The sequence below is a fragment of the Rattus rattus genome, chromosome 10 (genome assembly GCF_011064425.1).
Source record: "Rattus rattus isolate New Zealand chromosome 10, Rrattus_CSIRO_v1, whole genome shotgun sequence".
NCBI lineage: Eukaryota > Metazoa > Chordata > Mammalia > Rodentia > Muridae > Rattus > Rattus rattus.
In genome coordinates this window covers 78,649,352-78,721,440 of record NC_046163.1, presented here as the reverse complement: position 1 = coordinate 78,721,440, position 72,089 = coordinate 78,649,352, and the positions used below count along the sequence as shown (strand labels likewise).

The 72,089-nt window shown below is 39.0% G+C and overlaps 2 protein-coding genes and 1 pseudogene across 4 annotated transcripts in view; all 3 read right to left on the bottom strand.

The window, feature by feature from the left end:
- Cr2 (complement C3d receptor 2) overlaps positions 1-14,585 on the bottom strand; it is a 31,553-nt gene extending 16,968 nt beyond the window's left edge. The window contains exons 1-9 of one of the 2 annotated variants that reach the window (XM_032915210.1): positions 14,528-14,585; positions 8,622-8,801; positions 7,322-7,421; positions 6,908-6,993; positions 5,988-6,386; positions 3,888-4,064; positions 3,702-3,804; positions 2,973-3,058; positions 1,123-1,512 (exon numbers count right to left, since the gene is read on the bottom strand). In XM_032915210.1, the coding sequence (XP_032771101.1) occupies positions 1,123-1,512; positions 2,973-3,058; positions 3,702-3,804; positions 3,888-4,064; positions 5,988-6,386; positions 6,908-6,993; positions 7,322-7,421; positions 8,622-8,801; positions 14,528-14,585 (1,579 nt within the window). The remainder of the gene's footprint in view (positions 1-1,122; positions 1,513-2,972; positions 3,059-3,701; positions 3,805-3,887; positions 4,065-5,987; positions 6,387-6,907; positions 6,994-7,321; positions 7,422-8,621; positions 8,802-14,527) is intronic. The other variant, XM_032915211.1, reaches the window with a different exon arrangement.
- Positions 14,586-31,934: 17,349 nt separating this feature from the next.
- Positions 31,935-32,378, bottom strand: LOC116911420 (ubiquitin-conjugating enzyme E2 variant 1-like). 2 transcript variants are annotated; one of them, XM_032915386.1, is made up of 2 exons: positions 32,209-32,378; positions 31,935-32,082 (listed from the first exon to the last, which is right to left on the bottom strand). In XM_032915386.1, exons 1-2 carry the CDS (start codon positions 32,376-32,378, stop codon positions 31,935-31,937), a joined length of 318 nt encoding a protein of 105 aa, XP_032771277.1. The 2 variants fall into 2 exon arrangements, with proteins under 2 accessions (XP_032771277.1, XP_032771276.1); XM_032915385.1 differs by having other exon boundaries at positions 31,935-32,378.
- Positions 32,379-45,390: 13,012 nt separating this feature from the next.
- On the bottom strand, positions 45,391-45,511 carry LOC116911846 (annotated as a pseudogene).
- Between the last annotated feature and the right edge of the window lie 26,578 nt (positions 45,512-72,089).

Sequence of the window (72,089 nt, the reverse complement as noted above, 5' to 3'; positions counted from 1 at the left end):
AGAATCACCTAAATCTTTAACAGTTGTTTTCCATAGATAATCCATTTTGAAACTATCTTAAAAGACACTTTCCTCTCAGACTGTCCTTTTATCTATGGTTAGTTAATCTACTGATATAAAGTGAAATAAATATAATTTGTGGTACTTGTGATTGAACTAGGCAAGCACTCTGTCATTGCGTTATATCTACAATCCATTTTGTTAATTTTTATTTTGCTACAAGGTCTGGCTAAATTACCCAGGCAGGTTTTAAAATTACAGAGTGGACAGGCAGGCCTTGAACTAATAACACTCTTACTTCAGCCTACTGAGAAGTTGAGATTGCATTTCTGTGTTACCAGGCCAGAGAGAATCATACTTATAAACAATATAGTATTCCTAAGTTCTCTGACCTATTTAGAATTTATCAAATTTTTCTTTATTAAAATGTTATAGTGTAATTTTGTCAAATACTGACAATTTCTATACTTGCAGAATTAAACTTTGAATTTAGATTCATTAACAATATAAACCAATTGAAGTGAGAATAAAACATTTGCAGTAGTCCCTATTTTTAAAGTTAGTTGACTTGAAATGCTACAGCCTAGGAGATGATTCGAATAAAGATTCGATCACTTGTGAACATGTTTGCAGCAGCCACAGAGCAGGTCATTGTTTCTGACTACAGTAAACAGATATTAACAGATGAATCTTAAATCCATTGGGCATATTTTTGCTCCCAGATTCCAAATTTCCCACAGTCACCTGATTCCCACCCTTAGAAGCAAGGATGCTATGCTCAGTTAAAATTCCCTTAATTATTTTAAACTCTTTCACTTGGTTGATTTGTTTCAAACAAATAGTTAGAATCCCTACAACCAAGAAAAAGCTGAAAGCCATCATTTTCCTTGTTCACTTGCTATTCTATCCCAGCGCATGTCTCTGCAACTCAGAGACCCCATACAATTCTTCCATCAGGAGCAACAAATAGTCTGCCCATAAGTGGAAGGCCATAGTCCTCAGTGAGGCTTTACTTCCCCTCAACGCTCTCTCGGCATGGCCCTTGATATAGCTTTGCTTCCACACTCAATGCTCTCAAAGCTGGCAGACCCCAGAAACCTGACAAGCTTTAATCCTACTTACCACTCTCACAGACTGGCAGGGGTGTTGGTCCCCACATTTTATTTGCCCGGCACCAGACAGTTTTGCTCCCTTTCATGGTGAAGTTGGCTTTACAGGTAACTGTCACAGAATCACCATGTTTGAATGGTGGTCTAGATCCTGGATTTATGATTCCCCCTGGTACTACGGGTTTTGAGCAAGCAGACATTTTATTCCAAGGTTCACATATAGGTGTAGCTTTGTCCCAGGTGGCAGTCACTTGATCTTTACTTATACAAAAGATAGCCTTTTCTCCAATGAGGCGATATCCAGGTAAACAAGTGTACCTCACAACCGTTCCAGGAAGTATGGGAAGAGAATAATAGAGTTTCCGAGTATTGTTTACTTCAGGAGGAGGGTCACAAGAAAGCTCTGAAAAGTAGAGAAGAGACAAAGTAGGCATACTGATCATTTAAAAATAAATAAATGAAAATTTCAAGAATAGATCAAATCACTTTTCCAGAAATATATTTAGAAATCAATTGTTTTGGTATGGTTTTACTTTTAGTTTGTTTCCAAATGCCTAAACTCTTACCTCTCTTGATCCTTAGCAAAGAAATGAATATAAATCACCTTAATCAGACAACAAGGAAATAGAATTGGTCTCAAATCCATCTAACATGTAGTCTCAGGGATGATTTTCATAGTTCTTACTCTAAACAATTTTAATAAGCAAAAGGCAAGCTTAAAATATGTTAATAATGACATGCTAATCGCATGTCGGATGTCAGCAAAGACTGTTGACGTTTGTGCTCAATAGCCATGATTTCAAATCCTCGCTGTCATTCAATAGTTGTATGACCTTAGGCAAGTCCTATCTCCTTCAGCTTCAGGGTCCCAGTCTATAGGGTAGTCCAGGTTCCATAAAGTACGGTAAGAATACAGTGAGACAAGAGCATGTGGATGAGCAGTCAGAATACCCGAATACCAGCTCCTCAGTGCCTGCTTGAGACACACAGCCAGCTGGCAGGTAGCATAGTCACATTAGACACAGTCGCCAAAGACACTGCAGCCCCATTACAAGTCCCGTGATCCCTTAATGCCAGAGTCCTTTGAGAAACCATAGAAATGATGTTTTGAGTAATGATCTCATATTCTTTACGTATCCTAGTGGCATGAAAGAAATTGTTAACAGCTACTATGACACATACGCATCTTTTCTGGGAAATAAAGGAAAAGTTGTCCTGGAGTGGGTCTATCCTAAAAGTTGTTGCCTGTGTGTGGGAAGTGTTCTCAGCTGGGCTGCCTGTCTGGCCTCAGTGGGAGAGGATGCCCCTCGCCCCACAGAGATGTGATGTGCCAGGGTGGGGAGACACCCAGAGAGACTTTCACCCACTCAGAAAAGAAGGGGCGGGGGGAGGGTTGTGGGATGGGGTGACTGGGAGGGAGGCAGTGAGCAGATGTAAAATGAATAAGCAAAAAATAAATAAATAAAAATAATTAAATTTAAAAAAAGAAAAAATGTTGTCAGTGTCTGCATTTCATTAATGTCCACTTGGTAGTAGGTAGAGCTCTTCAGTACAAGACATGACATGTAAAGGCACAACCAGTGTTTTATTATACTAGAAAGAGCTATGCTTAGGTTTGATACAGGTAGCTTTCCAGAGCCTTTATTATTTTATTTATAGGATCACAACCTAGTACGTTAACCAGTGAGCAAATGTATTGCTTTTTCTGCATTTTAAATAGAAGACAGTGGCAATTTGTTTAAAGTACGTAATTGGGTTAGGGTAATCCCTAACCCTAACCCTGATTTATTGTATTTAATAACTGTATGGAAATACAGAGTCAAGAGACAAGATACATATTTGATATTTTTATTTTCTACTCACGTTCACAGACAGGAAACTTATTATTCCAGATTACTGTCTCTCCTTCTGGAACACACTGACTAGAAGATTTGCCCTTTAACTGGAACCTTAAACAATAAGGAGCAGCAAATCATCACTAGAACAAACCACTTTTCAATTACACAGCGTGAGTCACTTCTCTCATGTGTTCATGGGGTGGGATGTATTTAAAAATATTTCTGGCTTAAGAAAAAGCTCACAATTACTTGTGAATCTGCTTCACTAAACAATCAATAATGGATAAAAGCATACTAAAACTGCTTTCTTTTGAATTCTCCCTCTCCTTTTTGGCACCCAAATGACAAGACAATCTTGATCATCTTCAGGAAAATGGTCTCAATTCATATAGAGAAAATAATGAAGACCTTGATCCCAAGTTTACTTCAACAAGTCTCACTAAACCCAAATTTTATATTCATTTTCCATAACAAGAGTCTTAGTTTGTGAACCAAAACTTTGCATTTCCAGATGATGAAATGACAATTCCCACTTTTGCTGGTCAAGCACAAAATATATACATGTGAAAAAATAAAAATAAAAAGGATTTGGTTGATGATGAAAAAATAAAAATAAAAAGGATTTGGTTGATCAGAAAAGATCAAGAAAAGTAAAGAAAATAAGACAGTAAAAATTTAAAGTATCTTCAGAACTCATACTTTGCAAATCATTACGGAAAAACAAGCAGTGCAGGACCTATCAGTTCAGACTCACCCTAGGTCACAAACAAAGGAGACCTCTGCCCCAAGATGGAGATTATGGGGAACAAGCACACGGCCATTGAGAAGTTGGTTTGGAATGGCATCACATGATTTCACTAGGAAAGAAAAGAGAAGGCTTGCACATGAAGAGTCAGGAAACAAATGAGTTTCCTTTGAACAGAGCTAAAGCTCTAGGCACCTTCACATGTTGGGACTGAAGGGCTCCAGGCTCCCAAGGGTGTACACTCCACAAGGTTAGTTCCAATGAGAGTATATCCAGGTTCACAGCTATAGGACACTTTTTGGCCAACAGAAAAGAATTCCTTATCCTTTTCATTATAATCACCATGGAGGATATTTTGAGGTGGTAGACATCCTGAGGAAAAAACAGGACCAGAAAGTCCTCTTATTTCTTCAATAAGAACTGTATTCTTTATCACTTATGGCTACCTACTCTCCCACAGTAAGGCAGAGAGGGTGGGGTTAATATTTCCTTCTCTAATGTATCAGACTCAGAAGGACATGTGTCTATCCGCTTTCTCTGTTTTGATCCATTCCAGGAAACACTACTCTCAATTCATTTTTTTCCACTTATTAAACTAAAAACTCTGAGATGATATCCTTCCACCAATAGAGTAAATAAGGAACCAAACACATACTTTCCCCACTCAAACCTACCATATCCTTTTTGCTCCAAAAAAAAAAAAATCAAAGTTAATGAAGCTTTGTTGCTTTTAGGCAGATAATTCACAGTAAGAATAAAAGGAGAGAATGGGAGACACAGGCTCCTGATAGCTACCAGTTTTCTTCCACAAAATTACATTTCAGTGTCAAGATGATGTCTACAAAATTTTGAATCGTTTTTTTTCTTAGCCAATTCCCTCTATAAATACGGCTAATACAAGGGAGAGTTTATTTTGCCCTCATTTAAATAAAATGAAATCATTAAAAACTCTAATGATCAATTTTTGTATTGTGTTTTAAAGTTACTTTTATTCTTTAAAGAATGTAATCCTATATATTTATGAGATACCATGTTATATTGTGTAATACAAAAATAAGGGTAAGTATATCTGTCTTCTGAACTCATTATCCCTTTGCAAACTTTCAGACTCCTTTATTCTAGATTTAAAATATATATACAAACAGCAGTAATTCTACCGTTTAAAGGGACATCAATTTATTTTTTCTATCTAATCTGACTTTTATCTGCATTCTTAATAGCATTTGCTATATTGTGTAATGGAGGGGATTTTATATGTGTAGAAGTGGGCCAGGTCTTCATGCTTACATGTGTGTGTATGTGGGGGTGTATGTCATATGCATATAGAGGAGATTATCTTGTTTTATGAGACAAAGGTTCTTAGTGGGAACTGTGGCTCACCAACTAAGCTAGACTGGTTGGTCAGTAAGCCTTAGGAGCCTGTCTCTGTTCCTTCTAACTCCGGGGTTAGAAGCACTTGTCCCCACACTTGGCTTTTCACATAGGCTCCATGATTAAATTCAAGTCTTCATGCTTGTACAACAAGCACTTTATACACTGAACCATCTCTCTAGTTCTATTTTTTTTGATGAGTCATTTTAACTGAAGAAAAGTCATACATCATTGTGGTTTGATTTGCATTTCCCTGATGATTAGTAATCTTAGCCATTTTGCCATATATTTGTTGTCCATTTTATTTTATTTTTGAGAAATTTTTAATATCCACTTCGATGTTGAATTTCTTTTGTGCTATTAAGTTCTTTCAGTTCCTTATACATGCTGAATATAATTCCTTGTCAGGTGTATAATTTGGAAATACTTTCTACCACTCTGTATTATTCTCTTTATTTCATTGCTTCATTTGTTGTAGAGAAACTTTTTATTCTATGTAATACCATTAGTCTATTTTTGCCATTGTTTTCTATGCTTTTAATGGTCTTATCCAAATCATGTTGACTATTTCAATGTTCTTAAGTATTATACCTATTTTCTTCAAAGAGTTTTATGTCTCATAATTTTGCTTTAAAACATTCCAATGTTTTCCTAAAAGTGTGCTATACTTTTTTCTTACAATTATAACACTGTTCCAGAATGAAATAAAATCCCCATCCCTTTAACAGTTAGAGACAGCCCCCCCCCCATAATCATGGATTGGTAAAGCTAATAGATATTACTTCTAAAGTTTACTTTCAAATTTTTGATCCTAGAAATCCAGCCACATATTCCTTCTATTCTTTCAATAGTAGGTACCATGTATTTATTCTGCAAAACCTCTACTTTTATTTATAGATACCCAAAGTTTCAGGCCCAACTTACCCCTGAAGCATGTTGGCAGTGGAGGGCTCCATTTGCTGTCTGGCTGGCACCACACTATACTGCTGCCTTTCATGATAAAGCCAGACTTGCACTTAAACATTACTGTATCGTTTAAGAAGAAGGAGGGTTTAAATCCAGACTCCACATCTCCATTTTCAATTTCTGGCATTGGGCACTTGACTCTAGCAATACACTGGGGAGGTGGACTGTTCCAGATGCCAACTTGATTGTCTTTGCTGGTACAATATATTGACTTCTCACCCACCAGATCAAACAGTTTTTCCCTATTCTTTCCAACATGGCAATAATAAGTTGCTACCATCCCATAGAAAAAGCTGTCTCTACTGCTGCTTTGGAAGTATCCATTGGAGATGGCTGGAGGTGACTCACAAGGAATCACTTTTGGAGAGAAATAGTTAAGAAAAGAGAGAAGGCATTGGAATGTTACATTTTTGAAAATGTAGTCTTCATTCCCACAAACAGAGCTTAATCTTTACAACTTATATATAATATTCGAAGTCAGTATTCTAATCTAAGTGAAGAATAATCCAGAAAGGAAAATAAATAGAACCAGCTGATTAAAAAGTCAGAAGGGTATGACCTCAAAATACGGAGACTCTGGCAAAATAGACTTCTTGGGGTGAACTATTTTGAATGGTTACTTTTGTCAGTGTGTAATCTAATGAATATTTTAAACTTAAGAATCTACTCACTATTAAATAACATCATAAAATAATATTAATTGAAAAGTGTGATAGAATCAGAAGTCATGGAAGAAAATCAGTAAGAGCTGGGTCCACAACAACCCAAACCAAGTAAAACTTCCCAAGCACTCATTTTTATGTGCAGATGCCCAATTTCCTTTTAGAAGGGGATAAGAGAAATGTAGTCGGATGCTATAAAAAGATCATTTTACTCACATTCACAAATAGGCACACTGTTATCCCACATGACAGTATTGTCTGATATAATACAAGTAGCAGATGAATCACCAATGAGTCGATATCTAGAAGCAAAGAGGTGACTCATCATATCCCAGTTACACTTACACTTTAGGAAAGCCTTAAAGAATGAGAAAAGGTAGGATATTATGTAATATACGGTAAAATAATGATAGAGAAGGACTTATATAATAAACTCAACAGTATAGCCAGATGAGATCTGACTTCCTAGTAAATAGCACCGGAGACTTAAAATTGAAGAAGGATAGCTTTATCCTCTTTCTCTCTAGGGGTCCTCTTCTGAAACAGGTCAAAGAGACCTGTATTCACTCATATTAAAAGTTTTTTTAATTCAGTGCCCATGAATCCTGCAAAAGCATCCTGCCTACTCACCCTTTATTACAAGAATACGTAATTGTTGACCCAAACGTGATACCAGTGTTTATATGCACAGAACCATGGAGGGGTTCTTGAGGATTCATACATGGTTTACCTACAAGGGAAACAAAACAGGATTTGGGGCTGGGATTAAGAAGGCTTTATGTGTTTTCTATTAAATTCCCTAGCTAGATTTGCTGGTGAAGTTGCATGTTCTTTCTCAAAGCAATTTTTATGATTTGTAAAATGTACATTTTCTCAAGAAGCAGTCGATTTTTGAGCGCTGTTTAAAACCTATTGTTTATGTTTCTGTACATGGAGGAAAACTTATTTGTGGTCAATTCTAACTTAAAAGCCTCCATTTTTTCTCTTTATTAAATTCTATTAGCTAAAGGCATCATCTACTAAGTCTCCTGTATTAAAAACCCACAGTCCCCAATTCTTTCCTATAAATTATCCTCTAATTCTTCTTTTAATTCAATTAGCTACAAAATTTTAGTGCCTGAATTCCAGAATCTCTCTCCAAACTCATTATTTTGGCATTTCTATAGTTTTACTGGATTGCTGAGAGGCAAAATTTATCTTTCTAATGCTGTCTTGGCTTGGTCTAGTACCTCCTCCATAGATGGCATGTGTTTCCTTTTTACAATATAATTATGGCCATGCCATACTTCTCACTTACAAGTCCATGATTATTTACCACTATTCATGGGAGAAAGTATACAATCTTATATTTGCTCAAACCATATTGACATTTTTCCAAAGGTATTTCCTCCGTAGTTTTGCCCTCTGCCAAGAAGACCTCAGTTTCCCTAATTCTCTCAAATAGCATATATTTTTCTGTGGTTGACTATCAGTTTACTTCTATTACTAAACAACATTATGGAGTCTGGGACTGTATTTGAGTGATAGATAACCTGTGCAATTCCTTGTGTTCCACTCTCGCTGTGAACTATGTGTGTGCAAATATTCTTGTTCCTTACAAGAAGCACTTTCTACTGATTCACACATTCTAAATAATAAAAACGATTTATTGTATTGAATGTAGTAAGAAATGAGATAAAACTAATATTCTTTTTTATACAAACATCTAATCTCACTCTAACATAGAAATCACAGAATGACGTCATAAAGACAATAGCTTAAACCGTGGTGGTGACTTACACACTAGCACTCAGAAAACTTAGAAATTAAAGAAAACAGATTGGTATGTATGCCATGACACACTAATTTACTGGTCTTTTGTCTGGAAAATGACAGACTGTCCTACACAGATAAAGTGATAAAACCAAATATGGCTTGCAGAAGTACTCACGTTTACAGAACTGCTGAGCGTCTGACCACTTGGAGGTTTCTAAGCAGGTGATAGTAAATGACTTTCTAAAGTACCCAGGGAGGCATTTGTATTTCCAAGTTGTTCCAACGGCAAACTCAGACTTATCACTCACAACAGTAGGCTTAGCAAAAGAATACTTTGGCAGCAACTTACACTGACCTAGAAATAAGGACCACAGAAATATCAAAGCTGAGAAGAGCTAAAGCTTCTCTGCTTCTCTCTTGTCACCAATTATTCTAACAAATTTGATCATTAGAAGTAATATTGTTTGGAGATATATTGTCTGAAAAAAATCCTAATTTCTGTCATTAAAAACTGTGGGTGGATTGCTTGGTTTTTGTTTGTTTGTTTTTTTTCCCCCACAGTATGGTCAGAAAAAATAAGAAACACATGTAGAACTTCAGGAATAAGTATATAGAACTTAATATAAGACACAAAAGTAATAAAGGAAAATGAAGGAAGAGCCCTGTGAGACAGCAGCATACGAAAGCACTTTCTAAACCGTTGCTTTCTCCAGGTGCTCAGGAAGTACCACGACAATTGATGAATGAGACTTCATGAAATTACAGAGCATCTGCACAGCCGAAGAAAAGAAAGTGAAGATACAGTCTTCAGAGCGGGGGAATATCTTTGCTAAATATATATATATATATATATATATGTGTGTGTGTGTGTGTGTGTGTGTGTGTGTGTGTGTGTGTGTATGAATGATTAGTATCTAGAGTATATAAGGAAATAAACACCCCAAACCCTTCATAAATAAATGAGCTGGTGGAATGAACATTCCGTTCTCAAATGAAGTATAAATGTTCAATAAACATTAAAAAACTCAGCCTCACTGATCGTCAGAAAAATGAAAATCAAAACTAGATTAAGATCCCATCTCACACTAGTCTTCATTAAGAAAACAAGTAACAACAAATGCTGGTAAGGATACAGACCAATTTTATATTGCCAATGAGGATGTAAACCAGTTCAGCCACCATGGAAATCGGTCTGGAGATTCTTTAACAAACTGAAAATAGATCTGCCACATGATCAGCTATAGCACTTGTCAATATTTACCCAGAAGACTCCAAGCCAATATATCACAGATATATTTGCACATCCATGTTTATTGTGGTTTTATTCACAACTCATGGCCAGCAACAGAATAGATTAAGAAAATGTGCTCTATATACACAATGGAACTTTTTTTAAGCTATAAAGAAGAATAAAGTTATATTGTTTGTTAGAAGATGGATGAAACTGGAGATGATAATATCAAGTGCATTGTCAATTTTCCTGTCTCATATATATTTGAAAGTAGCAGTAAACTGTCTGGAGAACAAAGGGGATTAATGGGAAGGGAGAAGATTAAGGGGGGAGGGCAGTAGGTAGTATATGCTCTCAGTACACTGTATAGTTGCATGAGAATGGCCTTGTATAACCCCAAATAATAATAATAATAATAATAATAATAATAATAATAATTCTATACAATACATTGGGGTGGGAAGAAGGTTGTGTCCATTATTTTTACCAGTTATTTCCTGATCATTGTCACATATACTTGATAGAAATAACTTAACGGAGGGGAGAGTAGTTGCCTCATACTCCAGGGTACACCATTGGTCATAGTAGAGAAGGGAGATGACTGAACCGGCTTGGTCTGAGGGGGAAAGGACCTGCAACAGCTGCTGGCTACATGATATCAACTAGGAAACAAAAGGCTTGGCTGGAAGTGGGGAAAGGAATATAACCTCCAGGTTCTACAAATCAATCGTAGACCAAATATTCAAATGAGCACATGGGAGATTACATTTAAACAATAATAGACAAAATAAAAACAAAAATACCCTCTCTGGTTTTAAAATAAAAACTAGAAGTATATAAGTAAAAATTACCTCTAAAAGGTTTTATTTCTTTGAAGATTTTATTTTATTTCACGGCTAAGAATGTTACACATATGTGTATATCCACTATATGTATTCGGGGCCTGCAAAGTCCTGACTGAGGTGATAGATCGAGACCCTGGAACTGGAGACACAGGTGCTTATGAAGTACCAGGTGGGTGCTGGGAACCAGACCCTGCCCTCTGCCAGAGCAACAGTGCTCTAACTACTGAGCCATCTCTCAGTCCTACAAATTAAAATCTTATAATAGAAACATTTTATCATGAGAAATTAAAGTGCCACAGAGATCTTGTAAAATCAAAATTACTTTAATTGATTTATATAACTATCCTAATCACTAAAGTTTAGCATATAGAGGAAAACATATTTATTCTTCATTGGGCTTGTTTATTTATTATTTATGGCTTTATAAGATAAGGTCTCACTATATAACCTAGGCAGACTTGAACTTGGAGTCCTTCTGTCTCAGCCTCTCTAGTACTCTACTTCTCATTACATTTGTTTTCCTATTTTAACAAACTGGAGTAATGAAACCCCAAAATAGCTAGTAAAAGCTTTCTGATGTATCAAAGAACTTGTCATTAGCAATGAAATAAAGGCCATTGCAACATCCATACACTTGGGAGTGCCTCTTGAAAAGTAATTTCCTATATAGGAGTGAAGGCTCACATTTTATTTGCAGAGATCCAGAAGTTCACTCTTATTCAATTCAGAGGAATCTAGACAAAAGATGCCAATCTGTGGAACCCTACAAGAGTAGAAATATACCTGAAAATTTACAGATTTTAATTTTTCCCATAAAAGTGTGAGGCTGGTACAGGTGGTGGCCAACTGACTTAAAGACATTCATGGAGCTCCCACGGCTGCAGCCAGATCAGTCTTCCTCTAACTCCGTGCTTCTACTAGGGAATTGAAAAAGAGCCACTACTGTTAGGAGCCAGATATTACTGTAGTTCCTCTTTTGTAATTCTTTAGTTTCTCCCATTAATTCCCACCAATGTTCCCCAACTACATACTCCATAAAAAAGAGCAAAAAAGACTCTAAGAAAACTGAAGGTTTAGAAACAATGAAGATAGAGGCTGGAGAGACGGCTCAATGGTTAAGAGCACCGACTGCTCTTCCAGAGGTCCTGAGTTCAATCCCCAGCAACCACATGGCGGCTCACAACCATCTGTAATGGGATCTGATGCCTTCTTCTGATGATTCTGAAGACAGCTACAGTGTACTTATATATAAAAAATAAATAAATCTTTTTGAAAAAACAGTGGAGATAGACTTCACATAAGACTTCTACCAGTTACGGAAAATATCATCCTGAGTGAGCTAACCCAATCACAGAAAGACATACATGGTATGCACTCATTGATAAGCGGCTATTAGCCCAAATGCTTGAATTACCCTAGATGCCTAGAACAAATGAAACTCAAGACGGAGGATCAAAATGTGAATGCTTCACTCCTTCTTTAAAAGGGGAACAAGAATACCCTTGGCAGGGAAGAGAGAGGCAAAGATTAAAACAGAGACTGAAGGGACACCCATTCAGAGCCTGCCCCACATGTGGCCCATATATATACAGCCACCCAATTAGACAAGATGGATGAAGCAAAGAAGTGCAGAAAGGTAGATCGCTCCTGAGAGACACAGCCAGAATACAGCAAATACAGAGGCGAATGCCAGCAGCAAACTACTGAACTGAGAATAGGACCCCCGTTGAAGGAATCAGAGAAAGAACTGGAAGAGCTTGAAGGGGCTCTAGACCCCACATGTACAACAATGCCAAGCAACCAGAGCTTGGGACTAAGCCACTACCTAAAGACTATACATGGACTGACCCTGGACTCTGACCTCATAGGTAGCAATGAATATCCTAGTAAGAGCACCAGTGGAAGGGGAAGCCCTGGGTCCTGCTAAGACTGAACCCCAGTGAACCAGACTGTTGGGGGGAGGGCGGCAATGGGGGGAGGGTGGGGATGGGAACACCCATAAGGAAGGGGGGGGGAAGGGGATGTTTGCCCGGAAACCGGGAAAGGGAATAACACTCGAAATGTATATAAGAAATATTCAAGTTAATAAAAAAAAAAAAACTAAAAAAAGACTTCTACCAGTTACTCTAGTCAGATAATAATCTGTGATTATTAAATGCAAATAAGGACAGAATTAAATTATCTTCTACAGTATGAGAAAACATCTAAATTCATAAGACTCAACAATACAGACCAAGAGAGATACAAGATCTGAAAACTACAGAAGAGGAAACTTTATAATATGACTTTCTATGCTAAAATGAAGTAAGAACCACACTTTCTGCGCGAGGGTTAATGGAGGTCTCACCTGTAGTGAGGACACCTCACACGGTATTGAAACTGCCCACCTCCCAGGCCGCAGTACACACTTTCCAGAGATCGGTTTCTCCTCCAGTCAGAGAAGGAAAGGGAGCAGGTGAAATGTTTCACAGCTAAAGGCACTGCTGACAAACCTGATGACCAACTGAGATAAATCCCTGGAACCCACATGGTGAAAGGAGAGAGCTAACTCCTATGACTTGTCTTCCGAGCTCCAAGCAATGCCATCGAATGCACACACCTCCCACACACAGGATAAAGAAATAAACACATTTATTCATTTTTCAAAGAAAAAGAATGGCTAGTCCACAAGCTATTGCATGATAGAATTTTTCCCGACAGTCTCTTCTCTCTTTTTACATCTTTGTAGCATCTGGAGTGAAGATCAGAGTAGTGACTAACACTGAAGATGATTCTGGAGGACAGGGAGCAGTTAACTATTTAGACTTAAGAGGCTCTACACAGAATATTTAGAAATCATTTGGAAGTAGATGGAGGATTTATGTGTAGGATAATTTATGGTCAGAAAATAGGAAGTAGGGAGGTCATTATTGAGAATTATCATCAAATGTCTTGATACTGGGTTTCCTGGCTATCTGATTTTTGTAAAATGAGAGTCACATGTGTTAACGTATTAAGCATAAAACATTCATTTGTCAGTGAACACGAACTAAGATCCAACCACCCCTAGAATGTATTTTCCAGTAGAAATTGTAGCAGAACTAATGCATATATTCAGACCCTGTAGCAACCAGATCCATCCTTAGCTGCTAATGACTACACTTAGTGTCAACAATCAAGTGTCAATTTCTCTGGCTCCTGATTTCTTTCACCTCCATGGGATGATGGGATGGTAGCACAGCCCATTTCTGACTTCGTTTTATATATGAGAAACTGAGGGTCGGGACTCTAATCAACTTGCCAAAATTCACTCAACTATTGAGGTTTTTGCAGTAAATGTCTTATAGCTTATTCGTTCACTACCAGAACAAATGGTATTACTTTAAAAGCAAGCCAATCTGTGAAACAACAACACACACACACACACACACACACACACACACACACACACACACACACACACACACACAACCTTTACAAAGAACACTGAGGGAGAACCCACGGAAGCACATGCCTACAGAGGTCATAGTTTTAATTCACGTTCAATGTTAAAAAGTAACGAGATGGTTTTTAAATATATATCAAGGATAAAAATTCTGAGACCCATATTGGAGAATCAGGTGTTATTCTTTTTAAAGATGGGGCAGGGGCTGCATGCCTAGAGGCACATACAGTCTGTAATCCTTGAGCACAGCCTGGGACCATTGGTGGAACTGCGTGAGCACTTGCAGAATTGCCAGGAGGCTGGGATCCAGGGAGGAAGAGAGCGAACCCCCCACACCCTACCAAACAATGCAGCAGTCACAGTCCAAAGCGCCCGTGTGTGTCTCGGCCTTCTATGGTGGTGGCCAGAAGAGGTGGGGATGCTCTGCATCTGGAGACAGAGGGGTCTCCAAAGCTGTCAGGGACAGGCAAGTATCCAGCTCGGCCCCACATCCCTGGTTTGGCCTCTAGACTTTGCGTAGGCACAAAAGTTTTCCTAGCCCTGGAGAAATTCCCGTATTTGAGCTCCCGCGCCCAGCTCACCAAGAACTCCCGGAGCGATGAGAGCGAAGAAAACCCAGAGCGAACCCAAGGCTCCCATGCCGCCGCCGCGGCCCAACCGCAGGTCGCGTTCTGTGAGCTACGCGCCCGCTGAGAGGGAAGGAAGAGGACGCGGCTGGCTGCTGGCTGTGGGGAGCCGACCCTTAAATAGCATCGGCTCGGGCGCCGCTGGGGGCTGAAGATTCGTGGAGCACATCTGCAGGTGACCAGGGGCGGAACAAGCCGGGAGGGGCGGCCCCGGGAACTCTGCAGCTTTTGGTTCAGCCTGGGTTCTGCTCAGCGCCTGGCTTTCCTATTTTTTGTTGATTAAGTAACCAAGTACATTAACTTTCCCGCCCCCAAACCCTACTTCTGAAACAAGAATTTCATAAAATGATACTCATGCCTACTGATCTACATGGTTCGTTTACCATGCTAATTTAAAGTGCTGTGTTCTTTAAACCTGTTTGGGGATTTATTCCAGTTAATTCATTTTCAAACCCCATTAACGTAATCAACTCTCAGTTAGAGAAAACTTAGTTTACTTAAAGTGGAAATTCAGGAATAACACTGCCTTGCATTGCAATCTTTTTACTCTAGTGTAAATAGTGAAATTTTTAATTTCTGTATAACTGTGAAGAGGTTTCCTTAATGTTAATATTTTAGAAATGTTACCTTTCTGTAGTTATAAAGATAGGTAAAAGTATATATTTTGACTATGCAATTGTGTTATGTAATTGTTATTTCTGATATTTTCAATAAATTACAGACAACCATCTCTTAACCGTATAAGTATTTTAATGTGTATTTCTTAAAAATAAGGACAATACTCTATAACTTTAATAAAATGATCAAATACAAGACACTAATATTGGTACAGTAGTTTTTCATAATTTTTTACTGTCTTCAAGTTTTGATGAATATCTCGATAGTCTTTGCTATGGCACCATAAGAAAAACCATCCATACTTCAGAGACATATATTTGACTTTCACGTCTCGTTCTTTAGTTTGAGAAGCATCTTTGGGAGTAGGAGGGGTGTGTGTGTGTGTGTGTGTGTGTGTGTGTGTGTGTGTGTGTGTGTGTGTTGTGTGGTTTGCACGTGTGCATGAAGTGTGTGGAGGCTAGAGGCTAATGTCAATGTCTTTCTCATCAGCTTTCCACCTCTTATTTGAGGCAAGGCCTCTCTCTGACCCTTAAACTTGCAGGTTATCTAAGCTGGCTGCTCAGTGAGTTCCATCTCCCTGCGACAGTCTCCCTTGCACTGGGATTACAGGTAAATTGCAGCTTTTTACCTGGATCCTAGAAATCTGAATTCAAGCCCTTGTACTTGCATGAGAAAGAACTTTACTGACTGTGCCCTCTCAACTCTAGGTCGGGAATTTTGTTGTTTCTTTTGTTGTTAGTTTTTGATATCTTTGAACCACACATAGTAATTGTTTTTTCTAAAAATGGCACTTAAATTATTTATTTACTATACAGATGGTAACAAATTGCCCTAAGATTAATAGTGGCTTAAGTGAGACTAAATAGTTCCTTTCAGTTTGTACTCTCAAAATTTGGAGGCAAATTAGCTAGACTACACAATTTTTTATCTCCCTTGATATCATGGTCCAAATGATAGCTTGAAATCCAGTCATCCAGTTGACAGAGACAGGAAAAATCACACAGAAAAGTGCACACCCAGTCACTGTTGGCTGGATTCCTCGTTTCTTCACCCATGGTCATTAGGCTGCTGGGTAGCAGGGACTAAAACTTCTCATCTTATGGCAGCTTACTTCTTCTAGATCAAAAAAGGCATAACTCAGAATGTCTTCCATGATCCCCAGCAGTCATAGTATTTTGATAATAATCTACTGAGAGCAAATATCAGCTCTTCTCAGTGCTAGAGGGACGCTATGCATGAATGGGAATACTGGGAGTCACAGACGAAGAGGCACCATCATGGAGGCTGGTTACCAGCACCACTCAGTTTGGTTTTATATGTTTCTTCACAATTAGATTGAAATTTTGTAATTTTGGTTAAAGATATCATGGGATAGATACTGTGTTTTTATCTGGAGGTACATATTGCCTGATGGTCCTTTTATTGGTAGTAGTCATTTTTATCATATAAACAAGTTTCTGCAGTGTAAAATTACTATTATTTATTTTTATTTTATTAGTAATCATTATTACCTTTAACAAATGTTATTTATTAACATATTAACAAAAGTTATTATTATCATATTATTAAAGTTACCTTATTACCAAGGTAACTTTGGGGAATTTTAGAAATACCTTACTTAAAAATCAAATTTTCAGCTTCTGTAAGGCAAAGGACACTGTCAATAGAACAAAACAGCAACCGACAGATGGGGAAAAGATCTTTACCAAGCCTACATCTGATAGAGGGCTAATATATAATATATACAAAGAACTCAAGAAGTGAGATGCCAGAGAAACAAATAATCCTATTTAAAAAATGGGGTACAGAGCTAAGCAAAGAATTCTCAACTGAGCAATATCAAATGGCGGAGAAACACCTAAAAGAATGTTCAACATCCTTAGTCACCGGGGAAATGCAAATCAAAACAACACTGAGTTTCCATCTCACATCAGTGAGAATGGCTAAGATCAAAAACTCAGGTGACAACAGATGCTGGTGAGGATGTGGAGAAAGAGGAACACTTCTCCATTGTTGGGAGATTGCAGACTGGTACAACCTCTGGAAATCAGTCTGGAGGTTCCTCAGAAAATTGGACTTAGTACTACCTGAGGCCCCAGCTATACCTCTCCTGGGCATATACCCAAAAGATGCTCCAACATATAACAAAGACACATGTTCATAGCAGCCTTATTTATAAAAGCCAAAAGCAGAAAACAACCCAGATGTTCTTCAATAGAGGAATGGGTACAGAAAATGTGGTACATTTACACAATGGAGTACTATTCAGCTATTAAAGACAAGGACTTCATGAAATTCTTAGGCAAATGGATGGAACTAGAAAATATCACACTGAGTGAGGTAACCCAATCACAAAAAAACGCACATGGTATGCACTCACTGATGAGTGGATATTAGCCCAAAAGTTTGGATTACCCAAGAAACAATTCACAAACTACATGAAGCTCAAGAAGAAGGAAGACCAAAATGTGGATGCTTCAGTTCTTCTCAGAAGGGGAACAAAATACTTATAGGAGGACATAAAGGGACAAAGAGTGAAGCAGGGACTGAAGGAAAGGTCATCCAGACACTGCCCCACCTGGGGATCCATCCCTTATGCAACCAAAAACCCAATCACTATTGCTGACACCAATAAGTGCTTGTTGATAGGAGCCTGATATAGTTGTCTCCTGAGAGGCTTTGCCAGAGCCTTACTAATACAGATGAGGATGCTTGCAGCCAAGCATTGGACTGAGCATGGGGACCCCAATGGAGGAGTTAGAGAAAGGATTGAAGGAGCTGAAGGGGTTTGCAACCCCATAGGAAGAGCAACAATATCAACCAACCAGACCTTACCAGAGCTTCTGGGGACTAAACCACCAACCAAAGAGTACATATGGAGGGACCCATGACTCCAGCCACATATGTAGCAGAAAATGGCATTGTCTGGCATCAATAGGAGAAGCCCTTGGCCCTATGAAGGCTCATTTCCCCAGTGTAGGGGAATGCCAGGGTGTTGAGGTGGGAGTGGGTGGGTGGGCATGGGAGCATTTTCATAGAAGCAGCGGGAAAGGGAGGGGGAAGGGGCTGGGAGAGGGGTGGGAAGGGGATAACATTTGAAATGCAAATACATAAAATATTCAATTAAAATTTTAAAATTTTTTAAAAATTTTAAAAAGATGAAAATGAAAAAAATCAAATTTTCACCTGCTAATTTTTGTCTTACTCTATTAGTACATTTATGACTCCCAAACAACAATAAACCATTACTTTTTATATTCATTAATTGGTATTCCACTACAAAGAAAAGCTTTCTCTTCTCTTTGTTTATTCATTCATTCTTCTATATGAAATCAGTGTCTATAGCAATGTGAACTTATTTATTCAATGACTTATGATCTGGTACTGAAGTTATTTATTTTAATTCCCAAATTGCTTCTGGTATGCTTTGTAGAAGATCTCAAAGTAGTTCATGTTTTTTTTCTCCAGTTCCTATAAATTTTTTAGTACTTCCTTGTGTTCAGGTAAAACAAAAAGCCCTAGACTCAGATTTCTAGACTCACCACTGGAATTCATTCTTTCTCTAAGAAATGCTGGTTCTTCTTCCTCCTCCTCCCTAGTTCCTCACCCGCTCCTTCTCCTCCTTCTCCTCCTTCTCCTCCTTCTCCTCCTTCTCCTCCTTCTCTTTCTCCTTCTTTGTCTTATAGAGGTACACGTTTTCATTTTGCTTTTCCCATGATAGTTAGAATCAAAATTCTGAACACTACATTCATTGCTAGTGGAGCACCATTGCTTCTTTATTGTCTCAGCAGATAGAAGAAGAGCAAGTGTGCATGAAGCATGAAGAGTGGTCCCGTGTTTATGTAAACATTTTCCTTTATTAAATCTGCCATTGACTCATACTGTACCCTCCAATTTCAGTCAATTACTGTAGATTTCCCCTACCTTATCTTATACCTGTATTTGTAACTCTGTTCTCCAAAGGCAAGTTACTTAGTTCTACAATATACTTACTTATTTACTCTACAGAGAAATAAGTTTTAGGGTTGCTAAAATTATTGTGGCAAAAATGAGAGCTGAAAATTTTAAAGTTGTATTTTGTTTGTAGCCTAAACTATTTAGATTAAGTATTCTCCTCCAATGTGATGGTGTTAATCATTTGGATTGACTTATTTCCCTCTATATTACATTTTAGTTTATATTTTGTCATTTTTACTTAGAAAACCCCACAGGTTTAAATATCAGAACTATATGAAAAAGTATGATCAGAGAAATGTCTCTTCTGCTTGTTCTATTCAATATTTTCTTGTTTGTCTGTCAACTCCCCCCCCCAATGAACAGACACATATTTGTGTTTTTATTTCTCTTTTTATTATTTAACAATAAAGGAAAGCATGTCATACATAGGTGCTCCTTTACTTTTTTTTTTTACTTAATAAATATATCATACTTCACCACATACAGAATAAGGTATATTTCTTACCCTCTTTATTGATGCATGCCACTTCACTGAATGGGTGAGCCATGATTTAGTCAACCATTATCTTATATGAACATATTATGTTGTTCAATAAAAACTCTTGATATTAACAGTCTCCAATCCTCAATCAAGAGACACAGAATAACAGATGAGATTAGAAAACAAGATTCTGTTTACTTTTATTTTTCTGTTGTTGGATGTATACATTCAATTAAAAATTTTATAAATGAAATTGCTTGATCACATGGAAAACATATATATAGTTTTGTGTAGCTAATGACAAATTCCCTTACGAAGTTGTGTAACTATCCATTCTGTTGTAAGAATTCTGTCCTCTTGACATGATTACATGACCGTTGCTTTTTAAAAATCAGAACAACTGCAGTTATGCATACAAAGTTCCACTTCTCTGTGAGAATGTATAAGTGGTAAACATTTGCTAAAGAGGGGCATTTCTTTTCTTCAGTAGCGTAACGACTGCAAGTTGCCTGTGTTCCTGTTGGGAATCCCATTTGAATTCATTGGTTCATCAAGCTAAACTTACATGGAATCTTTCATGGATGTAGCATTGGCACCCTGTATAGAATGAATAGTATTTGTTCATGTCTTCCTAGGAAAAGTCAACACAAGTAGTATATACGTTGGGTTTTTAAGATGCTAAACCTTTCAGGAGGGGATAAAGAAAGGCAAAACATGTGGTGAGATCTATCTTGGTTCCTATAAAACAAAAGTAGCAAAAATAGGTCAAGGTAGAATTCCCAGAGGAAAGAAAATTGATAGAAAGCTGAATTTGATGCTTTTGAACCTCCAGAAGACTTTAATGTCTGAATAATAGTTCAATAAAAGGGTAAGGGGGGATGAGTACTTCCTACTGCATTTTCTGCTAAGGTTAAGATTGAGAACTTCCTTAGCCATTCCCCTAAATGACAAGTCAAGGGCTACTAGGCTTGATAAGGTACTTTAAGGTCCTCTAAATGTGTGAAATACTTGTACTTTAGTGGATATAGAAACTAGTGTACATTAATTTATGATTTTGAACAATGAATAACATTAGACTGATACAGAAAGAATAATAAAGGTAAAAAGGACTTAGTTTGTCCCAAAGACGAGGTATTATCTCTTCTGGGAGTGTATTGTGGCCTTTTTCTCTTGCCAGAAAATATACTGGAGATGGATGAACTGATAATACATCTCTCGCATACCATTATTAGAGAGCTTCTCCTGGGAACAAGAACTTTAAAGTACTCATGTGTGGTTGCGTGTATTTAGTGTCCAAAGGGAGGTAAATAACAGATAATGCAGGTTAATTGGGAATATGAAGAATATTCCTTTAGTTACTATATCCCAAGACTTTGAATAAGTAGCTGTTTACGGGCTGGAGAGATGGCTCAGTGGTTAAGAGCACCCGACTGCTCTTCCAGAGGTCATGAGTTCAATTCCCAGCAACCACATGGTGGCTCACAACCATCTGTAAAGAGATCTGGTGCCTTCTTCTGGTGTATTTGAAGACAGCTACAGTGTACTTATATATAATAAATGAATAAATCTAAAAAAAACAATTTTAAAAAAAAGTAGCTGTTTACATTTCTCAGTTTCATCTTCAGGCTTTGTTATGTGATTTGTAGCCTGGGACATTGTATTATTATTCTGCAAGCCCATATAAAAGCCTTAATTATATAGTTTATACAATGACATCCTTTGAGAGTTCAAGATTTAGAAAGGTGCCTTGAAGATACACAAACGCACCTACAGAAGTGAGGGTAGGAAGTCAGGCCATACAAGGTGTGAGGATCAGGCACAACTGAAATTCTTTAAAGTAAGGCAGTCAGGTAAAAGTGCACAATACCTGTCAGGCTTATTGATAAAACTCTATATCAGCCTGTGTCTGTGAATGAAAAACAACTACAGGTATTTTTGGAGTTACTAGGGGGACTGCAGCATTGTCATGGCCATCTTGCTTAAAATGTTCATCATTTATGTTACTTGATAAAAAGAAGTTCCACATGAGTGAGTAGGATCCTCGGAGGACAGGCTAATCTGTGTGCCTCAATCCTTTTGATGCCAAATTTATGCTGGAAGTTAATAGAAGCTCAAAGGGTTACAGTAAGGACTGGGATAGAGAAACTGAGTAAACAACTCCTGTAAAATATTGTTCTCAGTCATGGAAAGAGACAGAAGCTTGGATTTAGCACTAGAACAGCAATTATTAACAGTATACAAGGCATGTCAAGAGATTCAGTAAAAGTTAAAACACTTATCAAGTTTTGGACCAGACTTAAGGCCTTCAGTCTAGCATCTTTCTGTGCTATCACAGAATCAAACTCTGAAAATGGCATTCGTATTTATAGAAATGTAGTTTGGTGTCCACAAGTTCTGCCACCAATGCCATGCATTGGAATTAATGCATGCCGTGCTGGAATTAATGTCCTTTCAAGCTGTTGAGCCTCCTTGAATTAATGGAACCAAAACCCAAATCACACAAAGTGCTATATGGAATTCTGGCCATGTCCATAATTGCTTGGTGCACTGATCGCTCAATGAAGGGCACCAAACAAGGAAGAATGGCTATGTCAATACAAATGGGCACAGACATCATCTGGTTTACACTCTAGCTGCTCTAAAAAAACAAAGTGATTTTAATACCTTTGGATGTTTGCTATTTTCCTTCCTCTATGTCGCAGATATAGTCAGTTAGACAGGGAGTTTGGGAGGACGCTTGAGATAAACATACTACAGTCTGGGGAAAGGGAGCTCTTCCAACGTCCAGAGTCTGCTTTCAACAAGTGGGAGCTGCATGTAATGATTTATAAATACATTGTATAGGACATTCTTTACACATGAGCACATGCAGGTGGCTCACGTTTCTGTAACTTGCCGCAAGTAACCCCAATTATATACATTGTTTATGAAGCTACACTTGATGGAATAATTTTTTTGGTCTGCTGTTCATCTTCCTATCAAGAATATATATGAACACTTGTTTCCACTGAGTCTCCTGTCACTTTCTTTTAAAAAATATTTTACTAATTCATTGAGAATTTCATTCAATATATTTTGATCATATCTATCTCTTCCAGCTCTTTCATGGTTCACCTCCACATCCCTACCCATCCAACTTCATGATCCTTAAGAAAAAGAGAACCCAAAAGTTTCATCCAGTACAGATTGTACTCTTATGACCATTGCCTGGAGTGTGATCACACCCTTAAAGAAAACTAATGCTCATTCTTTAGGGCTTGAACTGCCTACATATTACCAAGAGCACAGGTTGGGGTGGTGGGCATACTGCGTGGCTAATGCCCACAAACTAAGATAAATAAACCAGTTTCTTCAATACTTAATTTTCCTCAGTAAGGTATTTTGAAAGTCACTAGTGTAATATCATATTCCCAATTTACAGTCTAAACCTGTGGTTTACAATGTGAGTATACTGCATACAACACAAAAGTTATATGTACACAAAAATAAACTTATAGAGACTTCTTATAAAGCCATTCTTCTCATTTAGTTTAAAGAACAAAGAGGAACTGTTTATTTTAGGGGATTTCCATGCTGTCATTTGGGGTACAGAATGTTGATCCCTTAAGAGTGAAAGAAGTATATTCATTTCATGAGAAAGAACATTCCTTCCTTTTTGGATAATAAAATTAATGTAGAATTAGATGAGACTAACCAGGGTCTAGACCATGGTTATATTATTCATTTCTACTCCCAGCCTATCTCATTATGAGAGTGGGTAGACACTGAAACCAACACCTTCTAAGTAAACTACCACAGAATACTTACTTTCTTTAATTTTGATTTTTATTTTTGTGTGTGCATGTGTGTGCTGTGTGTGTGTGCCCATGGAGGCCTGAAAAGGAGACTGGGACCTGAGCTTCAGTTAAAGGTAGTTGTGCATCAGAAAATGTGGGGAATGAACTTGAGCTTTCTGGGAGAGCAGCAAGCATTCGTAACTGTTGAATTACTTCTCCTACCTTATCTCAGAATACTTTTACCTGAACGGTACATGAGCACATTCTAATGAACATCACAACTTTAAGACAAGAAGGCGGTGCTGGTGGTGATAATACTGTGGTGATCTAGAGAAAATGGGGCAAAACCATTTATAGAGGCTTTCTGGTACATAACACTACAGGCATTCCATGATTATTTCTGTTTTTATTCCTTTGAGATCAAGGCTAAGGATATTTTTTCTATCGTTTGAAGCAACCTTCCTACAAAACTCATAGAGTTTTACATCCTATTTGACTATATTTAACCTATTCCAGACATTTTGTTTATAGGGTACTAAAACAAGGTATTGGCCACTCAGTGTTCCTAGGTATGCAGTACCCAATCAAAGAACTCTTGGTGCATCTGGAATGGAGATTGGTACCGGTATGGCACCCATGTCTGCCTCCTGATGATAAACCAGAAGAGTAGTTGGAGGCCAGTAAGCAGTGAGAGAGGCTGTCCCCATGCTTTAGGTTTCATTTCAATATTCTTTCTTAGTTGCTCTTTGTTTCTCTGTCATGATATTTATCCAACTTTTTGTCTAAACAGAGATCATTGGCCTCTAGATGCTGCTGGCTAGTCTCATGTCTCATCTTCCTCACACATGCAGAAATCCTTCATTCTTCTCAACCTAGAATTTGCATAAATTGAATGATAATAATCTAAATTATGGGTCACAGTCAGATTCCAAACAATGATTTACTTTTTCAAAAGTCTCTAATTTAAATTAGAAATGAAAATGTAGTTAGAAGTCAAGTTTTTTTTTAAAAAAAACCCACAGGACATGCACGGTATGTACTCACTGATACATGGATATTAGACATAAAGTGCACAATCCCCTTAATACATCATCCCGCTGACCCAAAGAAGTTAAACAAAAAGGCCCAAGCAAGGATGCTCAAATCACACTTAGAATGGGGAACAAAATGGTCATAGGAAGCAGAGAGAGGGAAGGAAGTGGGTAGGAGAGGAAGGGGAAGGGGTGGGGTGGTGGGCAGATGTGGAGAGAGACCCAGAGGGCTGGGAGGATCAATGAATATCTGCAGTTCCCAGGGGTCAGGGGTGGGTGAAATGTTTACGAAATCTCAGAGACCTGAGATGGGAGAGGCTCCTAGGAGTCAATGCAGGTGACCTTAGCCTAGATACCTAACAGTGGGGACATGGAGCGTGGAGAGGGCACCTCATGTAGTCAGGCAGGACCCGGGACGAAGATGGAGCAGCGACTGAAGGAATGGCCAACCAATAATTGGCCCAAATTGAAACCCATCCCAAGGGCAAGCATCAATCCTTGACGTTATTAATGATATTCTGCTATGCTTGCAGACAGGAGCCTAACACAGCTGTCCTCTGAGAGGCTCTATCTAGCACCTGACTGAAACAGATGTAGTTACCCCCAGCCAAACAGACAGAGGTCAGAGACTCTTACGAAACAGCGGGGGGAAGGATTCAAGGCCCTGAAGGGAATGGGAAGCCCACAGGAAGACAAACAGAGTCAACTAACCTGGACGTCTGGGAGTTCTCAGAGACTGAACCACCCACAAAAGAACACACAAGAGCTGGAGTGAGGCCCCCAACATATACGTAGCAGATGTGCAGCTCAGTCTCCATGTGGGCCCTCAACGACTGGAGCAGAATCTCTTCCCAAAGCTGTAGCCTGACTGTGGTATCTGTTCCCCAACAAGGCTGCCTTGTCTGGCCTCAGTGGCAGAGGATGTACCTAATCTGGCAGAGACTTGATGCCTCAGGGTAGGGGGATAACCAGAAGGCCATCCTCTCAGAAAAGAAGGGGAAGGGGATGAGGGAGGGTCTCTGTGAGGGTGTACCGGGAGGGGCAGTGTTTGTATGTAAATAAATGAACAAGTAAATATCAATTAATGGAAAAAGAATCACAACAAAAAGGGTTTTACTGAATTTAAATATTGACTAAAGAAAGAGACACATTATACATATTCTTCATTGAAATATCTACCTACCTATCATCTGTTTATCTATCTAGTATTACAGAAGTGAATGCAATGAGATTTGGAAAATTCGCAAATCATTGGCAATGCTTCTAATTGGAAGTAAAAATATTTTTGCAAGTTGAGGTTCAGTTTGCATATTATGAGAAATTAGAGAGGGGCTGGCAAGGTGACCAAATAGCACTTGCTTCTTTTGCAGAAGCCTTGGATTTGGTTCCCAGCACCCATATGACTCACTTTGTCTATACCTCCAGTTCCAGGGAATCTGACATTCTGTTCTGGCCTCCATGGGCACCAGGCGTGCTCATGATGTGCATATATCCATGCCAGTAAACACTCATACACATAAAACAAAAATAAGTTACTCCTTAAAATTAAAATTAAAATGAGAAGTTACAGAAATTGTTTCTCAATATTAGAGATAAAACAAGTGAACTAATTTTTAATTTGATTTTTAAGAGCTGTTGAAGATTGTAAGTAGTTTCTATTTCTGTCAAGTTTACTACCCTGTGCAATGACCTCTATAAATTTATTTTGTTCTTATTTTAAAAGCTTTAAATTAACAACTGGTAACAAAAAAAACCAGTATACTTAGCTGTGAAAAATTCAATTTTTCATTATAGGAGTAATAATCTCTATTAAAATTGTTAAGGGTTGGGGATTTAGCTCAGTGGTAGAGCGCTTGCCTAGCAAGCGCAAGGCCCTAGGTTCAGTCCTCAGCTCGAAAAAAAAAAAAAAGACAAAAAATTGTTAAAATTATTAAAAATTTTAACATTCCTGTAAGAACCCCAAGTCAGTATGCTCATTTGAGTTTATAGAACTTAAAAATCAAAATAACTTTTTCTGTAAACTCAAAAGCAATAAAACACAGTAGCAATAAACTTAATAAAAATTTTATAAATGATTTTCAAAGCTTATTTAAATTTTTTTTAAATCTTTGTGCATGCAATACCATGTGGGATTATAATATTTTAATATACATGTGTGATATGTATATATGTATGCTATAAATAGAGTAATGATATCTAAAATTTACAAATGCAAACTATGAATAAAAAGATAAAAGTTCATTAATGATTTATAACTTAAAACACAAGATAGTAAGGACTCAGTCTGCTGAAACACATTTACAAATGTTCTATTTTACTTTAAATTACTGGTATTATAGAAAAAGGACATGTAAAAACATGTTAAGCAGATAAGGAATATAGACAACATATCATTCTGTAAACTTACATGTTCTTGTTAGCTAAAACATGACTATGTAGAAGTTCAAGCTCATTTCAAGTTCTCTTTTTATTATATAGCAAGTCAAATTATGGAATCTTCTTTCAGAAATTTTAGAAGCAGCTTATACGTAAAAGTTAAATAACGAGAATGTTAGAGAACTGCTGTGTCTAAACACACTCATTATATTACAAGTCATTTTCTTAACCTTGTGAATGTTCTCTGATAACAATGTTCAAGGTAGTAATTCCCCATTATGCTGTTCATTCAAAAGTCTTATAAAAAATACTGTAAGCTGTAAAATGTGTACTTGCTTACAATGATTAGACATACAGTTTTTACTAAAGATCACTTGTTGTATGCACCAGTTCCAGTGGACTGACTGGTGGGTCTGAAAGTTTAGCAGCAGTCCTGAAGATTGGTTGATGGACATTTTGCCCTGTGCTGGGAAATCTGGCTTCTGCTGTCTTTCAGTTTCTTCTTTTATTTTCCAGCCAAGCAAAACTGCATAACCATGCAGAAATACTGCTGTATAATACGGCTAACTGTTACATACTATTTTTATTTCTCTTTTATTTAATTTTTAACTATCCTAATCTTTCACATTTCTTTCTTTCAGGTTAGCATCACTCATGTTGTAGTTTGGAGGAAATGAACAGATAACAACTCTGTAGCATTTGTTTCTCCAAGTATCAAGAGTAACAGTTTCTCTGAAGTTAGTGTTCACTCCCACATAGAAAATCTTTTCCCCAAAAGACTTTATAAACCATACTCATTCTTGGTTTTTTGAGAGTCAAAAGGACTCTCTGGAGTTTAAATGCTGATTCTTCAAGCGAACTGCTACTCACTTTGGTTGCAGTTTTAATTGCCATTACCCTTAGGTTTTGGCCTTGGTAAGACTGATACTCTGACAACTCACATACAAGAAAGGTAGTGATATCTTTACATTGTATCAGTTTGTTATTTTGTCCATTCAATAAATATATTGAACACATAATGTGACTCAGAGACTATTCTCGTATCTGGGTGGAATAAGTAAGTCTCCTTTTAGTGTATTATGTGATACTAAACATTAACAGAAGGCCTCTAAAGTATTCCATGTATGCTCCAGTTCCCTGCAGATTTCAGCACTGTGGAAACCCCATTCTTTCTGGAAAGCACCTTGTAGAATGGCAGGAGATGGTGCAAGTCATCTCTGTCATAACCCAGCTTATTTCAAGAGACAGATTTTATCTAATTGACAGGATGGGAAGTTCAGAAAAGCAGTGAAAGTCATACTGCTTTGCTGTTGAGATAGAATAACTCCCTTAATTCTCTTTATTCCGATCTTTGCCTGTATTGTTCTACTTGCTCCTTTTATGTAACAAATATTTTAAGATGGTAGAGATGCTCAACATACCATATATTTATGTGTGAAAAATCGCAACAAAACTCATTATTTTGTATTATTAACAAATTGGCATGTTAATGATTGTAAAGTCAAAAATGTATTTATGTATTGATCCAACTATCTCATCTCTAGATGTGTATTTAGAGGAAACTCTGGAATTAAAGCTATACCTATGCAAATTTTTGTAATGTTTATCAGTGAAAATGGGTGGATTGAAGCAATATGTATCTATATAGATAATGCCTTAAATCATACTGGAACAAATAGGGCAAGTTACAGGATACATATATGATGTGATTTACATATGGTTCAAATATGCAAAACAATATTCCTTATGCATTAATTTTAATAAAAATATAAAACATGAAAAGAAAATTCATACATTAAAACAGAGGAAAGAAATTACATTAAACAGTTTACCTGTTACTTTTAGAAGAGAAGGAAATGCCCATGAGCGTAAAAGAAGCCTACAGAACTCCAAATAGATTGGACCAGAAAAGAAATTCCTCCAGTCACATAATAGTTAAAACACCAAATGCACAAAACAAAGAAAGAATATTAAAAGCATTAATGGAAAAAGGTCAAGTAACATATGAAGGCAGACCTATAAGAATTACACCAGACTTCTCACCAGAGACTATGAAAGCCAGAAGATCCTAGGCAAATGTCATACAGACTGTAAGAGAATACAAATGCCAGACTGGGCTACTATATCCAGTAAAACTCTGAATTAACATAGATGGAGAAACCAAGATATTCCATAACAAAACCAAATTTACACTATCTTTCCACAGATCCAGCCCTACAGAAGATAATAGATGGAAAACTCTAACAAAAGGAGGGAAACTACACCCTAGAAAAAGCAAGAAAGTAATCTAATTTCAACTAACCCAAAAGAAGATAGCCACACAAACATAATTCTACCTCTAACAACAAAAATAACAGGAAACGACAATCATTGGTCCCTAATATCTCTCAACATCAATGGATTCAATTCTGCAATAAAAAGACTTAGACTAATAGACTCGATACATAAACAGGAACCAACATTTTGCTGCATACAGGAAACACACCTCAGTTACAAAGACAGACACTACCTCAGGGTAAAAGGCTGGAAAACAATTTTCCAAGCAAATGGTCAGAAGAAACAAGCTGTAATAGTCATTCTAATATCTAGTAAAATTGACTTTCAACCAAAAGTTATCAAAACAGATAAGGAAGGATACTTGATATTCATCAAAGGCAAAACCCACCAAGATGAACTCTCAATCCTGAATGTCTATGCTCCAAATGCAAGGTTGCCTACTTTCATAAAAGAAACCTTACTAAAGCTCAAAGCACACATTGCACCTCACACAGTAATAGTGGGAGATTTCAACACCCAACTCTCGTCAATGAACAGATCATAAAAACAGAAACTAAACAGAGACATAGAGAAACTAACTGAAGTTATGAACCAAATGGACTTAACAGATATTTATACAATATTTCATCCTAAAACAATAGAAAAGACTTTCTTCTCAGCACCTCATGGTACCTTCTCCAAAATTGACTATACAATGGGTCACAAAACAGGCCTCAACAGATACAAGAAAACTGAAATGATCCCATGCATCCTATCAGATCACCAGGGACTAAGGCTGGTCTTCAGTAACAGCAAAAACAACAGAAAGGCCACATATACATGGAACCTGAACAATAATTTACTCAATGATAACTTGGTCAAGGAAGAAATAAAGAAATAAATTAAAGACTTCTTAGAATTTAATGAAAATGAAGCCACAACACACCCAAACTTATGGGACACAATGAAAGCAGTGCTAAGAGGAAAATTCAAAGCTCTGAGTGCCTCCAAAAAGAAAATGGAGAGAGCATACACTAGCAGCTTGACAGAACACCTGAAAGCTCTAGAACAAAAAAGAAGCAAATACATCTAAGAGGAGTAGAGAGCAGGATATAATCAAACTCAGGGCTGAAATCAGCCAAGTAGAAACAAAAAGAGCTATAAAAGAATCAACAAAACCAGGAGCTGGTTCTTTGAGAAAATCAACAACATAGATAAACCATCAGCCAGACTAACCAGAGGGCACAGGGATGGTATTCAAATTAATAAAATCAGAAATGAAAAGGGAGACATAAAACAGAATCTGAGGAAATTAAAAAAAAATATCAGATCCTACTACAAAAGCCTATATTCAACAAAACTGGAAAATCTGGAGGAAAAAGACAGTTTTCTGGCCAGATACCAGGTACCACAGTTAAATCAGGATCAGATAAACGATCTAAACAGTCCCATAATTCCTAAAGAAATAGAAGCAGTTATTAAAAGTCTCTCAATCAAAAAGAACCCAGGACCAGATGGGTTCAGTGCAGAATTCTATCAGACCTTCATAGAAGACCTAATACCAATACTGTCCAAATTATTATCCAATTCCTTCTTCTCTCTCTTTTTTTTTTTTTGTAATACAACAAATTGCCTTTATTTCAGTTGCATCCACATTTCAACATTTAGTGGTCCTGAACAGAGTGGGGAGCGTGGCAATGAGCCAGGAGCCAGGCCCACTGATCTGCAAATGATCTGCAAATGTGGTAACACAGAGCTCCTCTGCATGCGTGCCAAGGGTCTGAGGAGCAACACTGAAAGGGTCAGGGCCTTGCGTTCCAGCTGTCAGGCTCCACACCAGACCCGATGGGTGGTCAGGGTGACTGAGAGCCCTGCTCAAACATCTTCAATGTGTAAAAGCAAAGCAATTATGGGAAAAGGAGCCAAATCAGAACCATGTGCACTGAGGACGCTCCGCATGGCCTTTCTCTAGGCATATATCCAAGGACCCTGAGCGCTGGCTCATCTGAGTCGCCCTGTGACTGCTCTGTTCACCTCTAGACCTGAGCTCAAAGCTGAAGAGCTGATGGTGGTGGCAGGGCCGCGGACCCGGCGCTCCCTTCCCAGGCTGGTTTCAGGTGAACAAGTGTGGTCTGGAGCTAAGTGAGGGAGGCCAGGCTCTTCCAACCTCATCTGGTGGCTTCTGGTCACAGCAAGTGTTGAATGGTGACAGGTAACAAGGGACTTGAGGAGGGGAAAGCAGCACCCCTTGATAAAGGTGGGGAGACGGAAAGCCCTGAATTCCTCACCCGCGGGCAATTTCAGAGGGAAGGGAGGTTACAATCTAAGCTTTGGCCAAGGGTGGGAATGGAGGATTAGGGACCATGGCTTGGATGGGGCAATCACTTAAGACTTTAGAAAGCAGGGGTGCAGCCAAAGTGCCCCAAGCCCAGCGGTGCTCAGTCCCACAGCTGCTACCTGAAGCCTCCCCATCTATTCTAAGGGCCACCACACAGCTGTGGTGGAGGGCAGGGCAGTCAAAGGCAGACCCAGGCCGAGTGCCAGCAGCAGGTGATTGTGTGACGTGTTTGTTCACAGTTGCATTATCTATGCCCACCGCTCCCAAAGGAAATCGATTTCAACACACCTTCTTGATCCCAGAAGTTCAATCAGGGAGACAGTGGTTACACTCGACAGATGATGTTACACAGCACAACTTACATATTTCAAATGGACAAGAAGTTAGTATCAGAGCAGTGTCTCAGGATGAAGTCTGAGTGGGGCTTCCTCTCCAGTACTTTGAGGTCTACAGATGGATCTAGAAAATTCACTACTGTGGAAAATGAAGACTTGAGTTGGACGGGAAAGGGAGGCCGGGGCCTTGGTGACTAATGGCTGTAACACTGTCCTTCTGGTGGCTGTGGCAGCTTCGTGTTCTCTTTTGACATCATCAGGCGCCTCAGTTCCTGCAGGATGACTTTGATGCTGTGGGAATTCTGCCACTCTGCCAGCACTGCCATGGCTCGTGGATCCACCACCCCCTTGGAACTGCTCACGCCGCTCATTTTGACTCTTGATACAAATCTCACAGACAGGGGTGCTTCCAGATACTTAGGCCCACACTCTATCTTAAGGCCGTATATTCGGTTTTCATAAATTGTTCGTGGAGGCCCAATTATCATGCCTGTCCATCTTGTGAGTGTCATGTCCTCATCGTCCTCCAGACCCCAGCTAACTGTGCCGTCACCTACTCCTTTCTGGCCTTCTTCCAGCTCTTTCAACAGTCGAAAATTTTGAGGGACTTTTACTCCTGGGCCTGTGGTGGCTACCATCTTGCGCTGCTGTCGCTCAAAGCTATCCAATTCCTTCTATGAAGCCACAATTACTCTTATACATAAACCGCACGGAGACCCACAAAGAAAGAGAACTTCAGACCAATTTCCCTTATGAATATCGAAAAATGCTCAATATAATTCTTGGAAACTGAATCCAAAAACACATCAAACATGATCAAGTAGGTTTCATCCCAGGGATACAGGGATGGTTCAATATACGGAAATCGATCAATGTAATCCAGTATATAAATAAACTCAAAGAAGAAAAACCACATGATCATCTCAGTAGATGCTGAGAAAGCATTTGACAATATTCAACACCCCTTCATGTTAAAAATCTTGGAAAGATCCAGAATTCAAGCCCCATACCTAAACATAGCAAAAGCAATATACAGCAAACCAGGAGCCAACATCAAACTAAATGGAGAGAAACTTGAAGCAATCCCACTAAAATCAGGGACTAGACAAGGCTGCCCACTCTCTCCCTATTTATTCAATAGAGTTCTTGAAGTTCTAGCCAGAGCAATCAGACAACAAAAACAGGTCAAAGGGATACAAATTGGAAAGGAAGAAGTCAAAATATCACTATTTGCAGATGATAGTATACTTAAATGACCCCAAAAATTCTACCAGAGAACTACTAAACCTGATAAACAACTTCAGCAAAGTGACTGGGTATAAAATTAACTCAAACAAATTAGTAGCCTTCCTCTACTCAAAGGATAAACAGGCTGAGAAGGAAATCAAGGAAATAACGACCTTCACAATAGTCAGAAACAATATAAAAAATACCTCGGTGTGACTTTAACCAAGCAAGTGAAAGATCTGTATGATAAGAACTTCAAGTCTCTGAAGAAAGAAATCAAAGATCTCACAAGATGGAAAGATCTCCCATGCTCATGGATTGGCAGGATTAATATAGTAAAAATGGCCATTGTGGGGTTGGGGATTTAGCTCAGTGGTAGAGCGCTTGCCTAGCAAGCGGAAGGCCCTGGGTTTGGTCTTCAGCTCCGAAAAAAGAAGAAGAAAAAAGAAAAAAGAAAAAAATGGCCATTGTGCCAAAAGCAATCCACAGATTCAATGCAATCCACGTCAAAATTCCAACTCAATTCTTCATAGAGTTAGGAAGAGCAATTTGCAACTTCATTGGGAATAACAACAATAACAAAAAACAAAAACAAAACAAAAAAAACAAAAACCAAAAAAACAAACCAAAAACAAAAACAGGATAGTAAAAACTATCCTCAACAATAAAAGAACTTCAGGGGGAGGCATCACCATCCTTGACCTCAAGCTGTATTGTAGAGCAATAGCGACAAACAAAACAAAACTGTATGGTATTGGTACAGAGACAGGCAGGCAGATCAATGGAAGAGAATTGAAGACCCAGAAATGAACCCACCCAACTGTGGTCACTTGATCTTTGACAAAGGAGCTAAAACCATCCAGTGGAAAAATTATAGCATTTTCAACAAATGCTGCTGGTTCAACTGCAGGTCAGCATGTAGAAGAATGCAAATCAATCCATTCTTGTCTCCTTGTACAAAGCTCAAGTCTAAGTGCATCAAGGACCTCCACATAAAACCAGATGCACTCAAACTAATCGAAGAAAAAGTGGGTAAAAATATCAAGCACACGGGCACAGGAGAAAATTTCCAGAATAGAACACCAATGGCTTATGCTCTAAAATCCAGAATCAGCAAATGGGACTTCATAAAATTGCAAAGCTTCTGTAAGGCAAAGGACACTGTCATTAGGACAAAATGTCAACCAACAGATTTGGAAAAGATCTTTACCAATCATACATCCAATAGAGGGCTAATATCCAATATATACAAAGAACTCAAGAAGTTAGACTTCAGAGAGTCAAATAACCCTATTAAAAATGGTGTACAGAGATAAACAAAGAATTCTCAGCTGAGGAATATCAAATGGCTGAGAAGCACTTAAAGAAATGTTCAACATACTTAATCACCAGGGAAATGCAAATCAAAACAACCCTGAGATTCCACCTCACACCAGCCAGAATGGCTAAGATCAAAAACTCAGGTGACAACAGATGCTGGCAAGGATGTGGAGAAAGAGGAACACTCCTCCATTGTTGGTGGAATTGCAGATTGGTACAACCACTCTGGAAATCAGTCTGGAGGTTCCTCAGAGGACCCAACTGTACCACTCCTGGGCATACACCTAAATGATGCTCCAACATCTAACAAAGACACATGCTTCACTATGTTCACAGCAGCCTTATTTATAATAGCCAGAATCTGGAAAGAACCCAGATGCCCTTCAACAGAGGAATGGATACAGAAAATGTGGTACATCTACACAATGGAGTTCTACTCAGCTATCAAAAACAATGACTTCATGAAATTCATAGGCAAATGGGTGGAACTAGAAAATACCATCCTCAGTGAGGTAACCCCATCAAAAAAAAAAAAAAACCACACATGCATGCACTCATTGATAAGTGGATATTAGCTCAAATGCTCAGATTACCCAAGACATGATCCACAGGCCACATGAGGCTCAAAGTGCACATGCTTTACTCCGTCTTAAAAGGGGGAACCAAAATATTCATAAGAGGGGATATGGAGACAAATGAAACCCTGACATGAAAATGGTCTCTGTTTTTTAAAAATGCACATAAAATGAGGTAAACAAGTCATACTCTCTTAGGCACTATCTTTTTTCTGTATGAAAGGGGCTATGGTAGGTGGTGCTGTAGCCTTGGGTTCTCCTGAGTACAAATAAAAAAAACTGTTAATAGAGTTTTTCTAACCATAGGTGGATGTTGGACCCTAAAGAGTAAGTCAGACCTCCCAGAGTGGTATATCAAGGTCACTGGTAGAAAAGCATGTCAGCCCTCTGTCCCTGGCCCACTTTTGTGATACACTATGGGTGAATCCTTCACTGCCCCCAGAGTGCCTTAGTGAGGCTGACTTCCAGTTGCATTCAGACATTTCTAATATGGACACACGCGCACACACACACACACACACACACACACACACACACACACACACACACATTCTACTGCTTTCTTTCATGTCATTTACTTATTCCCCTAATAATATTCCCTGGAATCGTCTTCGCTGGAGATGATTTCAACATGTATTTGTGTAAAACTAAATTACAATAGAGTTTGTTAGTGAGAGAAGCATGTAGAAAGGGTAAATAAATTTGGAACAACAAATGTCTGAAGAAAGAGATGCATTTTAAAATTAAAAAGAAACCGTCTTTAGTCATGTCTAAACTGCATGGGACTTCATGGTGGATCAAGACGACGCAGCACTTGTTATTAACAATGCCTCCTAAAGATGGGGGAATCATTGGTTAAGAAAACAAAGAATGGACTTAAATCTCTTTCCCTGTGATTACTGGCAATGTCTGTTTTGGAAGTTATCTCACACAAAAATCATATTCTAGAGCTTATAGTTTTTATAGCTCTCTTACATTAATTTAGAGTTTTTAAATCAATTTTAAGTTTAAATTAATTATTGTTGACTTAGTCAAATAATCTCTTACATATTTTTATTATATACATTAATAAATGAGCCACTATAAAATAGTAATTCATTCACTTTGAATGAGACAGCTACATAATTTTACTGTACATTTTTATGTTTCCCATTCATTAATTGTCAATTCTTCCTATGGATATTATGATATGATAAAATGTATTTTACTCATTAAATTCTCTCTACTAACCAACTAAACTTCATATTAAGTATTGATTCTAATTTGGCTAAAGATTCTACTTTTGTTTAAAATATCCATTATTTTAATATAAAAATTAGGTCATAAGCCAATATACTTAAAATAATACATTATCAAAATGCAAAATAAATTTTCTATTGTTATAATATTTAACCTTTTATTGTTTTCTTGTTTAGAAATTGCTTCTGTAACATGTATGTACCTTTTTATTTGTATTAACTTTCTAAAATATTTATACATATCATTTTAATAGTCAGATAATATTTAACTATGACTCTATATTCCTATATAAAAAGTGTGGATGAAATGGACTGAATGTGCAATTCTCAAAACAAGTACAAATGGTCAATAAGCATAAGAAAAGAAACTTCACATCCTTAACTATCAAAAATATTCATCAAAGCTACATGGAATTTCTATCTTCCCTCAGTTGGGGGCTCATCCCTGGGGAACATTATTTCTCTTGCTCTCAGCATTCCTGAGTTACCTGTAGTTTTTTGTCTATAGGTGGGGCCCCATGAAATTTCCCCTCTCCATGTTAACCTGTCTATTGGTGTTGTATTTCTTCAAGTCTCGTTTAAATAGCCATATTGTTGAGCTACTATGAATAAAATATCTCTGTCATTTTAAGGAATCACAACCTCACATCATATTTCCTGGTCTTCGGGCTCTTACAATCTTTCTGCCCCCTCTTCCAAGAATCTCCTTGAGCCTTGGGTGCAGGAGTTATATTGTAGATGAATCGATTTTATCAATCACTTATACTCTGCATTTTAGCAAGTTGTTTTCTACAATGGTCTCCTGTTGCAAAGACGTTTCTTTGATGGGGACAGAGTGTAAAAGCTGCATTTATCTGTGGATATAAAGATAAATATTTATAGTGTGGGTAGAAGTTATTCTAGCTGTGGTGGTAGTAGTTTCTCCTTTAAGGTCTATGACCTCACCGGCCCTGGGTAGTTGGTTGGGTTTCCAGTGTCAGGCACAATTTCCCTCCTGTTGAGTGTGCCTTACGTCCAGTTCAAGGACTGATGATTATTACCAAGATATAAGTGCTACTGGTGCACTTTTAGGGACATCTTGCTGTGCTGGTTGTTATTATAGCTCATACCGTATGTGTATTGGTAGGGTTATTGATTTTTTTCTCTCTTAGAAGCTTACACAGCGTAATCCTGTAGTATGAAAGCTGGTCCTCAGAGATGAGGCTTTCAAGTCAGATCCATCTTGGGTCCTCTGGGTCTGTGTCTGACATATATGGCATCTCCAGCAATAAGAATTTACCTTTAACCTCTGGGAGGTAACCAAGGACAAGAGGAATAGCCTGCACTGTTTTGAGTCTCTTGAATTCCCGTGAGCAATGTCTATGACATTGGACTCCAATGTGAAAGGTGGTTTCTTATGTCTGGTATTGAGGATTTTGTTAAATAGTCTTGGGAGAAGAATCATCTGTCCACATGGAGTTTAAACTGTATCTGTTTATGTATTCACATAAATTACATATATGTGTGTAATTTTATATAAATAAATATTAATATAATTCTTTGTGGCTTCTTCAGACATCCTTAGTGTTATTTTACCCTCTTTCTTCCTCTATATTGATCTTCTGTCCTTATCCGCCATTAAAGCCTTTCCTATTTTACCCATCTCCCTTCAAATAACAGGTAATCAGCCCTTACTCTGTCTAGTAATCCCCCTCCCTAACTAAGGTCCTCTTATCATTTTCCTACTTCTTGCACTTGCTTCAGATAATACACTCATAACTGAGTTTATTCATTTATAAAAATATAGTTGTTTTATTTTGAAGAGAACAGATGGAAATAGATATTGTTTTAGTAAAGGAAATAAGCCAGACTCAAGAAGACAAATACCGCATTTTGAATTTAGATTAAAATTTATACAAATGGCATGAAAGAACAGGAACTATGGGAGGGGAGGAAGTGGACCAGAAGTGGGGAGAAAGGAAAAAAGGAGAGTAATAGAACAGAAATATTCATCAAGTACGGTGATATATATAACAAATTCATAATGAAACATAGTTTATAATTAAAGAATGATGAAAATTACACTTTCTACAAAAACAATAACATCTAGTTAAATTTTAGGTTCATAGCACTTTTTAAGTCTTATTTTACATCTAAGTGGATCAAAATCCTAATTTTCTTTCTGTTTGCTGTAATATTTCTTATTAGACAGAAGTGTATTTGAGGACTTACCCAAAATGTTTAACTTTAGATTATCTTAGTGACAGTAATGTGGTTTCACCAGTGCTCTCTACTTAGGTTCACCTGAACAGCACATGCGTTTCAGTTTTACTCTTTGCAGCATTGTCATTTTGTGGGCGTTGGCTTTCTGGCTCTATCTTCTCAGTTTACTTGTAATGGTGATATCACTCAGTAAATACTGACCAGCCATGTCGTCTGTATGTCCATCCTAATAGCCATGCTTTACCTTCAGCTCTTTTCTTTAGTCCTAAAATTACCAGTCGTTAATCTACATCAGCGCCATCCTATGCATGAAGAGCTTGCCATCGCCCTGTCACATCTTGTCAGGAGTCTGTGCTGACTGCTAGCTACGTCTCCCATTACCACCACTCACCTTCATCGAAGTAGGGCTGCTCATCCTGAGAGTGGTGTCTGAAGCTGATGATCTTAGACTTTTCTCTGCTCCTGATATTGTTTGAATCTGAAATATTCCCAACAGGCTCATGTCGTTATTCTCTAGCTGGAAGCCATAGAATCTTTTCAAAGAGAGGTTTAGCTGGAGTAAAGTAAGAATGGGCTTTAAAAATTATTTGTGAGGCCTCCGGTTCAAACACAGTCTACTTCTTCATACACTGCATCCATTTCCATGAACTAAGATGCTCCAGCGAACATTCCCTGCTAAGATGGGTTGAAAAATTCTGAAACCATGAACCAGAATGAATCTTTCCTGACTTGTGTAATTTCTGTAAATTATGTGTTTTGGTCACAGTTACACAAAAGAACTAATATGGTGTCTAAGAATGGAGCCCCAGGTGCCAGTGCAAACCCTATTACACGATTAGTATCTGAGGAGAGCGTTTGGTCAGATCATGTAACCCTGAACTTGTTTTATCATTTGTAAAAGGTGATTCTGATTCTGCAGTCCTTAACTATCTATGGACTTGTCGTTTGTTAATTTTAAGTCTTTGGCGCTTTCAAAACAGAAAATGGGCCAACAACCTCATCTGTAAAACAAAAAACAAAACAAAAAAAAAACAAAAAAAATTCTGTCCTTACTTCTGTTTTTTCAACTCAGCAATTCTTGCTCTGGATTAGAAATAAATTATTCTTCAAAGTCACGTGTGAAAAGATGCACAGAGGCAGTGGAATCCAGAGGTTGGTAATAGAACAATTGCAATGCTTGAGCGTTCCTGGCTTATACTCATGCTTACTAAAGGATATTTGCACTTTGTGAAGTTTTTAATAATCAGAAACTTTCTAATGATTTTTAGTGAATTCCCATAAGGATCATTGGATAAAAGGCTTCTTTCTCCTCTTTGGAAAATCCCTATATAAGATCAAGAAACATTGGTGCTTTCTGTGGGATGGTTAAGAAGTATTATACTTATCCTGGGATTTTCTTAGCAACTGGCAAACATTCAGGGTGTTAGCTAAGTTACTTGAATAAGGAAATAATAAACAGAGTAACATTTGTTTTAACTTGTTTCTTTCTTATTTCTTCCATTAATTTATTCACTTTACATTCTGATTGCAGTACCCCCTCTCCTCCCAACCCCCTCCACTTCTCCTCTGAGAAGGGGGAGGTGCCCCCGGGTACCAAGCCACCCTGGCACCTCAAGTCACTGCAGGATTAGGTACATTCTCTTCCACTGAGGCCAAAAGACAGCTTAATTTGGGGAGGTTAAGACCCCACTCCAGTTGTCCAGGGGATCCACATGAAGACCAAGCTGCACATCTGCTATATATGTGTGAGGGGCTAGGTCCAACCTTCTTTCTCTTTTCAGATATGGGCTCAGTATTTGCAATACATTTACCTCAGACTCACAAGTGCTAGGATTATAGCCATGTACCACACTGCCTAATTTTCTTCCATTTTCTAAATACTCTCAAATTCTTTTACAGATTAGATGTCCTTATATACATTTGAGATATTTTACAAATTGTATAATGGCAAACTAATAGATATACTAAAACTATAACCTTAGTGAATTTGTCAAACAGCATGATTTTATGTGTATACAAATATATACATATGTTTATATGTGATCATATATGTAGTTACATATGCATCTGTGCATGAGTGTATATGGAGGTCACACAATGACCTCGGGGCTTACCCATCTAGTTTTGTTTGGTTTTGTGACAAGGGCTCACACTAGCATGGCTCACACTGGTTTGGCTAGGCTGACTGGCACATAAGCCATAGGTCCTCTTTTCTCTACCTCCCTATTTGTATGGTTTGCAAACATGGCCCAAACAGCATGTGCCTATGCTAAACAAATCTCTATGCCTTCCTGGGGACCTTATGCAAGGCATTATATTTTTCCATTTATCCACAAAAAAGATTAACTAGTTCTTGCTGGTCTCAAAATTCCTTAAGTCATTTGTTCTTTACTTGTCTTGGCTTAATGACAAATTTTGATCTGCTTTATCTTTCTCTTTACTAATTTTTCTTTCCTTTCCTTCTTCTCCCTCCCCCTTAGTGTTAGGTTTACCTTAACTGCCCCACCCCCTTTGTATTGACTTCCCTTCCTCCTACCTAATTAAAGCCCTGCCTAGTTTTGCTGCCACCCCTTCTAACAATTTGTATCTGGCTATTCCACTCTCTAGTGCTCCTCTTCCCACTCCCTCTCTTTCTCTCCTTTTCCCTTCCTTATCAGTGCTGGAGTCAAAATAGGTCCTCTTGTGTGCTCAGGACTCTGAAGTAAACTTTTGCCCACACAAGCCATACTGTCCCAGTCCATAATCAACTGTTTAATGTCTTAAATTAATTATACCATGGATAAAATTATTGAAGTACAAATAATTCTGCTCCTGCTCCTTCTAAAAGTAGTAGACAAAGATGATCTAAATATTGTGTAATGTCATCAACAAGGAGAAAGCTGTAATTATCATCTCAGTTTTCCAGAACAATGTGCTTATGTGGATGTGTCCTAAGCTAAGAGAAGCAAATGGGACAATTCTATGGCATTACTGACAAGTAGAGATATCAACATTGTAACGTTATTGTTTGTTCAACATGTACTTCTTGTAAGCCATTTTATGTAGCATACTGAATTTAGGCATTTAACATTTGAAAGTTAAAAGTTTAACAAATTATCCATATTTGTAATTATATTTATATATTTATTCAAGCTAGCTTTGCCCTAAAAGTTTTCCTGGTTATTGGTTATTTGTCCTGACTTAATATCCACCACAAATTCTTTATAACTGCCACAAAGGATTTCCTCTAAGTCTCTGAGAAGACAAAGTTGTTTCTATCTCTGGACTATCAATTGCTAAGAATAATTATTTGTAAGAGTTAAAGTGAAGCCAGCTATAGTGGTACTCAACTGGGATCTCAAAACTAGGGAAGTTGAGACAGGGTGGTTGTGTTTGACGCCAGCCTATACTGTGTAGTGAGACCTTGTCTCAAAAATATAAACAAGCAAAAATAAGCAAACAAACAAAGAAAAAACCTAAATGAAGCCAACCAAAGAAAACAACAAATAATTCAATAAATTCAGTTTAACCAGGGTTGGGGATTTAGCTCAGTGGTAGAGGGTTTGCCTAGCAAGCGCAAGGCCCTGGGTTCCGTCCTCAGCTCAAAAAATAAAAAATCAGTTTAACACAGGCACAAACTCCTAAGTCATAGTTATATTTCAAAGTAAAATATTTAGTTAGATTATATTTCTAAATGTGTGGACTTTAAAAGAGTTTAATTTTACTCCACCAGCAGTTATTAAGTCTTAGTACTATTTTAATAGAGCATTCTCTGGTTGACATGACTTACATAATTAAATTCACTTCCTTCCTTCTCCCATGGGCTTCTTCTTAAATTCTCATAAGAGTTCCCATAGGAAATAGGAGACAAGGTCCACTGCACTTGCTTTTCAATTCTTCTTTTTCTGGTGCTTTCCTAGGTGAGCAAATGTGACAAGAGCAAATTCAAAATTTGCTCTTAAAAATTGAAAGTTTTAATTCTCTGGGTTTTGTGAAAAATAAGGCACAAAATCTTCAACTTACTTGTCCTACCTCCAAGATGTTCAGGGGTAGAGAGGGAGCAGAAATTGAGAGAATGGCTAACCAGTGGCCATCAGAGAGGCTTCATTCATCAACTGATGGATGCAGATGCAGCCAAACATTAGACAGAGCTCAGAGAACCTTGAGGAAGAGGGGGAAAGAAGGCTTGAAGGAACCGGAGGGGTCTAGGACACCACAGAAAAATCTATAGAATCAACTAACTCAGGCCCACTAATCAAAGAGCACGCATGGGCCTGACCTAGGCCCTCTGCACACATTTAACAGCTGTGTAGCTTGGTTTTCATGTGGGGCTCCTAACAGAGAACAGGGGCTGCCTCTGACTCTGCTGCCTTTGGGACTCTTCCCTCACTGGGCTGCCTCATCCAGCCTCAATAGATGTGCCTACGTACAAAACCCAAGACCGAAGCGAAAGGGAGGAGGAGTGGGGGCAGACTGTGAGGAGAGAAGGGAGAGGAAACTGCAGTCAGGATGTAAAATTAATTTAAAGAGAAAAAAGAAAAAGAAGCTAACATTATTACACTAATCCCATAATTATAATCACAGACTAGATCTTTGTGGATGTTGCCTCAGGTCTAACCTAGAGTTTCATGCGAGCTGTCAAGGGCTTTACAAGCGGGCTTTGTCCCAGGCCATGGATTTAAAGAAATAGATACTGCAGTGAAATCCTGTAGAAATATAAATGTCATCAATCACTCAAATTTGTAATATTCTTAGATTCTTTTTGCAATATTTATAGTTTTCATATTCAACCTAGGTTTTTAAAGTATCTTGATAAATTATATTTTTCACTTTTTAAAATTCAGATATGAAGAGAATATAAGGAAATAAAAATATTGAAATTAATATCACAACTATGTTTTAAAGTAGTATAGTATGAAATTATAATGTTATAATAAAATTGTTGTTGGATATTATTTTTATAAATCACAAGTATATGTTTTTAAAGAGTTAATAGCTAAAGTACTCAAAATTCATAAAGTAGTTCCATAAGATATAAAATTTAGGCTTTGATTATTTATGCTTGTCCTGTGGTCACTTTTTTCAGCTTTCAAGCAAACCCCTTTGAAGTGTCCTCCTACAGGAGTTGGTGTTGAAAAACTGAGAAGACAGAGACAGATCACCTGAGAAGTAATTCCCTGCTTCTTGGATCAGTAGTTGTCATTTTTGACTGATTTCTGTACTTTCTTGAGGAGATTCTTTTCAGTTTAATACCACGATTCCCATGTCCTACCTAAAAGCTACTGAATCAGGTGAGCTGTGGCCAGAGACATGATACAAAGTTTCCAGGAGATTCTGGTGATCAGAAAAGATTGTGAAGCACGGTGTTAGGAAATCGTTAAATCGTTAAGTGAAATTTGAATGCAACTGAGAGGAAGTATGCAATCTAAATATGAGGTTTTATCATTGCTACCAGTTGAAGACATGTAAATAAAGCCAATGAAAATAGATTCAGAGACCAAACATGTAAATGTATCCCTGTTATTTTGCTTTAAAGGTAAGGTACAACTCGATGCCAGGTTTAAATGTTGTAATAGGTATTGTATGAACTTTAACGATGGAAGTGCAGATTCCACATTCAAAAAAGTACTAGCAGCAAACTACCTTTTTGGTGAAACTCTACGTCTGACTGTGATGTAATTTTGTATATCACTTCCAAAATCAAAATGCAAGTGTTGTTCTTTATCTACAGTCTACTCAAATGTAGTACATGTGTTCAAAGGTCAAATCATTTAATTTCCGTTTGACTTGTGTGGGAACTTCTGCCCCTCTCTTTCTCACTCTTCTCTTCTGCCTTCCTGAGAGGTACCTGAACCGGTCAGTCACGGACTCTCCCACTCTCGTGCCGGCAGAGCCATTATCAGCAACGCTGCAACCAGGACCAGCTTTACCCTGCTGCCCAGGTAAAGTGCAGAGCCAGCTCTCCCAAGTGCTGCAGTTAGTGGAAGATATGGCCAGTTTCCCCACTCTGATAACACCAGGGCCAGTCCTACTTCCTGCCATAGACGGCAAGGGATAAGGTGTTTCTCTTTTGTCTGCACCACTGCCCAGCAGACAAGAGGTAGGGCCATCTCTCCCGTGCTAACACCCTTGGGGCCAGCTCATCTGTAACCCCCATATTCAGGGCCAACTCTACTGTGCTGCTTAGAGGAAGTGCAGGGCCAGCTTTTATGCTTTCATGACTCCAGGGCCAGATCTCCCACAACCCCCACATATAGGGTCAACTCTACTGTGCTGCCTCAGTGAGGTACAGGTCTGGTACCCTGAGTGCTACAGCAGGTGAGAAGCGGGACCAGCTCTCCTCTTCTGCTGACCTCTGGGCCAGTTCTTCTTCCTGCCATAGGTGCAAGGGGTGTGTGCGTGGGGGCCCGGTATCCTCCCTTGCCCAAGTCACCGCAAGCAGACAAGTGACAGGGCCACCTTTCACGGCTCACATCCTCAGGCCAGCTTGCCCAATCCCCTGCCACCAGGATCCACTCTACTGAGCTGCTCAGGCAAAGTGCAGGGCCCAATCTCCCAAATGATGCAGCTCCAAGGTCAGCTCTCCCACAATTCCCAGGTAAGGAGTGGGACCAGTTCTGCACAGCCCTGACACATTCATATGTCCGTGGGCATAGCCCAGACCAGTAACATCTGGCCTTTGGTGGTAAGAGACCCCTACAGGGCCACAGACCCAGACATGGCCCCTGGTGGCAGCACAGGCCAGGATCCCACCATGATCCCAGATAGCATCATCAGCTACTCACAAGCTATTTCTCACACCCTCAAATCTTTAGTTCTGCCTCTTTTTATTGTGCTGACATTCTTCTGTTTCTTTTCCATTTCTCCACCACTTACTTGCTCTTCTAAGTGGCACCTGGGATCTCCGAATGTCTGGGGTCATCTCAGGAGTGCTTTGCCCTGCTTGTGCATTATGGTGCCAGGCAGGGGTCGTTTCAGGTATGGTCTGCTTCCTCCAAGTTTGCCTGGTGCCAAAATGATTGTGGTCTCAGGCTTGCTCCCTGTCCTGGGAGCCCATCTGGGCCTGCCTGGCACCAGACTGATTGCCTCAGGCTTGCCTTTTTTCAGGGAATGTTGAGCTACTAATCATCCAGATGTTCATAGGTCAGAGTAGACATAGCCTCTCTCCTGTCTACCACCTATGGACATGTGTGACACATTATCCATTCCTGCAGCGCCTCTGGGGTCAGTAGATCTTATGATTCCCAAGATCTTGTCACTAAACTAAACCAAATGAAATGAAGGAAAAGCAAGGAAATTTTAGAAAGAAAGTCACAAAAGGGGTTTTATTGGTGGGTAAAGTCAAGGCAACCAGTTTCAAATAGGACTTCAACCTGGTGGTAATTATAAAATTGTTTTCCTATGTTAATTCATTTTCTTGAACATTATTTTGTGGGGGGGCAGCCTCAGTACTTCTTTCTTGTTGGTTCTTCTTGAAGCAACAGAGTGGGAAGAGCTTCAGTGGGGGTAAGACTTGCTCTTATGAGATATTTAGGGTTGCTGTTCAATAATAAAACATTTACCTATCTTAAGTCTAAGTCACTGTGCTTCTGTAGCTGACTTGCCTGTCTGGGTTGCTCTGAGGTGAGAAACTGTTTAGCGCCGCATCATAAAACAGCAGCGGAGTAAACAAAGCAGCCTTTGTTCTGTCTCTGCAGGAACTGCGCAGCCCTAACCTCCAGCCTCCTAGTTGAAGTTGCAGGAAGAAAAAGGGACACTTTGAAAAGTGATTTAAGCTTTTATTTCTGTTCTAAAAGTTTCCTATGAAAGCTTTCTAAGGAAAAGGGGGAAGGGGTGTCTAAGAAAAGGGGGATAAGGGGTCTAAGAAAAAAGGGGATGTGGATGCTTTTTCCCCCTTGTTCTACAAATCTGCCTGAGGCTAAATTGAAGTGTTTGGGATTAATGGCTTTGGCATAGGAGATTTCAAGACAGCCTAACATTGACTCTCACCTAATTACTAGCTGTTACTCCTATGCAGATCGACAATGAAAAGGAACAAGTAAAACCAAAAGATGTACAAATATACAGTTTGGGGAGAAAAGGAGCAACAGGACATGTAATAGAAGTACATCCAGTCCTTAGAAATAAATTAAAAAAAAAAAGACTGGTACTAAATGGAATTAACAAAGTGGTGACGCTAGGGAAAGGCCACCATCCAGCTAAGCTTCCGCCTTGCGAAAGGCATTAGAGAAAAGCTTAAGCAGTGATGGAAACAGAACAACAACAGAAAGCTGGCGCAAATGTGATTGAAGGAGGGGGCCAATCTCCAGCATCATCAGGCAGCAGAACATGGCAGCTTCAGCCACATGATCCTGACTTTAGAGTCAGGCCTACAAGAAAGGGGCTATGAAACCTCTCTCTGCCATTAAGGAAAGCTGCTGAGGCCAGGTATGTGTCCAGAGTGTACCTACATGGAGGCCCAGTGAGGCCATGATGAAAAGGTGAAACCAGAATTTCACTGGAGACTCTAAGATGTTGGAGATGCCAGAGTAGTGGGATGCCTGCCAAGGAGAGCTGCAGTTCAGGTGCGGAACCAGCCCGAGAGAGAAGTGTGTTGCAGTCAGCAAATCTGAATGAAGTCGAAGATCTGAAGAGTCCTTTATGAGACAAGAAAATGCAGAAGGTGGAATTTTCCCTGCCAGTTTTCTGTCTTGCTCTGGGCCAGTATTTCCTCACTACGCTCTTTTTTCCCTCTTTGAATGGTAATGTATTTTGTGCCGTTATATGTTGAAAGTATATAATTTACTTTTAGGTTTTGATTTTACTGGGTCTTAGAGCTAAGAGAATGCCATGAGTCTCAGAAGAGACTTTTGAACTTTGGAATTTTAAATGAGGTTGAGACTGAAAGACTATGGGGACTTTGAAGTTGGACTAAATGTATTTTGCATTATGATATGGCTCTAAGCCTATGGGGGACAGGGAACGGAATGTGGCAGCTTGAATAAGAATGACCTCCATAGCCCATATAGCTGAATGTTTAGTCATCAGGGAGTGACGCTATTGGAAAGAATTAGAAGAATTGGGAGGTATGGCATTGTAGGAGGAGGAAGTGTGTCTCCGGGAATGGTCTTTGAGGTTTCAATGCCCACGCCAGGCACAGTTTTCTCTCTTCCTGTGGTCTGTATATCGGGATGTTGCTCTCAGCTATTGCTCCAGTTTGATGCATGCCAAGATGTTTTCTGTCACGATGATAATGGACCAGGCCTCTGATACTGTTAGTAAGTCCCCAGTTAGATGCTTTCCTTTGTAAGAGTTGCCTTGGGCATGATGTCTGTTAACAATAATAGAACAATAACTTAGACGAACAGTAAGCCCAAATAAACTTTCTTTTAGAAATTGCCTTGGTCATGATGATTTATCACAACAGAAAAATAATTAATACAGAACTTTCCTCAATAATCTCTACTCCAATAATTTTGATTTTCTAGGCATTTCCCACAAAAACACTGTGGAAAATTCAAAAATTTTGTTTAAAACTTGGCCAAACTAGTGTTGTCTTAGAGGACAGTTGCTTCGACCACAACCCTAACTAACCCGTGGGGAGGAGCATACTTTAGACCATGAAAACAGAAGCTAGCTTTTTTCTCTTATACTAGAGTTATTAAATAACTCTGCTCAGTTCTGTAAACTATTTCTTTTTGTTCTGCTGTTAATAAAATTTAAGCTTAATATCATGCCATAAGTACTGTGACTCCCATCCATCATGATGTGATTCCTAAAAGTACTCTTTTAGGAATTAAAAAAGAAAAGAAAAAGTAACAGATTTCTTTTAGACAACGGGAATTAGCTCCATTAAAAAAAAAATCTCCTTTGACTGAGCTGATAATCCCCATCTCTGCATCTATCTCTGGACTCCTTTCCGTTTAGTAATTATTTTTAAGGATCTTTGGCATGCAGAGTAAGATTATGTTTTTTAATAATTGGAAATACTATGATCCTGTGGGTTGCCATAAAATTAACTATGAGATTTCAGTAGAATTTTCAGGCCTCATAAATTCTTCTATACTTTGACTATATATTATTACTGAATTGATCACATTTTGGGGACCTAAAGGCAACAACTGGCAACCACCTTATGGGGTCAAGATCTTTTTTCACATATTCCTAAAAAGTAATGACATCCTCCATCTTTGAAGTGCTGAGACCTGGCAATTTTTTTGTTTGGTTCTTTGGTTAGTTTTTTGTTTTGTTTTTAATTATTTTATTTATTTACATTCCAGCCATTGCCCCCACCTTCCTGGTTCCCCTTCCCACCATTCCTCATTTCATTCCTCCTCCCCTTGCCTCGAGAGGGTGCTTCCCACCTCCAGGCCTCTCCCTTCCCTGGGTCCTCAAGTCTCTGGAGGATTAGACACATCTTCTCCCACTGAGGTCACACCAGGCAGTCCTCTGCTATGTAAGTGCAGGGCTTGGGGGCTCCAACCAGCCTACGTATGCTGCCTACATGGCTTCATGGTTGGTGGCTCAGTTTCTAGGAGCTCCCTGGGGTCTGGGTTAGTTGAGTCTGCTGGTCTTCCTATGGGGTTGCCCTCCCCTTCAGTTTTTTTAATCCTTCCACTAATTCAACCATAGGGGTCCCGACTTCAGTCCAACGATTGGCCTCAGTCAGCTGCTGACAGAGCCTCTCAGAGGCGAGCATGATCTGTCATGGTCACAATTCTCGGAACTTGTAAACAGAGCACCCAGCTTTTTCAAGATCTTTTAAATCAAGCTAAAAATCATTATCTCACTTATCTAAGAAAAGGTAACTCTGAAATGCTGAAAGTCAAATACCATACATGTTGTATTAATTTGAAGTTGGAAAGAATAGCCTGTGTCTATAAGAAAAGATTATAATGATACATGTCAAAACCTTCAGGGACTCGTGAGACAGGACAGCAGGTAAAGCACTTTATCTACAATTCTGATGACTTGAGTTTGATCCTGGGACTCACACAGTTGAACCAACTGACCTACACACACACACACACACACACACACACACACACAATTAGTAAGTAAATGCTAAAAATATTAATTTTGTGGTATGATTATGAATAGTTTTATTTATCTCCTATAATTTGTAAAATTTTCTCCCTAATCAAGTATCACTTTTCTATTTTAATCTTTTTTTAACTATGATTATTTATCTGAATACTATTTTGAAGTATAAATGACCTCTTTCTGATAATTTTCCTATTCTATAGATCATTTAACTTTTTAAACCCTGAGAACATGTTGACATTTGCAAAAAATCAAAAACAATCTGTAAGACTTCAGCTCTTCTATTTGAAATGTAAAAAGATTTTTTCATTTTAAAAAATAAATAAGGAGCTTGGAAGAGACAAAGTGGGGCACATGAAACTTACTTCAGAGAACAAAATGGTTTTTAGTGGTTAAGAATTGTGAGTATATGAGTACAGTCATCCATCCATGCCTGCAGAGGGTGGGTTCCAAAGGAACCAAAATCATCAGATATTCAACTCCACAGACTCCAGAGGATCGATGAAACAGCAGGGAAGGGATGGATGTTTTGATAACTCTGGGGTTTTGATGAACTTAGAAGAAATGGCAGCATGCATGAATTATGCATATTGGAATTCCCCTTAAAAAAAAATGTTTCATGTCTCAAGTATGTTATAGAAGCTGGAGAAACCTACCAAACCTAAAGGCATGAGGAACCATCACAGAGCATTTCAGTGAATAATGTACGTGGATCAGAGCTCGTGTAAGTACCTGGACCTTGCTTCAGCCTTGTGTGGATGGATATGGAAAGCATAAGAAAGAATGAAGTCCATTATCTAAACGGGAAGATTTAAATATGAACAAAATTAGCTTTATCTTCTTGACTCGGGCCCTGGGCCTCCGGGGCTGTCATCCTCAGTGTCACCATGTTGCTACATTCCCCCACGGGTCACAGTTCTGTGCTGAATCGTACATCATCTCTAGCACAAGTTTCGCTGATTTCTGAGCTTTTCTCTGTCTACTGCTCTCTTTACTACTACAGCTCCAGAAAATTCTTGCTACCCTAGACTTGCTGACAAGGGAGTCAATATCTTGCACTCAGGAGTCCACTGTGCTCTGTTCGAGTTTTCTTCCTCTTCTGAAATCCAAAATTTGTCATTAACTAGATGATGAGACCAGTGTAGAAATCAGCTAACTCACTCCTCTTTTCTCAGTGGCCCCAATTCTGCTTAGCTGTTATTTAATGTTTAAAACTAAGTACTTCATATATATTGTGTTTGATTATTGTTTATGAAATCGTAGCAAGTCTTCTACTAATTATACAGCTGGATCTAAATGTATCAATTATCATATTTTTAACCTTTATAACTTCAATTTTGATTTGCAAACATTTATGACTGGGGCTGGAGATGTGGCTCAGCAGTTAAGCACGTTTGCTGTCTAGAGGACCTGGGTTTGGTTCCCGACATTCAGATTGTGTTGTTCACAGCTGTTTATAACTCTACCTTCAGGATTTCTGATGCCTCTGGTCTCCATGGACACTTGCTGTCCCATTCACATATCCATACACAGATACACATGCGAACCCACAACTAAAATAATAAAAATAAAGTATTTAAGTCACGACTGACCATTTTCACCATGTCTTATTATTTAATGGTTTTTCTTTTTTAAACATTAAAAATATCTTTAAGGAATTTGTTATTTTTCTTTCATTTGTATTTCTTTTATTTTCTAGATTTTGCATCCCATTTCTCTCTCTTTTGTATTTGTTTGTCTCTGGAATTATAAAAGTTTACTATTAATTCATCCTTTATGGAGTTGTTTCCACAAGATTAATACATTCAGGTTTTTAGAGGTATCTATGATAGAAAAGCAGGTTTGGTTTGTTTCACACTACTAAGAGTTTCAGTAAACTAAGAATTTATCGTATGGGATTTTCCACAGACAGATTAATGCAAATCATACAACAGCTCCAGCTTAGGGGTAAGCTTCTCATTTCTATTTTCTCCTGCAGAAACTCATTAGTTGACCCGCTTCTTCACAGCGACAGTGGCTTAGTGAGTACAATGTTCTAGTTGCTATGGTATACATTGGCTTTTATTTTAAAGGATTAATTTCTAAATTTAATTTTTCTTCAGACTTTAGACTTAAGCCTGCGACCCTGGTACAAGTTAAACTCTGGGCCTTGGGGAATTTACCTTAGTCTGTCTTTTTCATAGGTCACTGAGTTCAGGTTTCGCTCATTATACTGATTTTGAATATTTTATCTGTTTCTACCTGGGGATTTCCTTTGCTTCTTTCCAGTATTAGTTCTGTATTTAAAATTAATTTGGATTTATTGTACTCAGTTTTCTAATTATTTTGTGTGGTTAAGGAAACTTCAAGAGTCAGCTAATCTACCACAATATTTCTTTGACCCATGTTATTTTTTGTCTATTTAAGTATTTATCTTTTAAGTAAAATATTTCCTTGAACAATTTTTTCCTTTTAGTGGATATGTTATCAGCTCACGCCTTCCTATCAAAAGAAGCCAAAGTGTTAGAATATGAAGGTTTTCATTGCCGGGGATCATGTTAATTTAATCTGTACCATGCAGGACTCCAAGTAGAACAGCAATCAAATAGAATTTTAGAAGTATCCATGAATTTTGCAAGCAAATGGATGGAGCTAGAAAATATCATTCTGAGTGAGGTAACTCAGACCCAAAAGGATATGCATGTTATGTACTCACTAGTAAGTGGATATCAGTCAAAAAAAAGTAGAGAATTTTTAGGATACAAAACACAGAACTCAAGAAGGTTAACAAGCCGGAGGACCCAGGTGAGGATGCCTCAATCCTACTTTAGAGGGAGAAGAAAGCAAATATAGGTGTGGGGAGAGGGACAGAGGGACCTGGGTGGGAAAGGGGACAGAGAAGAGAGGGGGGCATGATCAGGTATTGGGAGGCGGGGGACAGGACGGAAGACCTGAGGGCCAGCAGAAAGAAATGAAATAGGCAACCTCAGGAGGTAGGAGTGGGGGGACCCTCTAGAACGTACCAGAGACCTGAGAGACGAGAGACTCTCAGGACTCAAAGGGAGGTGACTTAGATGAAATGCCCTACAGTGGGGGAGATGGAACTTGTAGAGTCCACCTCCAGGAGAAAGACAGGGCATCAAGTAGAGGGATCCCAGTCGAAACTCTGACCCAGAATTGTTCCTGTCTGAAAGAACTGCAGGAACAAAAAAGGAGGAGAGCATGAGGGAAAGGAGGTCCAGTGAGAGGCCCAAATTGGGATCCAGCTCAGGGGAAGCCCCAAGGCCTGACACTATTACTGATGCTATGGTGTGCTTACAAACAGGGGCCTAGCATGACTGATCTCTGAAAGACCCAACAAGCAGTGGAAAGAGTCCGATGCAGATATTTACACCCAACCAATGGATTGAAGCTGGTGACCCCTATGGTAGAATTAGGAGAAAGCTGGAATAAGCTGAGGAGGGTGAGCCTATAGGAGGACCCCTGGGATCTCTCAGACACTGAGACACCAACCAGGCAGCATCCACCAGCTGATATGAGGCCCTCAACACAAATACAGCAGAGGACTGTCGGATCTGGACTCAACCAGACAAGATGCACCTAACCCTCAAGAAACTTGGGGTCCCAGGGAGTGGGGAGGTCTGGTGGGGTAGGGGCAGGGGTGGGGACATCCTCTTGGAGGCATGGGGCAGAGGGAAGGAGGTGTGGGATGTAGAACAGTCAGAGGGTGGACCAGGAGGGGGATAAAGTCTGGACTGTAAAAAAAGATTAAAGAGTACATTTAAAAAAAGTATCCACTAAAGAGAATACAATGATAATTCTAAAAGTTCACTAAGAATGCATATTTATTAAAAAATAAAACTTTACACACAAATTCACCTTTGTCTTCATGTGCTCAATGTTATCTAAGTCTGTAAATGATCCCTCAGCTACCAGTTATTTTCTCCATTACTTAGATGAGAAGATAGAGTACTCAGAAAAAAATCCTAGCGGTGAGGAGATGGCTTAGTCATCTTGTTATATAAGCATGCGTACCTGAGTTCCTACCCTAAATATCTTTTTTTAAAAAAGGCTAGGCATGGCAGTGTACGGTTGTAATTCTAGCACTGGAAGGCAGAAGCAGGTGCATTGTTAAGATTTTATGGCCAGCTAGAATTCAATGGCCAGCTATCCCGGCCAATGGAAAGCACTGGGTTCAGTGAGAGATCCTGTCTCAAAAAGCAAAACAAACTAAACAAAATAAAGTAGGGAATAATAGAAGACAATATCTCATTATCTACTCTATTAATGTGAATGTGCATGTACCAGATACAAATGCTCTCATGTGCTGGTTAGTTTCTGTCAACACACAAAATAGAGTCACCTGAAAAGAGGAACCCCAGTTAAGAAATTGTCTCCATTAAATCGTCATGTGGATATGTCTGTGGGGCATTTTGTTAATGACTGACTTGGGAGGACCCCGTTCTGTGCAGGTTGGGCATGCAATGGAGAGCAAATCACTAAGCAGCTTTCCTCCATGGTTCATGTTTCTGCCTTTCCTTGACTTCATGTCCTGAATTCCCTCAATGGTGGATTGTTTCCTGGGAGTTGCAAGACATTCTAGACCCTTTTCTCGCCAAATTTCTTTTAGTTATGGTGTTTCATCATGTCAATAAAAACTGAACAGCATGCACACACACATCAAATATGTACACTGTTCACACACAAAAAAGAAAAATACAGAAAAATTTAGTAAGAAGTAATGATAAAATAGATTAAAATATATTTAACTTTATTCTGTTTAGCTAAATAACAAATATAAAATATTATAACTATGAGTATATAGGAAACCAATGACAGACCAAAGTAAAAGTAATACTAAAGTCCAGGTTGCTCAACCAGTTAATTTTGTTGGGGTTACTCACAGGATCAGAAATGACTCAGACAGCTGTACCAGTAAAGCCCACCCCAGCATGGCCGACAGCCCATGAAAGTGGAAACCTGAGCTCTCTGCACTACTCACAGGCAGATTGGAGAATGTCCTTTCCTGATGGTCCGGTTGGTCTGAGCCTCTTCCGTGAAGCTCAGCTCTTTCAGACAGTTTGGCTGGTTCTTGGAGCTCAGCTTGTCTGAGAGTCTTCCTTCAGTCTTTACTGTTTCTATTACTCCTTGGGAAGGAAGAGCTTAGTGAATCTGGTCAGTTCCAGGGACTTCCTGTTGCTATTATCAGTTATTTGTTTCCTGTCATAATGAACTTCCTTGTATTTTACCTTCCCTTATAACATCCTGATGGTTCAAAAGTAGGAATAAGTTTTAAAGACTGAGAACAGAATGGCCCAGATTGACGTTGGGCAGAGGGCAATATTCAAGGGGTGAGTCTTCTTCAAAAGAGGCCTAGAGGAAAACCTTAAAGAAATCCTAAACTCTATGTTATAAAGTTGTAAAGAACCCAAATAATCTCTAATTTTAAAATATGAGTTTGCTAAGGTAAAGAAAGAGGAAGACCAGCAATGTAATGGTTTTGTTTTGTTTTGTTTTGTTTTGTTTTGTTTAGGGCAGAATTAGTTAAAGACAATTCTGTTTCTCCCACCTAAGTACATTGTTAGTCTTTTTGGTATAATTAAATATTACTCGACTAGTAAAACGTTCCAAACTCAAAGGAACCAGATGCAGAGAGTATCAGGGTTCTTTCTTGGAAGAACATATGCCAAGATTGCTTTAGTTGATTTTACATAACTCTTAGAGAATTGATTCATTTCATAACTAGGGACTTTTCTTCAGTGAAGGTCATCACCAAAAGAAAATATTTTTTCTTCCCTGTATAACAACAGATAAATTGTGGTGACACTGATGACTCATACCTCAAAAATACTACTGTAATTTTCATACAGTCCACACTTGTTTCATCTAATTAGAAATTAATGTGCAAATATTTACAATATATTTATGCCACATGATGAAGACATAACTTCAACTGATCAAAGTCTCCTTAGGTGTATAAAAAAGGAAAACAAAGCATCTTGCCCTAAAAATAGCTGTGTTTGAAAAGAGACTTAATTATTAGCAATTCAGTATAACTAATACTTGACCAAATTTAGCTTTTCACAAACACGAAGTACTCTTATGTATGAAGGTTTCTGGTACTTCTTAAATGTTGTACTTATACCTTAAATATCTCTAGAAATGGGCAGCAAAAGAGTATAAAATCAAATAAAGATCATTGAAAAGCACATATAAAGTTTAATTTAAAAATTTAGGGCTGGAGAGATGGCTCAGCAGTTAAGAGCACTGACTGCTCTTCCAGAGGTCCTGAGTTCAATTCCCAGCAGCACATGGTGGCTCACAACCATCTGTAATGGGATCCGATGCCTCTTCTGGTCTGAAGACAGCTACAGTGTCCCCACAATAAAAAAAAAAAAAAAAAAAAAAAAAGATTGTTTCACTATGTAGCCCAGGCACTAACTCTTGGCAACCTCCCTGACTCAGTCTCCCCAGCTGCCAAGATTACATGTCTAAGACAGCTTGGCAGCATTGCAGACATTTAAAAAGTGTTCAGAACTTAGTTTTCTTTTTATTAAGGAATAGTAAAGAATGGATATACACAATAGAAAACTTTTACATGGTACTCTTTTCCATCTCAGAATCCATGGATTAATTTTCAGAAAAAGTCTGGAGACTGTGTATTTATTTTGATAATTCTGCCTGAAATACTTTTCCTCTGTTCATTGTAGATTAAAGGCTACAATTAAGCCATGGGCAAATTCCTTCATTATTTCTACACTTACGTCTATGGTGGAAATGCTTCATATCTATTATGATGTACTATGATATATATCATAACCACTTATATCCACATATTAATGTATACATTTATATGTCCTATGTCTATACAATCATTGTGAAGAGATATCATCCAAGCCATATTTTTATGCAAGACATTATGTAAATTTGAATGTTATCAGATACTTCAAAATTTTTTCTAATTAATTAAAATTATGTTAAAATTTTAATTTAAGTCTTCACAATTAAATTTTATGGCTCTATTACTTGTGTATATCAAAAAAATATGTTAGCAGAATTTTCTCAACATTGAGTGCTAAAAATTTTAGCATTATGGAAATTGACAATGTCACTTCATTTGTATATCTCTTAATACTTGCAAGGTTGAAGATTTACCATATGTTTATTATTCCTTCTTTAATAATAACTTATTTTATGGTTCACTATTATTAATTCAACTGTCTTTTTATTTGTTAGTTTTTAGAATTCATTACACATCAATCATTTACCCATTGATTATTACACCAATCGCAATTATTTTTCTTCTGATTTAAAATTAGAGTAATTCTATCACATGATTTATGTTTTTAGGGTTTTTTGTGTGTTATTTTGCTTTTTAAATAGTGCATTTCTATATAGTCCTTGTTGGCCATAGTGACTATGTTGGCTAGGCTTGTTTTGAACTTGCAACAGTGCATCTGTCTGTTCCTCCTAAACCATTTTGTACTCGACCATGCCAGCCTTATCACTTACATTTTAATGTAGCCATTTCCCTTCCTGTGTAGTTTTGTCTTTGTTTAAGTTCATTAAGTTATTTTTCTCAATTTTTGTGTTAAAGTTTATTCAATTGCTTTTCTTAATCATGATATATATATATATATATATATGTATACGTTGTAATATAAGTTCTTTATGGTCTTTATGATGAACTTTGTGGTTTTACAAGCCTTTTCCCCCAAATTTAAAGATTTATAAACCATAATATGACTGCATTAAAACAACTCTTAAATGCAATGTGAATGCTTCCTTCAGATGAACAGTTCTATTTGCTCTTCTTTATAAGTGACCAAAAGTCAGAAATTATATGACTATTATTTTTCAATACCTAAACACTACAGTGTCTTTGTTTTAATATTGTTTTTACAATAAGTAGCTTTATTGTCTGAATTTGAGTGTTTTTCTGGGTCAAATAAATTTGTTTTCTTGGCAGCAGTGTGGCATATTGTCTCATTACAATGAACCTACACTTAGCTGAAAGATTCCTTGAACTTTGCCCTGAGTGGGACTTTCACTAACTAAAAGTCCCACCAACTACTTAACTATATGACAGCCTGGTCCAAATGAGAAGCTCCTAAGAGCCACTGTTTCATGTAGAGAGTATACAGTTACTAATAAATCAGAAAATGTCAGGTTTTCATTAGCTCTTTTAAGAAATTAATCCCAGAATACATTTAAACATATATCTATTTTCTAAGATATATAAATATGTGAGTCTTCTTTACAAAAAGAGTTGGAAAAGTTTCGTCTTTATCATTGTTCAATATGTGTAACAGAGTCCCAATTTTTAAATAGATTTTCATATTCAAGCAAAGCTTAAAGTTTTTTTTCTTAAATTAGCAATTACTCAGAGAAAGCACAGTTGGACTGAAACGTGCTACAAACCAACAATCACAGGGCAGATCAACTCCTGTGGCTCAGAGAGGAGACTGATCTGCTCAGGGCAGCCTTGACAAGGGTATGCAGGCCTGCTTTGAGCCACAGTGAATATGTGTTTATAAAACAGAATCTATTCACTATAAAAAAGATGCATAATCCATAAACTTCCTTAATGTGATAGATAGAGAATCTATTGATGGCAGGCAAACAATATATCAAAAGATGGACCTTTGGGCATATCTGTCCTGATTTATCTTGAGTATATGAATGGATGTGTTAAAAATCATCTTAATTGTGGATATGACCATTCCCTGGACAGGGTGTCCTAAGTTGTACATAATAAAGAATCCAACCTAGGAATAGGCAACCCTGGTTTAGTAATTCCTTAGTCTATGCTTCATTACTACGAATGCAACGTGATCAGCTGTTTAAACCTCTCGTTTCAGTGACTTTTGTGAAATTATAAACTGTAACCTTGAACAATGAATCAAAACGAATTTTGTGAGCTCAAGTTCAAGTGGATCAAGGACCTCCACATAAAACCAGATACACTCAAACTAATAGAAGAAAAAGTGGGTAAGAGCCTCGAACACATGGGCACTGGGGAAATTTTCCTGAGCAAAACACCAATGGCTTATGCTCTAAGATCAAGACTCGACAAATGGGATCTCATAAAACTGCAAAGCTTCTGTAAGGACACTGTCATTAGGACAAAAAGGCAACCAACTGATTGGAAAAAGATCTTTGCCAATCCTACATCTGATAAAGGGCTAATATCCAAAATATACAAAAAACTCAAGAAGTTAGACTCCAGAGAATCCTATTAAAAATAGGGTACAGAGCTAAACAAAGAATTCTCAGCTGAGGAATATCGAATGGCCAAAAAGCACCTAAAGAAATGTTCAACATCCTTAGTCATCAGGGAAATGCAAATCAAAACAACCCTGAGATTCTACCTCACACCAGTGAGAATGGCTAAGATCAAAAACTCAGGTGACAGCAGATGCTGGTGAGGATGTGGAGAAAGAGGAACACTCCTCCATTGTTTGTGGAATTGCAGACTGGTACAACCACTCTGGAAATCAGTCTGGAGGTTCCTCAGAGGACCCAACTGTACCACTCCTGGGCATACACCTAAATGATGCTCCAACATCTAACAAAGACACATGCTTCATTATGTTCATAACAGCCTTATTGTCATAGCCAGAAGTTGGAAAGAACCTAGATGTCCTTCAACAGAGGAATGGATACAGAAAATGTGGTACAGCTACACAATGGAGTTCTACTCAGCTATCAAAAATAATGACTTCATGAAATTCTTAGGCAAATGGGTGGAACTAGAAAATATCATCCTGAGTGAGGTAACATAATCTCAAAACAAACAAACAAAAACAACAACAACAAAAAAAACACACATGGTATGCACTCACTGATAAGTGATAAGCCCAAAAACTCAAATTACCCAAGATACAATCCATAGACCACATAAAGCTCAAGAAGAAGGAAGACCAAAATGCGGATGCTTCAGTCCTTCTTAGAAAGGGGAACAAAAATATTTATAGGAGGGGATATGGAGACAAAGTTTGGAGCAGAGACTAAAGGAATGGCCATTGAGAGCCTGCCCCACCTGGGGATCCAGCCCATATAAATACAGCCACCAAACCCAGACAATATCGATGAAGCCAAGAAGTGCATGCTGACAGGAGCCTGATATAGTTCTCTCCTGAGAGGCTCAGCCAGATCCTGACAAATACAGAGGTGAATGCTAGCACCAAATCACTGAATTGAGAACGGGGTCCCCGTTGGAGGAATTATAGAAAGGATTGAAGGAGCTAAAGGGAGCAACCCCATAAGAACAGCAATGCCAACCAACCAGAGCTCCCAGAGACTAAACCACTACCCAAAAACTACACACGGACAGACCCATGGCTCCAGCTGCATATGAAGCAGAGGATGGCCTTGTTGGACACCAATGGGAGAAGCCCTCGGTCCTGCCAAGGCTGGATCCCAGTGTAGGGTTATGTCAGGGCATGGAGGCAGGAAGGGGTGGGTGGATGGGTGGGGGAACATCCTCATAGAAGAAGGGGGAGGGGGATTGATAGGGGGTTTATGGACGGAAAACTGAGAAAGGGGATAACATTTGAAATGTAAATTTAAAAATCCAATAAAAATTAATTTTGTGGAAATCAGTGTTAGGGTCAGGGGCTCAGGAGTCAGGTTCAGGATTCGCGGTTAGGGTCCAGGTTTAGGGTTAGGGTTACATTTTTAACAAAGGATCAAAGGAAACTTGGGCAGGAAATGTGTGATATTGCCAGATGTTAACCTATGTATAGAATATGTACACGAAGGCTTCACAACTCCCTCAAGACTGACTTAAAGTGAACCCTAAACTGCTAGGTTGTTGACTCTCCAGCTGCTGGTCTTTCCCCCAGACAGAGGCCGCCCTTTCTCTCAGTTTTCTGTGGACGTGGAGGTGATCACCAAAGCCTCCTGTGCTTCTGCAGCTGCAGCTTTCTCTTTGGTTTCAACGAGCGTAGCTACACTGATGCTCATAAGAAACACCAAATATGAATCTTTTCTATCACGTAGAATCAAATCTCTTCTTCAACCAGCATAGTATCATTCAATGCCAGACTCACTTCTGAATTCTAGGAGTTTGATGGACTGGGGCAATCATTCTTCTTTCCCTGAAGCAGTGCCTCTCTTCCCCTTCCTCTTTCACGTCCTATGCACCTTTTCCTTTCACACTCACAGAATGAATAAGATTGTGAGGTTCAATCCCAAATACTAGGTGAAAGACACAGTCACCACATTCCTTAGGATTAAACCAAGTGCAGTTCCTGTCTAGTTAAACTCCCTTTTCATAAGCACACCCTCCTGATCCAGAGAAAAGTTTGCCTTGTCCAGACCCTCATTTGTAGCAATTCACAGGTTAGAATTGAGAATGTAGCTCACTTGACCACCTCAGATGTAATCTGAGGGTAAATGCCTTCCATCAGCTTCTGTCTAAACTTCACTGCGGGGTTCAGTTTGCTTGGAGCACTTTTGTCCACCGGACCGGGAGGCTAGCTATCTCCGTCCGGGAATTCGCATCGCCATCTGGATCAGAAATGGCGTCTGGACATCCAGAGCGTGTCCAATACAGAGGTCAATGCTAGCAGCAAACCACCGAACTGAGAACAGGACCCCCTTTCGGGGAATTAGAAGAACGACTGAAAGAGCTTGCAACCCCATAAGAACAACAATGCCAACCAACCAGAGCTTTCAGGGACTGAGCCACTACCCAAAGACTATACATGGACTGACCCAGGGCTCCAACTGCATAGGTAGCAGAGAATGCCTTGTTGGGGCACCAGTGGAAGGGGAAGCCTTTGGTCCTGCCATGGTTTGACCCCCAGTGCAGGGGAATGTGGGGGTGGGGGGGGACACCCACATGGGGGAGGGGGAGAGGACGGGGGGCTTATGGACAGGAAACCGGGAAAGGGAATAACATTCGAAATGTAAGTAAAGAAATATATCTAATAACAAAAAAGAAATGTTTAAAAAATAATAAAAAATTAATAAAAAAAGAAATTAAGAAAGAAACAAAGAAAGAAAGGAAGGAAGGAAGGAAGGAAGAAAGAAAGAAAGAAAGAAAGAAAGAAAGAAAGAAAGAAAGAAAGAAAGAAAGAAAGAAAGAAAGGAAGGAAGGAAGGAAGAAAGAAAGGGCGTCTGGCCCAGATCTCCTTTGGCGTGCTATGCCAGCTGCCCCGCGCTGCCACAATCAACAGGTATTTATTCCACCCCACTGTTGCCCACTCGATATTGAGTTCTTTCTCGTGAATATCTCACTAATGATATAGAAAGCCTCTCCCTGCCTAGAAGGGTAGGTGGCCAACCTTTTCAGATCCTTCTGGGCTCAGCCTCTTGCCCGATGGTCTGCCCAGTTCCTGTCAGTACACGGGGCCAGGACTGGATATTCTTGTCAGGGAGCTCGTGACAGTGTGGAAAGGACAGACGGACACCAAGGGCGTGATTACACCGATATTCAACCCTGTTGTGCAGGGAGATATGGTGAGGAAGTTTAGGTGTTACGACAGGGCCAGGTAGATTGGGGTTGGCACAGACTTCCCGGCTCCTATAGGAGTGAGAGGAAAAGAGAGTCGAGATTTGCTGAATGAAGTCAGGATGACAGAGGCTGGGTCGAGATTTATTTATTCAGGAGGCCTATGTTCACCCATGTGGATCAGTGGTTTGGGGAAAACGAGGAGGGCACAGGAGGAGATCAAAAGTGAGGTGTGGGAGGGACCGTGTGTTCCTGCTGTGAGGACCCCTTATCTAGGGTAGATGGAGATGGGAAGGGGATGGAGCTCTGAAGGGAAAAGGGGAACCCTTCAGGGCCCAGAAAAGAACTTTGCACTACGCAGTCTGAGCCCAAATAACGGTGGTGATACCAAGGCCTAGGGGCTCTGAGTCCTTATGCTGAACTGAATTTGGGATCATAACTGAACCATCGTTCTTCTATGGGCGTAAGGAACCATGGCTGGTCCAATAAGTCTCAGTGCTGGCTACAGAGCAGGGTAAATTACTTGGTATCCGGACTAGGGGGACATCAAATGCTGGGCTTCCAACCAACTCTGATCCCTGTATTGGACCACGGCAACACATCTACCTACTAGGCTTACCTTCCCTATCAATGAAAACTACCCGATTCCTGAAACCTGAGCTCAGGGAAGTTGTGGGCAGCTCCACAAAACCAAGAAAAACAAAACAAAACAAACAAACAAAAAAACAAAACAAAAAAAAACCACTTTGCCTAATATTGTAGAGATAGATTAGTGCGTGATGTTGCTTGTCACATAGGTGTGAAGACTGAGTTCAAATCCCTAGAATCTGTATAAATGAGTGGCCTGTCATTTAAGATTCAGAATGCAGAGACAAAAGATGCACAAACGAGCTGAATGATGTGATCCTTGAAAACCACCTCAGACTTCCACAAGCACATGTGCACCTCCACTCACTCGCTCTTGCTCCATCAGACCACAAAAAGGCTGCCCTATGTCAAGCAGGAGAAGTGGATTCCACCTTTCTCCCTGTGTCCTCCCTTGAAAGGTGCCTGTCCACCTCCTTGCCATTCAACAGAGCAGCAGAACACGGGATCTGCCGCTGACACATGGAAGCAGCTTCAGAAAGATCCCTGTTATGCGACTATTAGTTTTTGAAATGTTTAATTCCAAGCTTCTTCCGAATTTGGAAGGTTCGTAGGACAAACGTACAATGTGTGCTTTTGGCTATGTTAGTGACGGGCAGGGATAGAAAAGTCTTGCAGTTTTTTCTTTTTCTCTTTTTTTGTAATATGACTCCAGCCAGTTCTAAGGCTGAAGCGGGTTTATTTTTTTCCAGTCTGCTTTTTTTTCTTTTTATTTATTTATGTATTTATTTACTTATTTATTATAAATGCGCCATAGCTGTCTTCAGACACACCAGAAGAGGGCATCAGATGTCATTACAGATGGTTGTGAGCCACCATGTGGTTGTTGGGAATTGAACTCACAACCTCTGGAAGAGTAGTTAGTGCTTCTAACCACTCAGCCATCTCTCCAGCCCTCCAGTCTGCTTTTATACCACTTTAAGTGCATGCAAAATAATGAGATCAGTTCTGGGACAAGGAACAAGCAAGACAATAAACAAAATCCTGCAAACACCTTTCTAGGGGCCAGTCAGGATGTCCAAGACAAAAGGACTCACACACACACACACACACACACACACACAAACACATGCGCGCCCACTGAACAGGCTCTGAGCTTCGTGTTAAATCAAATGTAAATGTTCCTAATCTGGGCCTATTTCCTGAGCCCAAGCCCAAAGCCAGAATTCCCGCCTTAAGCTTATTTCTCTTGTCCTGGCCAAATTCCTGCCAAGTGTCCAAAGGGCTCTCCACATTTCCCCCTTATTTCACAAACAAGACTGCGCCCATCTTAGGTCGTTCTGACAAGAATGCCTTCCTTACCCATTGGGGAATACACATCATCAAAAGCAATGCTCTTCTTTCTTAGGTGATAAGGCCCGTCCTTGGCTTGCCAGCCTGTTAATTAATAACTCTGTCTGGGGGTCCAGTTTTAGTTTCAAGCCATGTATTTTGGCAGCCAGCATATTGCTGTTATTAAAGGCAAGTTTTATCACAGTGGGCAGGAATAAAAGTATCCCAGAGCAAAGCTATGTAAGCCATTCTTGAAGCTTGACCAAGATGGAAATACTGACCTCAGGCCACAAATAATTTTATCAGCAACATCTGCAGCATCAGAGCTCAGTGGGGCAGCATTCTCAGACAGAACGTTAGTAACATCATTTGTTAAATGATTAATGAAAGTAGCTGTCTTAACTTCTTGTGTTAAAGCTTGTAGAAGCAGTAGTGCTAGCTATTAATGCGATTAAAGCTGCTATGCCAGTAATAATCAATCCCACTACCCTCTTCCTCCTGCTTAAAGCCTGGCTCTCCTCTTCCAGTAGCTGCAAGCTTTGTTCAGAACACCGGGGTCCTGTGATACTCATAGGCAATAGAACAAAGGCTGCTTGATAAATCACCATAATAGACATTCAGATTTCAATACATTAACAAAATTAGAAAGTGTACGATCAATACAACTTATGTTAACTACTGTAGAAGACACAAAAATAATTTTAACATGACCAATTAATAAAAGATTAGGAGTTTTGACACAGGTACTGACATTTGTTAGAAATCCAGATCCTGTCCCAATTTTATCCACTGGGAATGTAACGTCATTCAAGGCAATCGTGAATTTTTAAATGTCTCTGAAAATGTCCAGAACCAGTCTTCCAAACGAAGACTGTCATTCCTTTTTTCCACTATTGGATTAATTTCTAGACCAGTCCATGATTAAGTCAGAATAACTGGTCACATTAAAGGAAAGAGAAGGGTCATTATAACTTCTCTCATTTGATTAAGGTTCTGAAGGCAGTTTCCACAGTCTCCATGTTCTCTGTCCCACAGGGTCTAACAGCTTGAAGCAAGGCAGTTTGTCCAATCTGGGATATGGCGAGCAAAGGTGGGTCAGGAACATACATCCAAGACAGCTTCCCAGTTACCATCGTCAGGGCACTCAGCAAGGTCCCGGTCAGCACCATTCTTTGTCCCAGCATCAGGGTCTCTCACCAATCACTCTGGCAGCTGCCAAAAAAACACAAACATGCCTCCTTCCCCATATTAATACGTGACCAGGATCACGCCATATGCCAGTAAGTGGATCCTTCCACTTCACCTAGGCAGAAGTATGCCTAGTTGTAGGGTTCCATAGACACTCAGAGAGTTCCTTGGCATCCAAATTTTAAACTTTAAAATAAAAAGAGCATGATTTAAATAATTGACTGCTGTATGGAGATATAACCCCCCTTTTTTATTTTATGAGGATATTATTTTAAAGTTCTGCAATACTTGTTTCACAATGCCTTTTCCTAGAGGATTATAAGGAATCCCAGTAATATGTGTAATATTAAATTGTCAACAAAAGGTCTCAGATGCTTGACTGCAATAAACAGTTCCATTATCTGCTTTAATCTGATTTGTAACACCATGAGTAGAAAAACAATGTAGGCAATGAGTAATTGCATTTTTAGTGGCTTCTCCTGTTAAAGCAGTTGCAACTAGAAAGCCTGAAAAGGTGTCAATAGTCACATGAACATATTTTAATTTTCTGCAATCAGAAATATGAGTAACATCCATTTGCCATAATTGATTAGGTGTAAGTCCTGGAGGAGTAACACCAATATGTTGTACAGGAAGAAATTGAGGACACTGAGAACAAGTCTTTACAATTTGACGTGCACATTGTCTAAAAATATCAAATTGTTGTCTTAAGTTATTGCTATTTTGATGATGTAAAGAATGAGATTGTTCGGCCAATTGTCCCTGTGTAAGCCTATAATCTGCTTGGTACACAAATCTGCTGTGGCATTGCCCTTACTAAGGAGTCCAGGCAATCCAGTATGAGCTCTTAAATGTCCTATAAAGTGTGGAACAGCTTTCTTAAGTTGAGTTGTATTTGCATAAATTATTGCAAAATTTGAGAATTAGCAGTAGCTAAAAAAGGAACAATTTCAAGCAGTTGCAAACCATAAGCTATATATTGGCCATCAGTATACAAATTAAAAGCTTGATTTTTCAATATTTCAAAAACAGTGGCTACAGCATGTAATTTAATAATCTGTGCCGAAGCAGGGGGAAACGCAAGAGAATAAACATGTGATCCGATTACATATGCTGCCTTCTCATAAATGAGCCATCTATAAATACAGTAAGTGCATTTTCTATGGGCTGCATGCATAAATTTTCAGGAACTACAAAAGCATACATAGAGGAAAATCGAAACAACTTGTCTTTTGATGATTACAATTTTTGACTCAAAAGTTTGCACATGCAATAGGCCAAGTATCAGTATTCTGTAATAACCAATTTAATTGCTGTTTGGAAAAAGGAATAAAGATCTCATCAGCTTCTTTCCCAAAATACTCTCTTGATTCTATCCTACAATTCTGTATTAACACAGCAACAGCTTCATAATAGGGTGTTAAAACTTCCTTTGGAGAAGAAGATGAATCCACATTAATGGTCCCTTTTGCCAAAGGATTGCTGTGGGTACAAACAACCAACAATTGGTCATTTTTTATATAATGTATCTGTTGTTGACTAATAGCTTCCTCTATTTTCTGCAAAGCTATTCTTCTCTCATCAGTTAATTGTCAAGGGGAATTAGGATTTGCATCCCCCTTAAGAATATCAGAGGTTAAGTTTTCCTGTGGTACGTTTACGGTGAGATCTTAAGTCAATTAACATCTCCTAACAGCTTTTGAAAATAATTTAAATTAAGTAAACGATCTTTTCTTACTTGAATTTTCTGTGCCACAATTTGTTTAGGATATAGCTGATGTCCCAAATATTGCAAAGGATATTGTCTTGGAATCTTTTCTAAAGCAACAATTACTCCAAAAATTAAAAGCTCATTGTATAGGAGAAAAGGCTTGTAACAAAAACTCCTTCAGAGGGAGCAGCTAATAAAATATCGTCCAAATATTGAAAATATACACTGAAAGATTCAGAGTCCTGACTTCTTGTATTGAAGCAGTGACAATTTTTTTTTACATAATATAGGGCTATTCGCCATTCCTTTGCAAAATTTTCCAATGATATCACTTCATGGACTCTCCAAAATTACAAGCAAGCTCACTAAATGCAACCCCCCACAGTCACCAGTATGCAAAGGAACATTATAAAAACAATCCTCCAAATCCTTAATAATTCTATATGCATTTCCTGAAATGGCAGTTGGAGTAAGCAAACAGGCTGTAATGCTCTCACAAATTCCATAGCCTCATCAACCCTTCACAAACCCTCAACAATCTCTAACTGCTTGATTTTTTTCTTAATTACCAGTAAGTGTGAGTTAGAATCCTGAGCCTGTGATCGAACTGCAAACTGCAGCCAATGAAACACTGGTAGTTCAACCACAATTTTGAAGTTTCTGTTGTAACACCAGACCACAGCCACAAACTTTGGAAAGGTAAACTCAACCTCCAAACACTCCAGTCTCTTCAAAATCAACACCAAGTGCATCACCCGCATGCTACAAAGTTTGACTGCCAATTCCTGCACATGAACGCACAGCAGAGCAGCCTCCAGTACCTCACCAAAGAGACAGTGCCCTAAATCCTATCTCTCATAAATCTGGTTTCTATGATAAGAATTACATAAAATATTACCCAGTTCAGAGGTATCTTTAGAGCCCTGTTTCCCTGGGTTGGCTCATGCCAGGTGTTGTTATCTAGAACGACTCCCACTGAGTTACCAGTTTCAGGCCAACTTTCTGTTACCAATGTAACAAGTTTTTAATCACACCCAATAACTTATAAGCCAATAATCTATAGCCAAGACGTGCAGAACATATTTATACTTTTTAAACCAGTAGAAATAAAAATAAGGTGGCCACACACATCTTATATACTTAGACCAAACACAATTTTCTTACTTTTTCTAGCTGTAATTTCAAGAGAGGAGCACCTTGTCACCTGCTGAAGCCAACAAACACAATCACAGAGATTTTTCTAGGAAAACCAGCCATCAGCTTCCTTACCTTAGAAGCTTAGAACCGCTGTCCTCTTTAAGAGCAGCCTGAGCAGACAGTCGGCCCCTGGCAGGGCTTCCTAGCTACAGGTACAGGGCTCCCCAGGCCAACTGAGATTGCATTTTTTTTTTTTTGAAATGAGTTAAAACTAAATCAAGGGGTGAACGACCAGGAGATAGTTTTAACCTTTTTTTAAACATGAAACACAGAGCAACAAACAATCAAACAACAAAACGAAAACACAGACAAGGAGAGATTGATGCGCTAAGGACAGACTCCCCCTGAGCCTTGGAGTGCTCTGAAACCGCTTACTCGCATTTTCCTTCTTATTGGCCAAAGCATCCCCTGATAGGAGGGGAGGATTGCTTTTCTCAAACTCATTTTCTCTCTCAAGTCTGGGGACTAAATTATCTCAGTCTTGGTTCAAAGACTTAAAGCATCTATCAAAATTATCTTCAAGCTCCTCTAGACTTTTAGCATATCTCAAACACACACACACACACACACACACACACACACACACACACACACACACACACATACACACACACACAAAGCATTTTACCAGTACTGTGTCCCTTTTTACAAGGTTTATTCACTGCTGACCCAAATCTTTACTTTCCTTCGCATGGGCTTTCAATTCCCCTGGTGTCTTCACCGCATCCCAATTATTGGAGCCCCAACATTGAGTCACCATCTGACCAAGCCAGCTCTGTCAGTCAACAGGTTCTCCAGGGCAGGAGAGAGCACTAAAAAGAAAAAATACAATTAGACAATATTATAACATGACTCCAGCCAGTTCTGAGCTTAAGCCGTGGGTAAAGCTTTCCCTCCTGTGTTCTTCTGCATCATGCAAAGCATGAACTGTGATTGCTCTCTGAGGTCTTGCACTGTTTCTCCTTGGTAATGTTGCCTGATGAGCAGGTATGAATTCTTGTCTTTAATGTGCATGCAGAGATCATGATTTCCTAATAAATTCAGTGTGTTTTATTAGAATTAACATTGTATTGAATATTGTAAAGTATCTAAACTGATTCACAGTGTAAGGAGCATGTGTCTGGGTTCTCTGCTGTTCCTACACAATTCTCCGCGCACTGAGTGTCGTTCAACTCAACTACGTTTTTGTGGCTGCTCAGTATCACTTCCGACCATCTAACTTCCAGGAATCACAGTATACAAGAAAACTACCTTTTCAATTTGTTATTTCTTGAAATTTGCACCAGCAAACACTAAATTAAAAAGTGTTGTTCCTCTGGAATGTGCTCAGCAATTAATTTTGTATCAGCAAATAAAGAGAGCAGCTTTCAGATGTACACATTCACAGTCTGCTTCTGAAAACTGTCGTCAAGTGTGATGCATATTTCTTCCATCTAATCGTCTTGATCTACTATAAATTTGTTCATTACCAGAAAATTAAAGCACATTAACTAAATTATGGATAAAGTGATACTGGAGAATTATATTGAGAATAAAAATGAGAGCTGGAGAGATGGCTCAGCAGCTAAGAGCACTGACTGTTCTTCCAGAGGTCCTGAGTTCAAATCCCAGCAACCACATGGTGGCTCACAACCATCTGTAATGAGATCTGATGCCCTCTTCTGGTGTGCCTGAAGACAGCTACAGTGTACTTATATATAATAATAAAAAAAGAATAAAAATGCATTGGAGAGATGGCTCAGAGGTTAAGAGCACTGACTTCCAGAGGTCCTGAGTTCAAGTCCAAGCAACCATCTGTAATGTGATCTTGGTGCCCCCTCCTGGCATGCAGGCAGAACACTATACATAATAAAAAAAATCTTTAAAAAAGTAGAGTAAAAACACAAAAAGAAGAAAAATGGGGGAGCATTCTCATCCTCCCTCCCTAAAAAGGTAGGTGAAATTTATTTGAGATTGAAAACGGCTCTATGGCTATTTAAAGAAAATGGTGTGTTACCCAGATGCTTTAATTAGCACCTAAATTACAGATCAGAAGATTCCCTTTTGTGTGGGAGGGCAGTCATGTAAAATACATGTATTTGAGCAAGTTTGCATATCCTGTCCTCCAGCTAGAGTATTGATCACATTGGGAATAAGCAACATCCAGAAACAATTTTTCTTTTAAAATTAAAGACTATTGAAAACTTTTTGAAATTTAATTTTTATTTTAAATATTTTATTTTTAAATGTATTTATATATAATAAATAACTATTAAATTACATTGTTTATAAAAACTATTACAAATTTTTTCTAGTAAAATAAGCATCACATATGAACATTTGTTTAAAGGAAATTTACTGTACACAGTACAGCACCTTTCTCAGAATTAGTCTTTCATCATCTCATTATATGAGATCAGTTCAGTAGAAGCCACCAGGGGGCGCCCCCAATGCTGTCTTCCACTTCTGTCCTAATTAATGTGTCCTGGACACAAGGTGACAGTAGAGTTGACTTCTCTAGGACTGCTGCACCCTGTTAGACAAGTTCAACAGGGAAAAAACAAACTTCAACAAAGAGGCAATGAGACAGTGGGGATGAGTCATTCAGTGCTGTGGAAGAAAAATAGAAATAGAGATCCTGGTGGGAACAAGATACTGCTATTCTCACACCTACTACCTGGGCAATCTCTTCTCCACATCCACAATCTGTGAACTCCCCTGTACCTATGTGCAGAGCGACGCCATGACAGGTCACTGATACACCGGCTGCTGGTCTATGTTCTGTGAAAATCTCCTTCAGTCACGAGGAAGAGTTTTCTTTAAAATCTCATCCTCGGGAGGAACAGAAATGACCAGGACCCACAGCACTCCTGTCGTCAGTAACATCCTGTTCTCCTCTGGCAGCCACCAGGGCCCTTCCTCCTTCCTGCCTGTGCCTGTGTGACATCAGAAGAACCAAACACATAAGTCTTTTCTCAGAAGATGCCATTAAAGGTTGTGGCTGAAAGAATAAGAGGAAAGGATAGACCACACAAGCATCTACCACAAATTCAGCTTGGCAATGTGGGGGCTAGAATCCTGATTAAATGTCCGTGTGGGCATTTGAGCAAACGGTTTACTTAAGAAAGTAGTTCTAGTCTTGAAGTCATACCTGCCCCGAACACTCAGTCTGCACATTCTCCACGCCGCGCCCGCCTCCACCACACTCCTGGACAGTGGCTGACACACACATACCTGTGAGGTCTGAGTGAAAATGGCTTCCGTAGACCCATAAGGAGCGGCACTGTTTGGTGTGGCCGTTTTGGAGGAAGTTTGTCACTGTGGTGTGGCTTCGAGAGTTCAGATGCTCAAGCCAGGCCTAGTTGCTCCCATTCTCTTCTTGATGCCTGCTAATCCAGATGTAGAAATCCCGGCCACCTCTCTAGCACCGTCTGCCTGCGTGCGTGTCACCATGCTTCCCTGTGATGATAATGGACTAAACCTGTGAACTGTAAGCCAACCCTAACCAAGTATCTTCCTTTATAAGAGTTGCTATGACTGTGGTGTCTCTTCATGACAGGAGAAACCCCAACTAAGACGCCACCCATTTGATTTTGGGGACCTTCTTAGGTTTCCTGGGATCCAAACTGAGGGCGTGGGAAAGTTCTGCGGCAGGTGGCCTCTTACCTTTTCCTGTATTTTATTTTTTGAGACAGAGTATCACTATGTAGCTCAGGCTGGCCTCAAGCTCGCAATCCTCCTGCCTCAGCTTCTTGATTGCTGTTCTTATAGCTATGCGGCATCGCACCTGGACAGACTCACAGACTTCACTCTGGAAACCTCAAGGTTTCTGAAAAATCAGGGAATGGGTTGAGTTAGGTTAAACAGTCCAGTCCTCGTTTGTATGGATTTCCAATATTTAATTGGCTCAGTGTCTCAGCTCAGAGATGCTTGGAGGTAGGAAATTGTGAGGTGAGAAATGGCCAGGGCAGCACATTGACAGCCGTGAGGACCGACGGCTCCATAGAGTGGGTGGTAATCAGCCGACTGCCAGGCCCACCATCAGGCAGCCCTCGCACTGGAGCTGTGCAGGAGCCAACAACCCCAGAATTCCTGGCCACTTCCAGGATGTCCTCGTGCTCAGAGCCCCATTAAGTAATTAATATTTACTATGAGGACCTTGGGCCACCAAGAGGAGTAATTATACTCTCTGATTCCTAAGGCAGGCACTTACATAATACACTGAATTAACATTAAAAATTATTAGGGGTTGGGGATTTAGCTCAGTGGTAGAGCGCTTGCCTAGGAAGCGCAAGGCCCTGGGTTCGGTCCCCAGCTCCGAAAAAAAAAAAAAAAATTATTAACACTGAACTCTG

Coding starts and splice junctions, on each gene's coding strand:
- LOC116911420 (XM_032915385.1), bottom strand. CDS start 32,378: ATGGTAGCCACCACAGGCCCAGGAGTAAAAGTCCCTCAAAATTTTCGA.